The 53,151-nt window shown below is 34.9% G+C and overlaps 3 protein-coding genes across 5 annotated transcripts; 2 read left to right on the top strand and 1 right to left on the bottom strand.

Moving 5' to 3' along the window:
- The first annotated feature begins 11,726 nt into the window (after positions 1 to 11,726).
- Positions 11,727 to 17,041, top strand: LOC142626366 (uncharacterized). Its single transcript, XM_075800188.1, has 5 exons — positions 11,727 to 12,973; positions 13,149 to 13,226; positions 13,667 to 13,881; positions 15,780 to 16,003; positions 16,139 to 17,041. The coding sequence occupies exons 1-5, from the start codon at positions 11,866 to 11,868 to the stop codon at positions 16,782 to 16,784; spliced, it is 2,271 nt and encodes a 756-aa protein (XP_075656303.1). The 5' UTR covers positions 11,727 to 11,865; the 3' UTR covers positions 16,785 to 17,041.
- Positions 17,042 to 17,866: 825 nt separating this feature from the next.
- Positions 17,867 to 23,119, bottom strand: LOC142625643 (acyl-coenzyme A oxidase 2, peroxisomal). Its single transcript, XM_075799310.1, has 7 exons — positions 22,557 to 23,119; positions 21,487 to 21,602; positions 20,037 to 20,917; positions 19,028 to 19,207; positions 18,766 to 18,932; positions 18,559 to 18,682; positions 17,867 to 18,361 (listed from the first exon to the last, which is right to left on the bottom strand). The coding sequence occupies exons 1-7, from the start codon at positions 23,036 to 23,038 to the stop codon at positions 18,206 to 18,208; spliced, it is 2,106 nt and encodes a 701-aa protein (XP_075655425.1). The 5' UTR covers positions 23,039 to 23,119; the 3' UTR covers positions 17,867 to 18,205.
- An 11,544-nt stretch (positions 23,120 to 34,663) lies between these two features.
- Positions 34,664 to 37,072, top strand: LOC142624054 (uncharacterized). Of its 3 annotated transcripts, none has more exons than XM_075797556.1 (5): positions 34,664 to 34,845; positions 35,014 to 35,924; positions 36,055 to 36,108; positions 36,210 to 36,394; positions 36,746 to 37,072. In XM_075797556.1, exons 2-5 carry the CDS (start codon positions 35,153 to 35,155, stop codon positions 36,893 to 36,895), a joined length of 1,161 nt encoding a protein of 386 aa, XP_075653671.1. In that variant the 5' UTR covers positions 34,664 to 34,845; positions 35,014 to 35,152; the 3' UTR covers positions 36,896 to 37,072. The 3 variants fall into 3 exon arrangements, with proteins under 3 accessions (XP_075653671.1, XP_075653672.1, XP_075653673.1); XM_075797557.1 differs by having other exon boundaries at positions 36,738 to 37,072; XM_075797558.1 differs by having other exon boundaries at positions 36,721 to 36,901.
- The last annotated feature ends 16,079 nt before the right edge of the window (positions 37,073 to 53,151 follow it).

Raw genomic sequence — 53,151 nt, 5'->3', positions numbered from 1 at the left:
TTGCACTTGCATTATCACCTGCCTCACTAGATTTGGATTGCATGCATGACTTTTAAAAGCTCTATGATTCTGTTGGATCCAAAGGTTCCATAAACCAAAGAGGAAGAACTGTACCTAATCATAATCCTTGTCCACTGCACTGCAAGTGATCTTGGCATTTAAAAGAAGCTAACAATCCAGCTCTAGAGAAAAGGAGTCCCTAAGCTCAGGGGGGTAACCTGCCATTCTCCAAAAGTTTTGAGCTATGGGGCATTCCCTTAACACATGTAGGATGCTTTCTCTATCTTCAAGGCATGAGTCACATCCTCTTAGCTCAGTAATACCTCTGTCACTAAGGACATTCTTCACGGGGAGACTATGATGGAGGCACTTCCATAAAAACATTTGAACTTTGGGGAGGGTACGCAACTTCCATATCCACTTCCCCTTGAAGTTAGGGGAGCCCTCATCGCCTACAGCCAGCAGATAGGCATATTTTGGGTCAAAGTTACCAATGATATTGGATGTACAACTCCTCTGATCTTCTCTGTCCGAGAATCTACGAAGGGGCCTGGCTAGGATTGCATGCTTGATATCCCGAGGCAGATCAAAAGACAAGCACCTTAAATCCCAACTTCCATCCAAAACTAAATCTTTAACCAAAAGATTTTCCTCCCCTCTAGTAAGGGGGCCTTCTATCAAGGATCTCAAACAACCCGCATTGAGCCATTTATTTTGCCAAAAACTTAGCATGCTATTGCTTCCTAAAATTCATTTAGAACCCAGCTCACAGATAGCCTCTCCCTTCTTAATTGCAGTCCAAACCCGAGAGTGAGCCCCTTTCCTATGTGCTCTCAAAGTCTGATACTTTTTGCACAAGACTTCAGCCCAGCCAACATCTCTACAGTGATACATTCTCCAAGACAATTTAGCAGCAAGTGTCAAATTTCTTCCCTTGGCCTCCTGAAGACCCAAACCACCTTTAGCTTTAGGTTTTGTGACTTTCTTCCAATTAACCATATGCATTTTCTTGACCAACTCAGTAGTACCCCATAAGAAATTCCTATTGATTTTGTCCAAGCTATTTAAAACTTTGGGCGGCAGAATGCACCCTTGCATAACATAAGAGGGGAAAGTTGAGATGACTAATTGCGACAAAACAGCTCTGCCTGCCATGGACAACATGTTTGCTTTCCAACCCTGTAGCTTTGCTTGGACTCTCTCAATGACAAAATTATAGTCTTGAGAAAAAGCACCTTGATGCTTCAGGGGAAAGCCAAGGTACTTGCCAAGATTAGGGGAGGATTGTATACCAAACACTTCACACATCTCACTGCGAAGATCAAGACTAACATTCAAAGAGAAGTAAACTTTGGACATAGGGAGGCTAACCTTCTGCCCCAATAACTCACAGAAAGTATCCAAAGCGTCCCTAACACTACAGCAATTCTTCATGTCAACTTTAGCAAACAAAAGCAAGTTGTCGACAAAAAATAGATGGGAGAACTCTGGACCATTCCTCAAAGCTTTTAGAAGGTCCTAAAGCTTAGCACTACACTTCTCCAAAATAAGAAACCGAAGCAACTCCATGCACATAATAAACAGGTAGGGGGACAAAGGATCCCCTTGTCTAATTCCTCTAGAAGGCAGAAATGACTCTAGCTTCCCCCATTGAATAACATAGAGATGGAAGATGTTGAGACACAACTCATGATAAGCTTGATGAGATGAGGAGGAAGATTATATAGTTTTAACATATCACGAATAAAATGTCATTCCAACCTATCATAAGCTTTTTCCAGATCTACTTTGATTGCCATGAACCCTACCTAACATTTCTTTAAACTCATGGTGTGGATGAGTTCTTGAGCTATGATCATATTATCAACTCCCATTCTCCCCGGAACAAAAGCAGTTTGGAGAGGGGAAATGAGGTTAGGGAGATAAGGTCTCAACCTCATAACAATCATTTTTGTAATTACCTTATAAACTATGTTACACAAGCTGATGGGTCTGAATGAACCCAAATTATCAGCTCTGGGGCATTTCGGAATGAAGGTAATGAGTGTTTCATTCAAGTGCTCGGGCATACAAAAAACTTCCTTAACTTCTTCAAAGACAAAACTCCCCACAATATTCCAGTAACCTTGGAAAAATCTAGCATGCAGTCCGTCAGGACCTGGAGCCTTAAAAGGCTTTAAACTCCATAAACCATCCTTAACTTCTTGTATTGAGATTTCTCTTGACACCTAACCCTTTGCCTCTGGTGACAAACGGCTACTCCATGAAGGAATATCCCAGGTACACCTTGGAGCACTGACAGCACTGGATTTAAAAAGCTCTTGAAACCCAGTTCTGATAAGGGCTGCAACCTCGTCCTCATTGTGATACCAAACATCATGACTATCTTTTAAACTTGTAATTCTATTCCTTTTCCTCATGATCAGAGCCAAGGTGTGGAAGAAGTTTGTATTTCTATCCCCTTGTATAAGCCAGTTATACCTAGACTTGATGGACCATTCTTCCTCCTGCTGTAAAACATCAAAATACTCCCTTTCAGCTCGTTTTCAATCTCCAGGAGATGCTCACTAGGTCCATTCGCAATGCTGGTTTGAATGCCCCTCAACCTAGCTTCCACCCTAGACTTTCTGTGGAAAAGGTTGCCGAAGACATCCTTATTCCAGATTTTAACATCTTCTGTGAATTTCTCTATGTTATATGTTAGGAACCTATCATCTTCCCAAGCATCGCTAACTCCCTTAGGGAAAAGAGGGTGGGACATCCACATAGGTTGAAATCTGAAGGGCCTGGACAGTCTGATCATAGGGGAGTTATCACACTTTAACAAAATAGGGCAATGGTCCGAGTGGGTGCGAGTTAAGTGGTGAAAAGCTACCTCAAGGTACAGAACATTCCAAGTAGCGTTTGCAAAACCCCAATCTAATCTTTCTTGTATAAATTGCCCAATGTCATGCTTGTTTACCCAGGTATATTTAGGGCCATGAAATCCCAAATCAACCATATCACATGCATCCAGGCACTCTTTGAACAACTGGACTCGCCTCGGGTTAAGAGGATTTCCCCCAAATTTATCATAGTTGGATAAAAGTTCATTATAGTCCCCTAGCATGAGCCAAGGTAGATGATGGAGCGATGCCACATTAGCTAAATTTTCCCAAAGCAGCTTTCTTTCCTTAAACCTAGGGCTAGCATAAATTGAAGAAAGCAACCAAGAAAGGTTCGAGGCACATACCTTAACCACGACGTGGATTTCCTGTTCTATCTTTGCTAGTTGGGTGACCTCCACCGTATCAGAGTTCCATAAAAACTAGATACCTCCTAAGTACCTAACAATATTAGCATGGATTGCCCCATCGAATGGGAATCTATCCGTAATTTGCTTTGCCCTTTCTCCTCCAACTCGGGTCTCCGTGACAATCACCATAGCTGGGGAATGAGCATTAACCAAATCAGTAAGCATACGTTGAAAACGAGGGTTTAAAGCCCCTCGACAGTTCCACACAAGCACATTCATTGGATCGGATTACGTGAGGTGTAGGCTAGCCTCAATGGGACTTTGGACTCCCAACTTGCTCAATGCCTTCCACCCCATCCCCCTCAGGCTTTGTCTGGGAAAATCCTCCCCTTTCTTCTTCCATGAGGGCTAACCAAAGTTTTTCCCTCCCCACTTATTTTTGGCACAGTAGAGGCACTTGGTGATTTCTTGCCTTTAGATGAACTACTATCATAGCCCTAGATGCTAGCTACTTTAGGATGAGACCCAATCCCTGCGGAGAAGAAGAGAGAGTGATCCAAAGGCTGATACAAGGGTATGGCTCCAGGAGACCCAACTGCTTTAGGTGTCGTGTTCAGTGAGGAAAAACCACCCTTTTCGAACACAACATCAGAGGAGTCTTGTCTTCCCTTTTTTCTGTTAGCATCTGTGGGTCCGCGATGGGACTTGAAACCACTTCGAGAGGGTTGGTGATTGGCTCGAGGCATGTGGCCTTCCCTCCTTTCCATTGCATTAGAGTTAAACCCATAGGCTGACATGTTTGCAGGGAAAGGTGGCTTACCTACTTTGGGCTCAGCCTTTTATCTTTGGACCAGCATCCACGGCCCATATTCCTCACACACTTCCTCATTTGACTTTTCCTCAGTTCCGGATTCGGGCCCATTGGTCCCACTTCCTATTGCCAGTGTCTAGCACGGCCACATGAAAAACATAAAGTGCTAATACCTTTATATTGGATTTCTTGAACCGCCCCTTCCAATAGGATTCTTCTTATTAGAGGCTTGTTAAGGTCTACTTGGATGCAAATCCTAGCGTATCGACCTCTTGTCTCCGACGCCGTGTTGGCATCAATTCTTAGAACTGGTCCTATGGCCTTCCCAATCTCTTTAAGAACTGCAAGCTCATAATATTTAAAGTTTGGCTCCCACATTCTCACTGTGAGGTAATGGCCCCCTACAAACCATGCCCCCCCCCCCCCCCCCCCCTTAATGACCCTATCATAGTCCTCAATAAGGCCAAACCAGATCAGAAAGAAATCTTTCCCCAAGTCCACACAGTCTAACCTCCCCACTAGTTTCCACATGCTCATCACCCTGTTCTGCAAGAAATGGAAGCCCACTGTTCGCCCATAAACCTTGACTATAAGTGAGTGAGCCCATTTTACTCTAATGAGATTTCTAGTCTCCAGTTGGAGCTTTACAGCTATCAATCCCTTGTTCAGGTCGCCAATGTCCATCGTGGGCACATCATTCTCCTTATTAGTTGCTTCCAAGTTGAAAGCTTGCATAAAAGCTCCTGGGATTTCACCCAAGAGTTTATCTTTAAAGGAGATCGGAGCTGTAAAAGCAGTATAGCCTGCAGATTCCTTGACTTTCTTGGTACTCCGTTGGAGTTCAGCATCTTCCTCTCTAGACCTCTCATGCTCAGAGAACTCACACTCCATAAATTAGTGTAACTAGTTAGTGTAATTTCATGGCTTCTTCTTTCAAGAAAGTTCAGTTTTGTCATGTTCGTAATCGTAAATTATGTAATTTTGTAATTCACAGGCTTACTATACAAGCTAGATCTTCTAATCCTCTTTTTCGTTTAGATGAAATCTATTCTACCAATATTCATGATATATATATAATGTTGATTTGTTAAGCAAGGAATAAAAAGTTGCTTTCATTTGTTTCTTAAAAAAGGGGGGAAAAAAAGTTATTGTAACTAAAGTTTTCAAGTACAGTAATATTATTTAATATTTGCAGAAGATTTTAGGTTCATAACTTAAATCCCCTCTCTCTAGATTGGGGAAAAGTCAAAGGAAGGGTCCCTTAGATGGTCCTCCATAGCTTGCGGCTGCAAATGGTGTTTTATGGAGTATGTCCTAGGCCCTATAGTGGATTGGGCTATGGATGTCGAAGTTTCTAGGCCTATGGGTGCATGAACTTAGGCTTCAGGTTTGTAACATATGGGCTTCTGATGAAAAACTTTTTATTCAGATTCTTGGGCCCTTAAATTCTCTCACTTTCAGTGATTTTTTAGTTGAGATTTAGGGCGGGTTGGAATTCGTTTATTTTATTAAAATTGAAATTTTTTTTATTAAAAATACGGTAAATAAAGGTAAAAGTTAGTTAAAATAGTAAAGAGACTCATAAATAATAGCAAAAATAAGTTGAATAGTAAAATAAGTTGACAAAAAATAAGTTATCCAAACGCAACCTTATAGCTCAGACAAGCACCTTGGCAATGTATAGGTGTGGAAGTGGAAATCCAAATTATCCGGTATGATGACCTTTCTTTTTTAATGATTAAAAAAAAATCCTTCTATTCCATGTCATTATGTCATTGTGAGCATCACTCAATTTCTTAAGTGAGCACTAAGTTGTAATAATTTCTCTCTTATTCTCAATTATATCATTATTTATCTTATAATTAGCATGATTGTCACCCTTTAATTAGTTTTCCCATTATAAATTAAATCATCTAACTTTTTGAAGCTTTATAATATGAATACTATCATGATATCCATATTGTCTGTTTATTAAATCGTAGACCGAACATAGAACAAAAGCACAATATCATTTCAGTCTAAATCTATCAAAACATAAATGCCACATCCATTAAAGTATAAAGAAAAAAGCAAAAGAAAACTAGCACACGATGTCTTAAAAGCCAGATAAAATGGAGAGACGAGAGTAAAAGGATAGCAATGTAATGGACTTATCTTTATCAGTTTATTTAATATATCTTCTTTATTATAACAAATTATTTTTTTATTAGTATAAAATAAAACAAAAAGTACATTCTTTTTGAGGAATTAGGACTAAAGATGAAAATAAACTCAATCACTTCAAACAGATTGGCAGCCTAAAAAGAGAGGAGAAAGCCTACTTTGGCATCCTTATACCTTAGCATTTGAAGGATATGATTAAAGTTAAAAGTTAAAACAGGAAAATCCTGATTTTAGTGTGCTTTTTCTCTTTACCTTTGGGTAAAGACATAATATGACATTGACAAGCAAAAATGTTCGACGGAGCTCCTAGATGATCCACACGGAGCTGGAAAATGTGACAATTATGGGGCCAAGGTCAAATTAACGATCTAAAAGATGGACAAAGGAAATTTCAATAGCATCACCAAGTTTGTTTTTGGTATTATTATTTATTTAAATTCATAGAATCTATATATATATATATATATATATATATATAATTTGGGAAAATAAAAATCTTGTAGACATTTAATTTATTTATATACTATTAAAGTGGCACCAATCATTTTTTACTTTGATAAATTATCACAAGTGTAGGATGGAGGATTTGAATTCTAATTTTCTTCGTAAAAACACTAATTATATTTATATTCATGTTGTCATTTTATATTTTATATGTCTTTTTAAAAAATTTGTAGCAATTTCAACATTTTTTTTATTAACATAACTAGACTTTATTTTCTTAAAGTTTGTTTATTTTTATCTTCAAAACTCATCTATCAAGTTTTAGACCCTTTAAACACAAGATGTTTAACTTTAACCTAGTTATTTAGCCAAGTGATTACTTAGATAAATTATTCAGTTCTAAGTTAACTCATATAAATCATATCATGTAAATAATACGGAAATATAAAGAACACAATGATATGATAACTCAAGAAAATCTAACCAGTAAAAAACTTGAGGAGGATTTAATCTAATTATTATCAAGGTAAAAAACAGATTCACTAAGAAAGAATTGAAATTTGTACAATAAGACTTAGACCACTAACATCCTATTACTACCTCGTGTAGAAAACTTACTATCACGACCATGTGATAGCTTCGAGTCCACGGATTACTTTTTTCCTTGATTTGCTGCAACCACGGATTGTTACTTCGTGTAGAAAACTTACTACCACGACCACGTGATAGCTTCGAATCCACGGATTACTTTTTTCCTTGATTTGCTGCAACCACAAGTTCTCCTACTTGTGACTTTGAGACTTCACTCAAAGGTTTCAAATCTTCTTTAAGTTTCTTTAGCAGTAACTGAAGCGATCATCAAGCTCTTGATACGAATCTTGATCTTGATAATTCTAAGTATGTATATGAAGGTAATCACCTCTACATCTCACACAAAATTCACCACACACACTCAAAAAGTCTTTAAAACGCAGTTAGGGTTTTTTCTTTTATATGTGAAATAAAACACTTAACCTTACACGTCAAACAGGCTTGAGATGAATTGGAAATTCTGCAGAAAATTAAATTTACACGAGTTTCAATCGATTGAATCTAATTTTCGATCGATTGAGCCATGCAAATTTTGTTCAATAATTTCTGCAATCACTCGATTACAATTTTACAATTAAACATACTTTAAACAAGCCTAAACCTAGACTCTATATTTTGATCATGATTTACCAACACATTACATATTGAAATTTTAATACATTAGTCCATAAGGTCTTAGAACCTAACATCATCTTACTTTCATTGTCAGTGTACAATATGTAGACATTTTTAGAGTCCTATGTGTATATGTTGCTCTTCTGTAATTTGATACATAAACTAATCCAAAAACAAACTTGAAATATATTCTTCTGATATGTTTCGTATTCCTTCAAATGAAAAAGGAAAAAAAAAAAAATTGGTGTCAAAATTCTTTAAGTTTTTAACTAATTTGGAACACATTTAATGTAATGTCCCACACACTTGAAGAGCTATGGGGTATCATATAAAAATAGTTCTAGCCATGCACGTTAGAAAATTAACTCTCTACAATAGCTACAATAGAAAATTAACTCTATGTTTTAAAAAAAAAAAAAAGAAATTAACTCTATATGATACCCCATAGCTCTTCAAGTGTGTGGGACAAAACATTAAATGTGATCCAAATTAGTTAAAAATTTAAAGAATTTTGACTTTCGTTATTGACTCATTGTGCATAGGCATAACGTGGCTTGCTTGACCTCTTTTCTATCTTTGGGTCAACAAGCTGGGGATTTATTTTATTTCATTTTCATTCTAAGGAGAGTTTAAAAAAAAAATTCTAAGGAGAATATACCGTCTTACTATTTATTTATTTTAAAGTATAACTCTATTTTTGTCTAATTTATTTTTATTTTTTGATTAAATAAATCAATAAACATATATAAAATATTACCAAACCAAATTAGAAGGGCAGAAGAAAGAGGATAGTGCACTCATGGACAGAGGAACAAATTAGAAGGGCAGGTTTGGTACTCAAATGGATTCATAAATGAAATTACTATTTCTTTGTAACTTTGTTCAATTATTTTGTTACATATTCTTTACAAGTAACAGTTATTCTTTAAAACTTGAATGACTAAAAGGCTTGTAATAAATATTCCTTGCCTAATGTAATATCTTAATAATATTTTTTTTTGAATTTTGAATTTATATTTTAAAAAATCACAAACTTTTTTTTTTTTTATAAATCAAGTTTGTTTTATATATCATCATCTTATTCAAAGCATGTGACTTTGTCATTTATTAGAACTACACTCGTGATGTTTAAAATGATTAAAACACTCTAACAACCAATCCATTAAACCCATTAAAAGGCCACATTTAGTAATGTTTTTTTAAAAAAAATAATTACAACATGTTACTAACCTCGTAATTTGAACACTTTCCCTCCTAAACTCCAAACACTTGTGCATGGAGAGGTGCCACCAGTAATACTTAGTTTAGTTCAAGATGCTTCATTTGTGTTTAATTTTATACTAAAGTACACTTTTGGTCATTAAAACTTTGGATTGTTTTTACTTTGATTATTTCTATTTTAAAATTTTTATTTTGGTCATTCACATTTGATCTCATTTTCATATTGGCCCTATTATCCATTTAAGTTAGTAATATAATTAATAGTTCGCTTCATATTCAACTATTTTAAGAAATGTAGTGGGCTTATGTGACAATAATATTACTCAAATCACAGATTATTATCTTTAAAAAAATTATACACCTATCATTACTAATATAATTTCAACCAACCTTCTATTGATTTCTCCAATTCCTTCTTCTTCTTTTTTCACACAAACAACATGCATGCCATTTTGTAGAGAACATCACTCTATTCCTATGAAGCCATAAGCAAGGGAAAAATCTAGGGTTTGAGGGGCGCAATTGACCCCCTTGGCCAATATAGTTGTTTTAACAAAAGAAAGGCCTTTCCTTATTAGTTTTTTATTTTTTATTTTTTATTTTGGATTGCTTGTCCTCTGATTGGGCAGCATGGAGGCAACATTTCGGAACCATAAATGGCAGCACTGCCATTGCATTTTCTTTTGCCACTGTTTGGTTCTTGTAAGAATTAAAAATTGTAGCTTTCTGCCACAAGTTAAGAGGACTGAAAAGGTTCATAGTATAGTATTAATTATTACAATTTCAATATTTTATGAGATCATATTAATTAAAATATCATAAATTGACTTAAACTGTACTTAGTAGTTATCTAACTAGTAAAAATCAGTTCCATTTATAACTTAAATTTCCACTTTGAAAAAAAAAATTTGAAAGGAAATTATTTATGTGATTAATATCCTAAAAAATAAACACAATATAATCAATTGCTGCTGCTGCTTCTTCTTCTTCTTCTTCTTCTTTTCATTTTTTGTATGATAAAAACCTAAAAAGTATTCAGGATGTCCCTAATACAATATCCTTGTCAAGTGACTGCTTATCCTGTCCTCTGCCCAATAAAAATTCTCTAGCCACAAATACCCACCTTTTTCATTATTTTATTAGCTTCCCTCCCATTCTACATTAGATTAATATGCCTTTGTATATACTCAAATATTCAATCAGTGGCTCATCAAAAAAAAATTGAACATTAAGAAAAGAATATTCAATCAGTCAGTGGGGTTCATGAGTCTATCTTGTAATATCAGATTGTGGCCTCACTAGTGGTGGCATCCCACAGTCCCATTACTACTACAAATTGGTATATAGTATAAAAGCTGGCAAAAAGGTACAAATACAACCAATATTTTGCTTATAAACTCAGAAAAATTAAAGGCATATTTGATTAAGACTAATAATAATAATATTTTGCAGTTTTTTTTATTATCTTTTTTTGGGTGCAGAAAGAAAAAGTGAAACCCAATGCCCCCAAGAACCGGATTTTAAGGAGCCGTTAGAGTGTCCCTCGGGAAAACCTAAGGGCAATTCTGTCATCCAAACACACCTTTTCCAATAAAAACAGGTATTCTTTCTGACACTCAAAACACACTCTGTTTGCTCTGTATCAAGCAAAGGAAAAAAGTTTTTTTTCTCATTAGTTTTCATTTTCTTCTTCAATTCCCACTCTTTTCCCTCGAGTTTTCCCTCTAGTAAAGTAGTAATCTAATTCACCACCATGATCTCTATTTTACTTTCATAAAAAGAAAAGTTTTTTACTTTTTAGACGCAGAAAATAAAAATAAATGAGGTGTTTTTAGAGGAAAAAATAGTAAATTCCTCTGTTTTTCCTTTTTATATTGTCCAATATCATTAATTTCTGTCAAAATGCAATGAGTGAAAGAAAGCCCATATGTTTGACACACATCTCGAGGCTTTTGCTCTGTAGTATTAACAGTAGCTGTACCAGATTCCCCTCTTTCTCTCTCTGCTTTTTCACATTTTGCTTTTTCTTTATTAATACATATTTTTAATCAAGTTTACCCATCTCTGGAAAATCTTGGTCTCTATAGACCCACACCAAAAGGAGATTGAGATACTCTCAGCTGCTTAAATACTTTCTCCAATTCATTGCTTTCAGACTATTCAGGTTTTTCGTTAATGCCTTCGATTTAATGACCGTCTCTCCCAACTACTTCTCTCTGTTGAAAACAACTAGTCCTCTGTTTTTGGCTCTGAGCAGAGTGTGATAGAAAAAGTCCAACGATTTTTCCTCTTCATTGTCAATGACGCCATCTGGGTCTTGTCCCTTTCCTCTGAACCAACCTTTTTCTCCAGTGGCCAGAAGAACCCATCTGCTTTTTTTGGGGGGGCTTGGAAAAAAGGTTGCTCTGTTTTACTCTGTTTCAAGACCACAAGGTTAGGGTTTTTTGTGGAAAATAAGGGTTCTTTGCTTTTGCACATTTTGTTCTATTCCCTTTGTTTTCTTAGTTTTTAAGGTTTTGCTGAAGTGGGTCCTCAATGTTCTAGAGAAATTCACTTTAGAAGCTGAGAGAATGGGGTATGTTTCATGAAGTGAGTGGAAAGTTGGGTTTTTTTTTTAAGCCTCTTGGTGGTTCTATTGCAGTGAAATTTCGGATTTAATATATTCATTGTCCATATTTTTAGTTTCACTAGCTTTTGTTCAAGTGGGTTTTTAATTTTTTTTCTGAATGATTGATTGCACTGTGAAGGCTCTGACAATGGGGTTTGTTTCAAGGACTAGATTGCCATGGCTTTTGGTGGTCTTATTGATGTAGTGATTTTTGTTCAGTTGTGGGTGGGGGGTAGTGTTTGGATTTTTGAGAAAATGGGTTGTGCTAACTCTAAAACTGATAAAAATGAAGCTCTACGTCTCTGTAAAGAACGGAAGAGATTCATCAAGCAGGCCATTGATTCAAGGTATGCTTTAGCAGCTGCTCATGTCTCTTACACACAATCCCTTAGAAACATCGGCATTGCTCTTCGGCGGTATGCTGAAGCCGAGGTCTTGATAGAGTCATCTCTGTCGGATAAGACCCCATCACATTCATCATTCCCGTCACCGTCACCATCACATCTTGCTGATGTTTCGGACTCACCTTTGCGCAATGAGAGCCCCCTTTCCCCGCCTGTGGCGGCTATTAGCTATATGAGGTCTGGTGGTAGTGCTGCTGTTACTGTTATGGTCAATCCAACAAGTGGTGTTAATAGTTATGTGGATGAGGAATCAATGGCATTTCCAGTGCCACCACCACCTCCCCCTCATCTTGAGCCAGGTTCTTGGGATTTCTTTGATCCCATTGATGATAGTGAGAGCTTTAGGTTTGCGGGGCATAGTGGGTTGGATATGAATTTTGATGATATGAGTGGATGGAGACAGTTCAAGAGAGAGTTTGGTTTAGGTGGAACTAATGAATTTCATGAAGGTTGGTCGCAATCAGAGCAAAAGGCTGGTGACATCCCTGGTAATATAGTGACTCGAAATAATAGTAACAGCCGATCAAAAGAGCGTAATGTTCATTCAATTACCTCAAGAGGAGTTGAAGGTTCTCAACAAACGGTTGATGGTAAAGTTAGGCAGCTAGAGTTGGAAAATAATGGTAATGGATCAGCTGAGACCTCAACAGGTAAAGTTGCTCTTGAACAGTCCAGTTCAAAGAGGGAGAAAAGCATGGTGGAGAAAGATGTAAGTGCAGAAAGAGAGGATCCTTCAGAGTTCATTACCCACAGAGCTAAAGATTTTCTTTCGAGCATTAAGGATATAGAGCATCGTTTCTTCCGTGCTTCTGAATCTGGTAAGGAGGTCTCCAGGATGCTAGAGGCAAACAAAATCAGAGTTGGATATTCTGAGGCCAAAGGTAACTTCTTTTTTTTAATGGAAGAATTATTTATTACCACTCAAAAGTGCTGAATGGGTTCTAATTATTTACATATGCTGTAATGCAAATTCCTTTTATACTTTTGCTGGCTTAAATTTTTATATATACTGAATTTTCTTCTGCTGGATTTTAATAATAACTCAATTCTTAATAGGGAAGTCATCTGCCTTGGCTCTTTTGGTGGCTTTCCAGCTTGTTTGTTGCCATGGGAAGACTGCACTTGTTACTTGTGGTAAGTTCTAGCTTATTACCTGGCACCAAATTGGTTAACAATCAACAGTACTCTTGGGGTTTGGATTTTGAAATTTATATCCTTAACAGTTTCAGTCATAATCCTTAAAGAACCTAAGTAAGGTAAGATCCATTTATTTGGTAACCAACTTTTGGTCATCCTCAACAGTTTAAGGGAAATGGCAAGAAGTTGTATGTTAAAAATATTGTGAGATTGTTTAAGTTAATCATATATTTCAATAGATTGTTTTGATTTGGATTGGGATTAATTAATTTCAATTAATAAGATTACTATTTGCATAATGTACAGTCAATTGGGAGAAGGTCTGTTCCAAGTTTCAACCTTCAGGCCTAATGAAGTACAACTTTTGTCATGGGCTGATTTACTGCGACATTACTTGCCTTTGCTTTACTTAGTTTTGGGTTTCCATGTTTGTGTAGAACCTTCACATAATGTAACAAAGGTTATTACATGGAACCGGACAACATCTTCAAGGTCATCTTCATCTAGGAATCCTCTCACCGCAGCTTCAAAAGAATATAATGATGACAGCGGAAGTGATTTTGTCGAGGAGTTCGGCATGATTGCAGGAAGTCATTCCTCCACCCTGGACAGACTGTATGCATGGGAGAGAAAACTTTATGATGAAGTAAAGGTACTTCGTTGAAGCCATTTTATTCATATAAAATCCTCCTGATAATCTGGGATCTGGTGCTGCGTGCTCTGGGGCAGTCCTTTACAATAAACTTGTCATAGTTTCATGATTTGGGGCATAAGTATATTGTTGATATGAATCATGTTCAGGGCACTCTATCAATAATATTATCTTCCTAATCCCTCAATTGTTTATTATTTTGTGTTGATTTTGGATTTTGACTACAACGTAGTATCTAAATTTTGGAATATATCTCTTATATACTTTTGTGAAACATATCTGAATGATTCTAGCGGACTATTTTTTATTTACAATAGCTAAAAGAAATATTGTGTCGTAAATACTAGTGTGAAAATATGATAAATTTAAAAGTATACTGTTGATATGAATCATGATCAGGGTACTCTATCAATAATATTATCTTCCTAGCCCTCTCAAATGTTTCTGATTTTGTGTTGATTTGATTGACTATGCTTTGGACAGAATAGAATGATGAAAAAGAATACATGTGGCCAACCTTGTCCAATTTGTTAAAGACCCATAGATAACCCAAAAATTGGGACCAAGGTTTGGTTGTTGTTAGTTGGATTTTGACCACAATGTATTTCTAAATTTTGGATCACATATCTGTTATTTACTTTTGTGAAACAGAGTTTCTAGTGTAGTATCTCTTTTTTACAATAAATAAAATATTGTGTTGTAAATACATGTGAAAATATGTTAATTTTAAAAGATCCTTCATGGAATAGTTTTTCAATCAGATGATGTTCTTTCATGATTCAAAATGCTGCCTTTTTGTTTTGTTTTGTTTTGTTTTTTGTCTTTATTTATTATTTATTTTTTATAGAACAAAAGAGTTAAATTTACTTGTTCTTGAAGAAGATTTCACATGGCATAGAGGTCAGTGTGAATAAGATTTGAATATCATTTTTCATTATTTTGGAGCTTAACGCTTTAATGTATTTGTCCTATCCTTCAACAATCTATGGACAACTGAAGGGGTGTTGATAATTTATAAGATTACCTACATATACAGATCATAAGTGTGCTAGATTCTGTGTTTGTCCTTTTTTCCCCTGCTAGTATGTTAATCTTTTTTGGACACTTTTGAGGCTGGTGAAACCATTCACTAATGCTCCTTCCTGTTGATTGCTCGAAGGGGGGGGGGGCTGAAAATAGAATATCAGAACTTTTACCATCTTGGTTCAATTTTTTTTTTTTTGTATCTCAAATATCAACTTTCTGGTCTCAATTTGGGTAAAACACCTCAACACCCGTCAACTTTGGTGTAGTTGCACATACATCCCCTTGAACTTTTAGTTTAGCCAATTTAGTACGTATGCTTTGGTATTGTAACCAATAGACCCCCTAAATTTTTATGTTGTAGTAAATCCCTTCATTTTCTTTCTTTAAAAAAAATGATTTGGTGAAAGAGAGATTAAATTGGGGGCAAAAAAAATAAGGGGGCCTTACTGCTACAATATCAAAGTTTATGTACTAAATTAAAGTTAAGGGGGTCTCTTTGTTGCAGTGTTAAAGTTTATGTACTAAATTAGCCAAAATAAAATTTCAGGAGGTGTAAGTGCAACTACCCCAAAGTTTAAGGGGTGTCATGGCATTTTCCCCCCTCAAGTACTGCTAGATTTAAATTGACAAGGACTTACTTCCCCATTTGAGTATTTACAAATCTGGAAGAGTATCTATTCGCGGGAGACTCATAATCAGGATTTCTAGGATCTTAAAAAACATCTCTGTCTATCTCAGTAGCTAATATATCTATTTTGCTAATTGAATTCTTCTTTACTAGTATTGCAAATGCTTGTCTTCAAAGTTAGCCCATATAAAATGATGCAAGTCCTTGCTCCTCCTAACTTGTTCACTTTTTTTATTCTCGGTAGGCCAGCGAATCTGTCAGGAAGGAATATGATCGGAAGTGTGACCAGCTTAGGCACCAATTTGCAAAGGATTGTAGCAGTCAAGTGATTGACAAAACCCGGGCAGTTGTAAAGGATCTTCACTCACAAATAAGGGTGGCAATTCATTCTGTTGATTCAATATCTAAGCGGATTGAGAAAATTAGGGATGAAGAGTTGCAACCACAGCTTGTAGAATTAATCCAGGGGTAAGAACCTTTTTTGTTCATATTTTTCATTTATGTCCAAGACTTTGGATCTCATGCCCGCTTGGCATTTTTTATTTTTTGAACCCTTGAGATTTGAATCTGGATTAGTTATGCAATACCTTTGTGCCCATGCAGATTGACCAGGATGTGGAAAGCCATGCTTGAATGTCATCACGCACAGTACATCACCATCTCACTGGCATACCATTCAAAGAGTTTGTCAGGAACTCCCCAAGGAGATACCCGCAGGCAGATAACATCTCAACTCCAGCATGAAATTGAATGCTTTGGCTTAGGTTTTGCTAATTGGATCAATAGTCTCACATCATATGTGGAAGCTCTGAATGGTTGGCTGCAACACTGCATCGCACCACAAGAACGTTCCAGGGGTAGGAGGTCATTCTCCCCTCGTCGAGTAGTGGCACCTCCTGTATTTGTTTTGTGTCGTGATTGGTCAGCGGGACTTCAAGCTTTGCCATCTGATGAACTAAGTAATGCAATCAAAACATTTTTATTGGATGTTTGCCAGTTGATGGACCAACAAGCACTGTTGCAGAAGAAACAGAAATCTGCTGAGACAGAAAATGAAGAACCAGAGAGCAAAGATGCTGAAAAGGATGACGATAGTTCTTCAAATTTGTGCGGCAATCATACAAGTTTGACAAAGGTTCTTGAGCAACTGAACAAATTTTCTGAGGCTTCATTGAAAATGTACGAAGATATTAGACATAAAGGTGAAGCTGCCCGAATTGCATATTTGAATTGTAAGCCTAGAACATAGAGTTTTACGTCATCATCTAATATAAGCACTGGAGTTTGTGGTTGGGAATAGATATTTGTAAATTTCATAGTGTTGCAAAGAACTATTGAAAAGTACAATTATTTGGGAGGAGTGTGGGCATTGGCTTAATTTTAGAAAGCTCAAGGTGAAAATTCCAGATTTATGGAATTCATGTCTTCTTATACCTACCATTCTACTACCTTCTCTTATGAGCGAATTTGACAGATTCCTCTTCTTTATTTATTTATTTTTCCTCTCCTCCTTGTTGCTAATATATTACTTGATTTTTGCTTCATTACTTCCCATGTATTGAAATGCGATAGAATTCAGTTGCTAAAGATATGTTTGGTAACTGTTTTTTCTCTTTATTTTCTGTTTTCAAAAATAATTTTCTATTTTTTAGACTAAAAAACTTGTTGGATAACCTAGGCAGAAAACACAAATTGTTCTCAAAACTCAATTTGTAAAAGAAATTGAAAACATGTAAATAGTTGTTTTCAGTTTTTAATTTTCAAAACTTAATGAAAACACGCATTTAATTTAATAGATCGGTTTCATTTAATGAGTTAGCAATTAGAGTTCAAATCCTAGAAATAATATATTTCAGTATTTTTTTATTTTTTCTTCAAAAACAATTTTTTTTAAATTTTAACTAACCAAACATGTTTTTTATTTCAAAAATACAAGAAAATTATCTTTTCTTTATATTCCCAAAAACAAGTTTTTCAAAATAAAAAACAAAAACTATTACCAAATATAACCTAAAGTTTTCATGTTTTGAGTAAGTCTTATTGGTGCATTGAAAACCTTTAGAATCTTTATAACAATGAATGTTGGTGGTGTTTTCCTCCTGTCTGCGGATCTAAATCATGCCAGTAATTTTTTATCCCTTAGGAAGTGGGGAAAGAAGAGAAAATTTTTTATTTTTTGTGCCACCAATGTGAATTTTCTTTTCGTTCTTGAAAATTGCCAGGATCAGCCATTAGTGTGAATTTTTTTTCCCTTATTCAATTTTCTTGGATCGAATCACCCAAGGATATTAACATAATCACAAGTTAGAAAAGTAGATATGTAAGAAAATATGGACCAAGTAAAATTTGCATTTTGAATAATAATTGATGATTGATACAGTTTACAAGCAATCATATATAAAGTTTTGTTTCAACTTATACCACAGCTAATTATTCCTCCCAAACCCAGTGAAACACCAACCTCGGTTTGAAAGCCACCATCTCCCTCGACCTATTCATCTTGCTTTCTTATCAGGAAAGAAATAAAAGAAAATAAAAACACTAATGACATTTGGCCAACCAAAAAAAAAAATCCTGACAACCCACATACTGTGTGAGGCTTTTTCATATGTATCAGCATCAGAAATTCTTTTATATGTATCTTGTGAGGCTTTTTGCTCTATTTAGGTATTAGAATCCTGCAGACTGTATGTACTGTGAGTATGCTTCTGACTGCTTCGCAATAGGGGCCCGTGTAACATGATCCGGAAGATCAAATGCGTCAACAAGTTCCCCTGCAATATTCTTCACTTGAAAACTCAAGTAATCTGCAAGCTTGTGGATTGCCTGCAACAGGATATGCATAGGTCAGTTAATAAAACACTAACTATAAAACAGAACTTCACATTTATATCTGAGACAGATGTTCACAAATGCCCGTACTAAATTAAGAAAGCATGTCAAAATCTTCTCACACATGAATGGCATTTTATACGGTATATCTCAATAACTTCTTTAGTTGTCAGTCTTTTTATGTTTGATACCTTAGCTTTGTTGGGTGCAACATAGTCAACATTACGGTAGGTTCCTATGTCCTTCCAGATTCGTTCCAAGGCATAAAGATCACAGACAAGTTTCAGAGCTTCTTGAGTACTCGCATCCGGACAGCTACCAATCAAACCAAATCAAATACTCAAAAATCAAGAAGAGAAAAAATAAAAGAATATATGAGGCTCAGATTAAGAGGGTACCTCTTTACAGCTTCAATAAACTTTGCTAGGATGACAGATTCAATATGGGACTCAGCAAGTGTCAAAAGGTGATTCAAGCATCGATTCCAAGCACCAAAGCCTCCAAGAGTTTTAGAGTGCTTGTTTAGTCTCACAGCAACACTTTGAAGCAATCGAGATGTTCGGTACTGCAACAAGATCATTCACATAAACCATAAATATACAACTGTACTGTATGAAACAATTAAAATCTGTAAATAACCTTAACTAAGAAAAAACTCACTCTGAAGGCATCCAACTGGAACTTGGGATCTCGTAAATGATCAGCACTTTCCCACCTAGCAGTTACTGGATTTGGCTGAGACAGATAACTGTTCATTGATTCTCTTAAGTAGTTCCATGTAACTGCAAGTGTCCCACCTTGGAACTTCTCCTTGTATCGCTTCAAGAGATCACCTGCTACCTGGCATCACAATTGAAAGGTTCAAGAGTCTAGCTTCCATCCAAAAGAGTAATCAAGATTTATTAATAATGCAGACCATGTATATACAGCCCCATACAAATTATAATGTATGTTAGCAACCAGAGTAGTGATAACCCGAAATGACACTAGCAACCAAAATTTAATCTGAAGATGTGGGCATATTTGTTATCTAACAACTATCATTACCTTTCATTTTAACATTGGATGACCACCATATATCCATTTATCTCAAATTGCCCAAAACCCAAGTCCACGTAGGAAAGCTAGAATCCTCTATGGTAAGTTGGTAACCAAAGAGCAGAATTTCATCTTTTAAAAGCACAGAGACTCTACTGCCTAGGAAAGGCACAGGAGTGCAACTATCAGGCTATTCACCTGAATTGACCCTACAAGAACAATTTTGTTGAAAAAATAAACATGTTAACATTTTAACACTAGGTTTTCAAACCTAATTTAGGGTCAGGTAGCCTCAACTTTATTGTGAAAGATAAAACAATATAATCATTCTCTTCAGTAGCATAATAATGACTTCTTTTTCTTTTTTCTTTTTTTGTTGCATTTCTCTGTTAGTTCACAGCTAATCAGCTGACTACACTTTGAAGCGATGCAAATCAGGGTGGGTCTTTAGGGAGGAAGTTGCTATTCTAGTCGCAAACCCATCCTGTAGCAATTCCTATTTCCTACCTCTTCTCTACCTATCGAAAACAGCACCGTCAATTCAGATGCTCTTGTACTTTATTGATGAAACAAACTAGGATATATCAAATTTTTAAGCAAAGTGTGTAATAAAATTGGATTTGTTTGCAACCTGTTGTAGAAGCACTGTGTTGTCCCCTTCAAATGTCTGAAAGATGTCATGATCATTCCTCAAGCTGCCAAACCGGTTCACTGCAGCATACCCATGACCTCCACAGGCTTCCCTGCAGATGCTCAATGACTTTGCTGTATAAGATGTCACGTATGCCTTGAGACCTGCTGAAAGGGCATGGACATCTCCAACTAATTCTTCATCATGAGTCTTCTTCATCTCTGAATATATCTCCACCAAATGCTGAGTGGCAAAGTGGAATGCATAAGCTGAAGCCAGCATTGGCATGAGCTTGTGTTGTTGGGACTGGTAATCAAGAATACTGACTTCGGGTTGCTTGGGAGGCCCAAACTGCTGGCGCAGTAAAGAATATCGGGTGGCAATTGTAACAGCTACCTTGAGGACACTAACTGAAGAATATGCAAGGCCAACCCTCCCACCTACCAGTTCACCTAACATGGCAGCAAATCTTTTATTTATGGATGGGAGGCTGGTTGTATATTTCCCATCACGGGAGACATCTCCAAATCGATTAAGGAGATTATCTCGAGGAATTCTGACTGACTGGAATTTCAATGCTCCATTGTCCACTCCATTCAGGCCAATTTTGTGGCCACAATCATGTATTTCAACTCCTGGAAGTGGTTGGTGGGTGTTAAAATCCCTTATTGGAACGATGAAGGCATGGACTCCCATGTCAGAAAATCCTTTTGTATCATGAGTTGGCAACATCAGCTTAGCAAAGACAGTGGCAAACTTGCCGTGAACTGCAGCATTTCCAATCCACCATTTGATGGCCCCGTCATTGGGTGTGTCAATTACAAATTCATCTGTGAGTGGATCAAATTTCGCAACTGTTTGGAGGCCTTGAACATTTGAGCCTTTTAAAGCACCAAAAAATAAACCGTTCAGTTTAGATATGCATGCCAAGAAAAGTGGAAAATTATATATTTTCAGGACCGTAGCCTATATCTTTATACAAGTTATCAGGCTTTGTTTGGAAGACAAAATGCCCCTTGCTCATTGTAGAATACCTATTTAATAAGAGACCTAATTAGACAACATCCAATTTTGCATTAACATTTGGATTCACGACTTAAGATTCCGTGAAATTAGCAAAAATTGCCTTTTTTTGGGGGGGTGGGGGGGACTGGCAAGCATACAATGACAGCAGGAAGATGTTAGAGACACAACAGAGAGATTTTTCATTGTAGCAGCAGATAACACTCAAAAGCAAGGAACAAACAATGAAATTAACATTTGGATTCATGACTTAAGATTCCGTGAAATAAGAAAAAATTGCCTTTTTTGGGGTGGGGTAGGGGACTGGAAACATACAACGACAGCAGGAAGAGGTTAAGGACAGAACAGCAACAGATTTATCATTGTAGTAGCAGATAACACACAAAAGCAAGGAACAAACAAATAAAAGACGAGCAGTCTAGCTTACCATGATGCAGTTCAGTCATAGCAAAACAACCTGTATAGTCCATATTGTCAATACCATCATAGTACTTATCCTTGTGTTTCTTAGTTCCTAAATTGATCACAGAACCTCCCCAAAGACTGCAAGAGCAAAATAAAAAGTCAATGCAGGATATAATGTACAGATTATGAAGATAATGTGACTAAATATTAGAGAGAGATGGAATTAGTACAACAGCAATCTAAAAAATGATCAACCCCAAAGCAATCATAATCTAAAAGCGGAAAAAAAAATCCTAATAGATAGATAAACACAGTATTGTATTCAGCATCAACTCAGACAATAACACTCAAATCAAAACCTCTTAGCTCCACCTTTACTAGATATTGAAAGTCACTAGCACAATTACCAAACCTTAAAAATCAAACAAAACCAAACCCATATCCAAAACACATCCTATTTCCAACCCAAATAACAGGGGAAAAAAAAAACTGAAAATACCAAACAATTTAGACTACAGGGCACAATTTTTGCCAAGTAAGCAAGCAATGGTAGACTACAGGGCACAATTTTTTTTTTTTTTTTTTCAAATTCTTTTCACAACAGGTTGGTATTGTTAGTTGTTTTTACATGGACCCACAATAGTTTTATTCTCAGTGTGCATTTGGCTTCAGCTTAAAAAGCCAGCTTATTTTACTATTCAGCTAACTTTTAACTTTATCTACCATACTTTTAGCAAAAAAATTATAATTTTAGCAAAATAAACAGATTTTCAATCCTTCCCAATTTGTCGTATCAAACCGTTATGAAAGAATAAATTTATTATTTACAATTATTTTTAGTAATTTGGTACTTTACCTTTTTTTTTTTTAATAATATTATTTGATACGCAACATTTTTAATCACAGCTATAATTAGAGCAACGTCACTTTCCTCTGTACAAATCCCATGTTGAAACTCCTCAAAATTTGAGAGAATAAAATAGAATTAAACCAAATTTTAGCTCCAAATCCCAAAATAGAAAAACATAAAAAATAAAAAATCATTTGGATCAATAATTAAGATAAAGATCACCACCAACCAATATACCATACCTGTACTGCACACCCATCTTGATCCCAAGCGACATGTCGACACCTCCCACAGCTTCCAAAATGGCGAAGTACTTAGAGGGCTCTTCCACCACGTAGCTGAAGGGTCTGATATTGGCTTCTCTCACCAACCCAATCAGCTGCCTCATGCACAGCTCTCTGTGCTCGTCTCTCGAGATCTCCAACGGGGTCTCCAGCTCCGGCCTCGCGTTGAAGTACTCGAACACCTTCTCCTGAATATCTCTGTGCTTCCCTCTCATGCACTCCGACAACCTCGCCGTCTCCACTTCCAGCTTCTTCTTCTTCTTCTTCGATGCCCCGCACGTTACTGTCTGAAGCTGCTGATCGTGATCATCATGATCTGGGTGGTTGAGGAGGTGCAAGGAGAGCCGTCGGATTCGCCGAGTTGTGGGGTCGTCGGATTCGGTTTCGTCGGTGTGATTTGGGTTTGGGTTTGGGTTTGGATTTGGAAATTGGGTTTCCATTTTTGGAGAGAAGATTGGAGATTTTTGGCAGAGACAAAGAAGATAGTTATTATTATGGGTTGTTGTTTTTTTAAGGATGTTATTTGGGTTTCGTTATTTATACGGATGAGAGGGTGACGTGGCGTGTGTCAGAGATGGGACTTGGAGGAATGGCATTGGTGGATATGTTTTGGCGCGCCTTTCAACGCCCTGGGGCCGTCTGTTATACGAAAGCTTAGTTTTTTTTTTTTTTTTTTTAATGGATTAGGATGGATAAGAGTAATAGTTTAACAAGATTTGGCTTTCAAGTTGAGCAAAAATATTAAAAAATAAAATAAAAAGTTGAGCAAATATGGATATATTATTATTTTTGACCTTTTGATCACAAATGGCTGAGCCAACAGTCTTTGAATTTTTCTCTCTTATTATTATTTTTTTATAATATTATGGCTTGATTGAATAAAGGGAGGAGGGAAGGAGTAGCAGAGCCTAATTCATTGCCAAGTCATTAGTTTTGTTACTAAAATATTTTTCACAGTTTTTTGTTTATTTTTAGATATTTTTCACAATTTTTTAAGTTGTAATTTGTGTAGCAGCATTTTCTTACTAGCTTCTGTTAGAAAAATATTAACTATTAATGTGTCCACTTGAACATGTTATTTAAGTGGAGAAAAATCTAGAGTCTCACGTAAGAAAGAGAAGAAATAATATATGAGTTTATATGGTCCTAAGTTAAAGATTAGGTTGAGCTTAAGTGTGTGTGGGTTGTGCTTGTGCCTTCTTTTCCAAACAATAATATTTTATTATTTTAGCCGCATTTATTATGAACGTGGCTATAATGCAACTATAGCTGTGTATTTTGTATACGCAGTTGAAAAAAAAAAAGGCTATAACTAGTGTTTTTCTTTTGTAGTGTTAGTAAATCTATGCACAACAATTATCTTGAAAGAGTGTTTATACACTAATGTATGTATTTTTCATTGTCTCTCACTCGTGAAAACTACTTTTAGTGAGAAACTTTCCAAGAGAAAATATTTCTTTTGCATACATTTGCATAGAATTACATAGAGAGAAAGAGAGTTTAGTTTGTTGAGTACAGAGATTACAATGATTCTTCTTCGTGTTGTTAATCATGTTATCTTGGGAGGTAGAAGTCTTTGAGTCTTTAAGCACCATTGATTATGTGAGGGAGTGAAATATGCTATAAGGAAATTCTATCACACACAAGACTTGATTAGTTATGTATCATTCATTTTTCATGCGTTTGGTTTGTGAGTTATTTAATTATTATACACAATTATATATTCTTATATACTGTATTTTTTTTTTTGTTTATTATTTGTGTTTTATGATTTAATTTGTATGTTGCTCTTGCTTACTTAATCATAAATATAAATTTAAAAATTTTGAACATAAATAAATTAAAATTCATAACTAAATTAATAAATAAATTTAAAATTAGTATCTATTTTAGTATAAGATATAAATACCAAATACTAAATAAATATTTATTAATACATTTCAATTCAATCATGTATGATCTATCAAAATTAAACTCAACATTCCTTTAAAATTTGAAGGCATATACATCATGTATTAATTTCATAATAATTTCTATTTTAATATACATAATTAATGAGTCCATTCTAGGACAGAGCAGGGATTTTTTTTTTTTTTTTTTTCGGAAAGGGGGGGGGGGGGGGGGGGAGCCCCCTTGTATTGCCAATAAACAACTTAAACAATACAAACATGTTTGGTACAATGTATGGAGATTACGACAAGAATGGTAATTTTGATTTTTGGCTAAAAGATGTTTGTAATGTAATAACTATTAGTCTATTACCATTCATATATTTCGTTGTAAAAAATTAGAATAAAATTGATTGTTGTATGCATATGGAAAGAGATATTAATTTTTAAGATTGGTATGTGAATATCGGAAGTTTGTATTTTTAAAAATACATTAATTCTACAAGCTATTTACACATGCTAAGAAAATATTAAATTCAATAAGAATGTGGTATACAAGTTCATACTTACACAATTACACCCTCTGATTAGATGACAATTCCACATAACATTTTTTTTTTCAATTAAAAGTATAAGCCCTACCACTCACAATCCAAAATCTCATTAAAAACTATTCAAAGTTTTTTAGAAAACGTTCTCAAAAAAAAGTTTTTTAGAAAACTAAAAACAACCAAAACACTGGAACATAAACCAACGTAGCAGAAGAGGAGGAACCAAAATATAAACCCATACCACCATGGACGAATTTTTCTCTAATTTGCAGCAAAACTCTTTCTCACTAGTTTACCTTGAGCCATTTCTCTCCCAAGGTTACTGATATGGGGGCTTTAGGAGGCCAAAAGTCATTTGGCTACCATGCACATGGTCGATGACTCCAGCATTTCCTCTACTCTGAAAGCTTTTCTTCTCACTTCTCATGCTCCAGTGCCTTTTCTTTTCTTTCTTTTTTTGTTTATTTAAGCAATGTTACGATTAAACATTTTTCTGAACTTTGTTAAGCTGTGATTTGTGTAACAGCATTTTTTTTACGGGTTATTAGGGATGTTAAGTATTCTTTAAGTTGGCAAATCATGAATAAACTTAGTATCTTGTATTCAAGATTTGGTGATCAAGGTAAAGTTGTTGCAACCAAACACTGGCGGCGCCACGTACAAGTCAGGGTGTTCCCAGGAACACCCTGACTTGAAATTTTTTTTTTTTTATATGTAATAATTAAAATTTTTTATATATGAAGATATCAGGAACACCCTCAACAAAATTAGGAACACCCTCAAATTTTTTTAAAAAAATTTATTTGTTCTACTTTCAAGCACAAAAAAAAAAAAAAACCCAAAAAAAAATTTAAACTAAAATCTAAAAAAAAAAAAAAATTGTAACAGAGACAGAAGCAAGCCCACAGCAAGCCCATAACAGGCCCACGGCAAGCCCACAGATTCTCAAAAAACAAAAAAAAAACACACGGTCTCGCAGAGCAAACCAAAACCCCAATATAGACAAAACAGAGCAAACTCCAAACCCCAAACAGACCGAGCAAACCAAACCCCAAACCCCAATACAGAGCAAACCAAAGTACCAGCTCGTTCGTCGTCGCCGCAGCTCGCTCGTCGTCGCCGTAGCTCGCTCGTCGTCGCCGTAGCTCGCTCGTCTTCGTCGTCACTCATCGTGGATCACGCCTCATCGCAGATCGCGCGTTGCTCATCGCAGATCGCGCCTCCGCCGCCTCATCGCCTCATCAGAGATCGCGCCTCATCACTCATCGCAGATCGGGATCGCAAAGCTGCTCCGGTCTCGGTGCTCGGTGCTCGGAGCTCGGTGCTCGGTGATCGGGATCTCAAGGTATTTCTCTCTCTTTTTCTCTCTCACTCTCTCGCAGTCTGTCACTCTCTCTCTCTCTCTCTCTCTATCTGAAATGAAATCTATGAAATGAATTAATGAAATAAAATTAATGAATGATCTTTTTATTCTAACTCTGTCTCTTTTGAGCTGTAGGTTATTGATTGGTAGATTTATTAATATTTTGTTTTTTACTTCTTTTTTTTTTCTATTTACTTTTTAAATTTGACTTTATCTTATATTTATCCGTTTAGTGATGGTCAATTAAATTTGTGTTGGCTTTAGTGAGATATGTGTAATGTGTATTGTAATTTGTGATTGTGAAATTTTTTGATTGGCAGATGGTTATTATAATTGGGGCATCAGGCATGAGGCTTATAACAATGTGCTTGTCTCTTGAGTGGGGTAGGGGTAGATGGGCACATGGAGTCGAGTTATACTGCTTTAATTATTGTGTTGCACATAAGATGTGTAACGACTGACTCTTTTAGTGTAATATGTATATGAGGCTAAACAATATAATAAATTAAAGTAGTATAATTAATGACAAATAAATTAAATCAATATAGTTTATTGTTACGCTAAACAACAATAATTAAAGCAATATAATTAACCAATACATTGTAAAAGACAAACAAATTAAATTATGTTAGACTAAACAACAATTAATAATTTTATAATTAATGAAACAACAATATAACAAATTATAATTTATAAAAAACAAACAAATTAATGAAACAAATAAACAACAATAATTAATAATTTTATTAATATTTCAAATAAACTTATAGTTTATTATTTATTCTTTTGCTAAAATTATGGACAAATATTTGATAAGAAAACCACGCACCCAAAAAAAAATTTCTGAGAAAATTTTTTAGGAACACCCTGAAAAAAATTCCTGGAGCCGCCACTGCAACCAAAACATAGTCAAAGCTTTTGTATAGAATATTCAAGACGGTTTTTGAAGTTGCGAGTAGAGTTTTCATGTAGAACAAAGTCCATGGTAGAGGAGTTCATAAAATAACAAAAAAATGCCCATGGTAGAAGATTGCATGGTCTTGAAGTTGCGTGCATGTACTTATGTCAGTAAGTACTACATGAGGTAAGAGTAGACTTAAGTTTAAGTCTACTGTAAATGCTTCAGTTTTATGTAGTGAATCTATTTCCTCGCTCAAAAGTTAATGGTAAATCTCCTAAAGAGTTTTTCTTGTTTAGGGTTTTCTTTCATAACCATATCGCTTGTATTATTTCATATACAACTTTGTTTTTTATTTGCGATATGGATGTGTGAATGGTTAGCCATGAATTGAATTTTTAAGCATATTTGGTTAATTAATCAAACTCAGTATAATTTAATTTATTGGTAACAACTTGTATCTAAATTTTCCAACAAGAGATATCACTTTTATTGAGTATCCTACTATATATTACAAATTTACAATAAAAAAAGAAAGTTCGAAAGGGATTGAGAGTCTCTATATATTATAATAGAAAAAGAGAAAGATGGAGAGGAACGGAGAGGATGGAGAGTCTCAAGGTGCAGTTACCTCTATACTAATTAACATGAAACACGTTTAAAAGTTAAAACTATAAAACATTGTAAGAGCATTCACACTGGGCATGCTAAATGGCATATGTAGGAAAATTTTATCATTTTCACACAAAAATCAAGCTTCATCCGGACTTCTAAAATACAACTATTGCAAATAAAAAATGATAGGTGACAAAAGTTTTTCGTCACCTAATATATTCGTCACTAAACCTTATTTCCAGTGACGGAATATTTCGTCACCAAATGTTTTTTTTTTATTTTTAATTTCAATAGATCAGGTGACAAATTATTTCGTCACCAATTTCTGCTTATAGTCAAATATGGCGACGAAAATTATCGTCACCAATTTTATTTAATTTTTAATATTCTTTACATTTACTTGCAATTACATTAAACTGTTCATTTTTAACCAAATCTATATATAAAAAAAATACATTCATTTTTAACCAAATCCATAAAAAAAATAAAAAAATAAAAAAATCATTCATTTCTAACCAAATCCATAAATAAAATCCATACAATCTAAAAATGCAATAAAGATGTTCACAAAGTAATTACAACCATTTACATACAAATAATGTCTTAGCTTCCAAACTTTACAGAAAATTATTTGAGTTCAAGTAGTCTCACAAAAGCTATCTTGTTGCCACCAATCCCATATCTGCACAAATATAAAGGAAAATACATTAATAACAAACTAGACTGCAAACCTATCCCTAATAAGATGTACTACAACAACAACAAAAAAGATTATTATTAGAAGACAATGCAAAAAATGTCCACAGAATACCCAATAACAAACTAGACAAAATAATCATAATGCAACATCATATGAAGCCAAACTATCAAAGAAAAAAGACCCACAACATTCTCATCAAATAAAAACCAAACCTACATAACAAACTACGGAGAAATCATAAAGAATGCAGAATAATCCCAATTTAAAACAAAACAAATAAAGTGAAATCCAAAACAAAAACTTAGCCACCATCATAAACACAAACCCACCCACCACAACGAATAAAAAATCTAGCCAACACTATTTTAAAAAAAAAAAAAACTAGCCACCAGCATTAAATAAAAACCACAACCACCACCATAAACAAAAAACTCACCACCACCATTAAACAAAAAACACAGCCATTGCCATTAACACAAAAATTCAGCCACTACCATAAACAAAAAACTTAGCCATCACAATAAACAAAAACTCAACCACCACCACAAACAAAAAACTCACCACCACTATTAAGCAAAAAACATAGCCACCACCATTAACACAAAAACTCAGCTACCATAAACAAAAAACCTACCACCAGCATTAAATAAAAAGCACAGTCACCACCATTAACACAAAAACCCAGCCACTACCATAAACAAAAAAACCCACCCACTACCATAAACAAAAAAACCCACCACCATCATTAAACAAAAAACACAGCCACTACCATTAACACAAAAACTCAGCTACAACTATAAACAAAAAACAAAAAACTCATCACCAACATTAAACAAAAAACTCATTTACCACCATAAACAAAAAACCCACCACCACCATTAAACAAAAAACACAGTCACCACCATTAACACAAAATCATAGTTACTACCATTAAAAAAAAAAAAAAAAAAAAAAAACCCAACCATCACAATAAACAAATAACCTAACACCAACATTAAACAAAAAACCCAACCACCACCATAAACACAAAAACCCAACCACACAATAAACAAAAAATTCAGCAACCATTATTAACACAACCCACCACCACCATTAAACAAAAAAATCAAGCTACCACCACAAACAAGTATTACCCGATCTCTCAGTTGTGAAAATGTTTACAATTGAGAGACCGTGTAATATTTGTTTTTGTGTTTTTATGCTAAAATATAGCAACATGTACCATATACAAGCCCCAATACTAATGCTCTTAGGAAGGAAAATAAAACACTAACCAAGATGTGTTCTAGTTAGTAGATGAGCTCCTCCCACTGCTACATATGTCACTGTCACCCTTACTCCTCAAATATTGTATGATGCAATCCATCTTCTCCTCCAACCTGAAGTTTGCATCCTGGAGTTCTTCTACTTGACCCTCCAACATGTAGTTTGCATCTTGGAGGTCTTGTACTCGACCCTCGAGTTGTCGAGTTGTTGAGTAAATGCACTTTTAATTCCTACATTTTGACTTTTTTTCATTTTAGTTCCTAAATCAATTAACGTGTATTATTTTCGTCATTTCTATCAATCAACCGACGGGAATAGCTAAGGTGGCAGCTGAAGACATTAAAATGTTATTAAAAATGTCACGATAGCATCTATTTTTTTTGTTTATAATAATTTGTCAATTTTAACCAAAAAAAAAACAAAATTAAAAATAATAAAATCAAATGCCTATGAACACAAGAACACAAACCTAGAAAATCAAACCAAGAACACGAATCAAATGCCAAGGAAATTAAAAGACTTTCAAAGTTCAAAACACAAAGAACACAAACCCAAACCCAACCCTCAATCTCTAGCAAACTCAGAACACCATATGAAAAATCAAACCCAGAAACAGACCCAGAAACCATCACAGTCGCCACAACCTACCATCCCAACCGCCACAACCAAACCCAACTCGGTCTCAACCCCAGCCACCCTGATCTCTACCCACCCCAACCCAACCTTAACCCCAACCACCCCGACTCCAGCCACCCCAGCCGGTCTCAACCGACCCACCCCAGCCTGACCTAAACCCAAGCTGACCTCTACCCACCCCAACCGACTCACAACCCACCCACCTCAACCCACCTCAAACCCAACCACCTCGAGTTCAACCCCAGCCACCCCAGTCGGTCTCAACCCACCCACCCCAGACCAACCTCAACCTCTTTAATTTTTGCACGTAATAATTCACTTGATACACAATATTTTGAAAATCCAACTGTTGGATTGCATGTTCTATATGTTCTTAACCTGCATGCCAATTTTCATAGCAATCAGATGTAATTTACTATTTGATCTATAACTCATCTTTTATGCATCATTTTAAATTATAGAAACTTGAATTTAGACAATTAATTGATGATATGCCTATTAATCTTTGATCATTTTGAAATTTTGTAATCATGAAAAATATATGAAGATAATGTAATCTAAGGGTAGATTTGTCAAAATTCACATTGAATGAAGAAATATAGGATTGGGTTCAGGTTACACCCGATATAACTCAAAAAAATGTTACACCACCCAATAACTTATTATTGATTGCATATTTTGAAAATCCAACCGTTGGATTACATGTTCTATATGGTCTTAACATGCATGCCAATTTTCATCTGAATCGGATGTAATTTACCATTTGATCTTTAAACTCATCTTTTATGCATTATTTTAAACTACAAAAACTTGAATTTAGACCATTAATTGATGACATGCCTATTAATCTTTGATCACCTTGAAATTTTGTAAGCATGAAAAATATATGAAAATAATGTAATCTAACGATAGATTTGTCAAAATTCACATTGAATTAAGAAATATAGAGTTGAGTTCAAGTTACACCTGATGTAACTCAAAAAAATGTTACACCACCTAATAACTTATTATTAATTGCATATTTTGAAAATCCAACCGTTGGATTACATGTTTTATATGGTCTTAACATGCATGCCAATTTTCATCCGAATCGGATGTAATTTACCATTTGATCTTTAAACTCATCCTTTATGGGTTATTTTAAACTAAAAAAACTTAAATTTAGACAATTAATTGATGACATGACTATTAATCTTTGATCACCTTGAAATTTTGTAAGTATGAAAAATATATGAACATAATGTAATCTAACGGTAGATTTGTCAAAATTCATATCGAATTAAAGAAATATAAGGTTGGGTTCAAGTTATACCTGATGTAACTCTAAAAAATGTTATATCACCTAATAACTTATAGTTGAATGCATATTTTGAAAATCCAACCGTTGGATTAAATTTTCTATATTTTCTTAATATGCATACCAATTTTCATGTCAATAGGATGTAGTTTACCATTTGATCTTTAAACTCATCCTTTATGGGTTATTTTAAACTAAAAAAACTTGAATTTAGACAATTGATTGATGACATGATTATTAATCTTTGATCACCTTGAAATTTTGTAAGCATGAAAAATATATGAATATAATGTAATCTAACGGTAGATTTGTCAAAATTCACATCGAATTAAAGAAATATAGGATTAGGTTCAAGTTATACCTGATGTAACTCTAAAAAATATTATACCACCCTAAACCTAAAAAATGATAGATAACCGAAAATACTCTCGAAGCCTTAAAAAATGACCAAAATGCCCCTAAAACTTATATAAAAACCAAAAACACCCTCTAAACCTAAAAAATGACCAAAATAGCCAGAAATTATAAAAATGAGTATTTTGGTCATTTAGGGGCATTTTGGTCATTTTTAAGTTTGAGGGTATTTTAATCATCTTTTAGGTTTAGGGTGTATTTTTATCATCATATAGTTTTTCGGGCCATTTTTGTCATTTTATAGGTTTCAGGGGTATTTTATTCATTTTTAAGGTTTTGGGGGTATTTTGGTCATTTTTTAGGATTAGGGGTATTTTGGTAATTTTCAAGCATCAAGGCTAGTTCAGTCAGTTTTTAGATTTCAAAGGTATTTCGGTTATTTTTTAGGTTTAGGGGTTATTTTGGTAATTTTTGTTTTGGGGGGTATTTTCGCTAAATTTTAGGTTTCGAGTGTATTTTGGTCATTTTTAGATTTCATGTGTACTTTGGTCATTTATTAGGATTTGGGGGTTTCGGTCATTTATTAGGTTTAGGGGATATTTTGGTAACTTTTAGTGGGTTTTTAGCATATTTGGTGATTTTAGAGGTATTTTGGTCATTTTAGTGGGTTTTTAGCATAATTAGTGATTTTAGAGATTGTAGGAGTATTTTGGTCATTTTAAAGGTTTCATGGGTATTTTGCTTATTTTAGAGATTTTGAGGATATATTGGTCATTTTAATGGGTTTTTGAGCATATTTGGTGATTCTATAAAAATCGGATTTGGGTAGGGTATGGATTTTTATGGATAAACAGACTGGGTAACAATTGGGTATGGATACTTATTGGGTAAGGTAATCGGATATTCATGGATAAATTAATTGGGTCGGGTATATATATGGGTATACCCTACCCATGGCCATCCTTAATTATTTGTAAACAATAGGTGACACACACTTATTTCGTCACCAAAACACCTCCATCTTAATATTGGATGATGAATTTGAAATTTCTTCACCTTCGGTTAGTCTTTGGTTAAACAATAGGTGACGAAAATTAATTTCGTCACCAAAAACACCTACATCATAATATTGGGTGACGAATTTAGAATTTCGTCACCTCTGGTAAGTCTTTGGTGACGCGAATATTTCATCACCCTAGGTTTGCCTTTCTTTCATGACCTATAGTGATGAAATAAATATTTCGTCACCAATTTGTATGTCTTTGGTGACGAAATATTGATTTCGTCACCAATTTGTACATCTTTGTTGACGAAATATTGATTTCGTCACCAATTTTAAAATTTTTATAATATTTGGTGACGAATTCTTCTTTTCCTCACTAAATATTACCATTTGGTGACGATATTGTTTATCCTCACTAGATTTTGTCACCATAGCCCACTTTTGTTGTAGTGTCCCTGTTTCTCTCGATGTGCAGTGGTGGCCTGTCTATGGTGGATCTCGGCATGGCAAGGTCACGGTGGTGGTGTTCTTTTCTGCAAAGTCCCTCTTTCTCTCAGTCCTCATTCTTTCTCTCATCTCACATCTCTCTTTCTCGTTCAAGGCTTGCACTGGAGCTGGGTTGGGTTCGTGGTTTGATCTGGGCATGGTGGTGGGCTGGGATCGGTTGATGGTGGGTTTGGATCGGCAAGCTGGGTTTGTTGGTGATGGCTCTGATGATTTGGATCGACGTGGATCGGTGATTTTTTTTTAATGGGTTTGCTGGTGATGGCTCCGATGAGCTTGACAAAGGTTTAAATCGAAGCTCTGATGGCTCTGATAGTGATTTTTTGAATGGGTTGCTGTGTGTGTGTGTGTTTTTTTTTTTTGGTGTTGACGATAGATTATGGATTGCTAGTGGTGGCGGCAGTGTCAGGCGTGTGTAGTGCAGCGGTGGTGGTGATTGTGGTTCTTGAATAGAAAGAAAGAGAGAGAAATGATAAATAATGTGTTGTGTGTTAAATGATGATGATTGTGAGATGTATTATTTTACTGTGTAGAAATATTATTTTAATGAGGATAATAGGAAAATAAAAATTGTGATGCTGAGAGTATTGTAAAATTGTATTGTATAATGGATAAAGTGACTTTTTGAGATGATAAAATAGGATGTAATAGAATTCCCGAACGTGAATGCTCCACGAATCATAATATCCACTTAACAAATTTAAACAACAATAAATATGCCAGATCCATTACATTTATTAAAAAGAAAAATTAGACTCCTCATTTCTGTAACTTTTGATAAATATTAAATATTTTAGTAAAATTTAAAAAAATTAAAATGATACATAAAACAAAATTAGATCCTAATTAAAATACAATTTAGTATTTAATTGGATTTAATTTAGTATTTTCAATATATATATATATATATATATATATATATTTTTTTTTTTATAAAAGGAATGAAATTTACAAATCCCCGCTCTCCCTCCCAAAAACGACATTCACGAAGTTCAAAGTTCAAACTTAGGAACGCGGAAGTGAGGACCATAGTACCCAAAGTGGTTCCCCGCCTCAACCAAATTTTAGTACATACAATTTCTTTATTGACTCAAAACGAACACACGCTCTGATTTCATTTCCCCTCCAACATCTCATACATCTCCAGATCTCCTTCCAAGTTCAACTCAAGGTCAGTAAGCACTCTCTCTCTCACACCCATTATTTACTTTTTCATGTTGTGCTATTCAATATCTCTATGCGCGTGTATGTGTGTGTGAAGTTTAATATCATTGCTAGAGTTAGATATATGAAATTGAACCATGACGCTGTGTTTCTGTGCCTGCTTTTGTTTGTGTAGTAAATCGAGGATTCTTGAATTTCTGTCCAAAGGGTTTTGGGATTCGTTGATTTTTTGGCAATTGGGGAGGTGGGTTGTTTTTATCTTGTTGAATTTTTGATGTATAGAGCTTAAGGTCTGTAACCGGAAAGTGAATTTAATGATGAGTGGAGATAATTTTACAGATGGGTTTGGCAAAACCCGTCCGGCTTTAGCCGATGTGACCAATCGGAAAAGGTCGTTTCCGTCGGCTTCAGGTGATATAGGGCTTGATTATGGAGGTGGGTATGGTAAAAAAGTGGGTGGTGAAGATGAAGATTCAAAGTTTGCAGAGCAAGGGTGTTTAGGAGTAGAGAATTTAGTCCAAGAGGAATGTGTGGCCAAGTTTGGGGTAGATGGTAGTGAAAAGGAAAAGGATTTGTCCCCCACTTGTAGTGAGGTTGGTACTTCACTAGAGAATATTGCATCTACTGTTGAGAACTTACTGGATAAGAGTAAGGAGACATTGGATTTCTTTCAAGGCGACAGGATACGACATAGTGTTGCTGTGGAGGTTGGTGATGTATCGAGAGATAGTTGTGTGTCTAGTATTTCGGCGCCTGCTTGCTCTGGACTGTCCAAGAAAAATTGTTGCGGGGTCGGAGGGAACTGTCAAGATGAGGAAGTGAGACTCAGTTCCAGTGTTACTGAAAGTAATGCAGTGTGTGAAGGATTGGTCACACATGTTTGCAAGGATAATGAGAAGGATCAACATGGTGGTAGATTGGCCTCAAGCAATTATGGGTCTGTTGAGTGGTCAAGATTGCCCAAGTCACATGGTTCTAAGTTCAATGAATTGGAAAGATGCACAAGCGCTAAGGGAGATGGTTGTGCTAATCTAAATGCTGGTACCGATGTTCTCAAAGGTTGCTCTTGCTCATTTTGCTTGAAAGGTAATCATAAGATTCATAATGCATAAGTATGTTTTGTCATGTGCTTGATTGCAAGTGATTATGGAATTTAACATTGTATGCTACATATTGTTCTAACACGGGAATGTTTGTTTTACAATTTGGTAATCAGCTGCTCATATGTGGTCAGACCTCCATTACCAGGACATCAAGGGTCGAATAGCTGGTAAGTTTGTGGATGGTATCTGATAGTTTACTGGTCTGGAATTTTCTTTCTCATTGTGATGTTGTTTTCCTTCATTGGTATTGCTTCATTTTTTAATTTAGTATTGAAGAAGAGTCAGAAAGAAGCAAGCATTTTGGTTCAAAATAGTTGCAGGGGAAAGGAGGTTGACATTCATGGCCAAGGGAACTGCAACAAAGTAACAAAATTAGATCCTGACCTCACGGGTCAGTGGAAATCACTCTTTCTTCACATGGAGAATATCTTTGTCAATGAAAGCAACCAGCTTGTGAGTGCAACTTTTGTTTCCTATGACTTAGCCACTGTGTTTTGTGTTAAGTGGGAGTCATATTTTTCAAAACCCACTTGCCATTTTGGATAAGATCTAGAGAATTCAGGTTGTCTTAAGAAGTCCTGAATCAACTTGCTGGCCATAAGGCATTGGTGATAGCCACCTATCATCTGACTGCACTTTGTGGTTAACTATTCTAATCAATGCTTCATTGCTAGCATCAATGGCTCCTTATGATCAGGCTAATTCTCAAGATCACCCTTTATCCATGTCATGAAATTTAATTTAATTTTTTTTCCCTAATCTCAATTGTGTTAAATTAGCCTGTTTTTCTGGGCAGCAATCCAGTTATGTTACACTAAAAGATTTGAGAGAGAACTGCAAGATGGATCTGGAGATGATCAATGGAATGGCTTCAGACAAACATTAGTGTCCTTGGTGATTGTAAGAATGTTTCATTACACTTATTTGATAGTTGTGCTTGTGGCTTGCATGTAGCTGCATTTGCCCATGTGTGTTCCTAGTTTGTTTTTCAGAGAACTACTTGAACTTGTTACCATAGTCTTATTGTATTGAGAACATATCCATTTAACACATATAATAGTGTTTCCTTTAATACCTATCATGAATATATCCTCTGTGAGAGAATGAAAGTTTTCTTTTCATTTGCCTCAATTCATGTTCCTTAGTAATTCATTTGTTTGAGCTATCGCAGGTTTGGATTGATTTTTTCACCAAACCTGCCATAACTGTTCCAATGGCTAATAACTCGTTTAGAACTTTTTGTTTTGTTTTGTTTTTGATAAGAACTCGTTTAGTACTTGGTAATTCATGTTCCTTTCGTATATTTTTTTCCGGTAGGTCCTTGTGCTAATAAATGAGTGGTTCCAATGGCATGTACTGTTAAGGGCTGTGCATTAATAGCACTAAAACCTATGCTTGAAGAACCAAAACAGTAATTCATTTTAGTTAGATTCTGCTTTTGAATGTACTACGTTGGATAGGGGTGCTTACTGGTCGATTGGGTTCAAGGTAGAAGTCAAATAGCCACTCACCTGAATCTTTCAGATGGGGAAATTTCTTACCTGCTGCTGATTGACAGATCAGATGAAACTGTTTGCACCCCATTATTGGGTTAGTTGTGGCCTCGGGCGGATCATCAAGTATGAAATTTTAATATCAAATAAAAATAACCAAAATTTTAGATGAAACTTCATTTGGTTGTTGATTTAGAAATTGTTGTGCAATTAAGAAGTAAATATACTTTCTGTACTGGAATTGTTAAAATGTGTCACCTCTCCCTGATGATGATCAGGTGACTTGTTGGTGTGTGACATAACATTTTCATGTGGGGTAGGAAATCAATGATCTTTGGGTTTGAAAGAACCATAACAGGCACTGATTCAATTGAACTAAGCCAATGAGCTCTAGCTCAATTGGCACCTCCTCCCCTTATAAGTACTATTAGGTGGAGGGTGAAGTTGTGGGTTCAAGACCCATTAGGTGCATGTGTAACTCACTAACTCACCCAAAAAAAAAAGATCCATTTTAACTAAATTTGATCAGTTAGGTAAGGTTTGCTTAGTTCTTTCAGCAACCTAAAATTTGATCAGTTAGGTAAATTTGATCAGGTTTACTTAGATTGCCTTCTTCTCAGTAGGGAAAGTTAAATTAATGTCCACACTTAGCATCTTCTATCAGATGGATCCAGGCCCCAGTGTAAAATTTAGCCTCTTTTACAATTTAAAATGAAATTTCCACCAATAATTCTAGATCATTTTCCCCCATTTCCACCCAAGCTCTTTCTTATGGTAGATTTTATGGAGCTCTGTAAATCAGAATCAGGACTTCTCTTTTTTTTCAACAGGTCAACATGTTTTTAGTTTTGACTTTTCTCTAATATCTCATGGATGAATTTAGACAATGGGTTTAATATATTTTATATTATAATCAGATTCATGCTTCTAAAACTTCTTGTGTGCATATGATCTTACTTTTAAAAATAAAAATAAAACCTTATTGTGAAAATGAGGTTTCACCGTTATTTTTTTATTTTTTAAAATATTCCTAAAAAAATAATAATGACATTTATAAGGGAGAGAGATATTGTAGTACTTCAGGGATTTGTTTCAACAGTTTGGATGCCAAATGTTACATTATTTATACCATGCACTTTCTCTGTCAATAAGTTGTCAGTCTGAAACAGTTAGATGTGCAATGATAGGCTTGTGGTTATTCAGCCTACACACACATATATAATTTTTTAATCCACGACCTTAACCTTCACCCCTTTATTACAACTTTTTTTGTGATATCTCTTTACATAAAATGATTAAATGCAAGAACAGGCAAGATTATCAATATATGATTAAAATTACTAGTGTTATGTTGCAACTGTTATTTTAGAACCTTCAATGGGCTTGTCCCCTGCAGGTCTAGGGCCTTATAATTGTCTCAGGATGGGAGAACTTGGCTGTATTCTTGGATTAGGGGAAAATGTTAAGAGAGAGTTTAATCTTAGGGGGGGGGGGGGGGGGGGGAATCTGCTCAGAAGTTTGTACAGTGTAAGAGTTAATTTCTTAAGTAAATGTTAAGAGAGAGTTTAATCTTAGGGGGTGGGGGGGAATCTGCTCAGAAGTTTGTACAGTGTAAGAGTTATTTTCTTAAGTTCTCTTGATAGATTTGATTCAATCTAGGGAAGCTATATCGTCCATTCAAAGCCAATATATGAACTTTTTGTCTATAAATTTTTAGGCACCTTTTGCATATTTAAGCATTTTAGTAGTGTCGTCAAAATATTTTGTCATATGAAAATTGTGAAATTCATAAAATTATGTTGATAAATTATTATTTTTTCTAAAAAATATATTATAGAACTAAAATTTAATATAGAAAACTATTGAGAAAGTTGAAGTGGTTCTTTTTCAACCCATTTGGTTTCAAAATATTGAATAAATAGACTATAGATTAAATTTATACATTTTATCATATGGTCTAATTTACATATTAATAAAAATCTTGCATATTTCCCTGGAGTCAAGCACATAACATAAATGTTAAAAAAAAGTAGTATAAGAGCAATCGCATCAGCCCATGGATAATCTTGCAAAATACAAAAAACAATTCTTTTTACACAATTTGACCAAAAAAATACCAACATCAGTGGGCGTAAAATTGTGCATAAATATACAAGAACTACAGTAATCGTGCATATATACACAGTTACTGTAGCTCTTCTATACATTATTTTAATAATTTCTAATTTCACTTTTTTTTTTCCTCTCTTCTCCATCTACAAAACTAACGCCCTCATCATCTGCTTCTTCCTCTGATACACACACTCTCACAAAAAAAAAAAAAAAAAAAAACCACAAAATCAACCACAAACACCACAAAACCAAACACACCCACACACGAACACACCAACGGAGACAGAGAGAGTGGATCGGCGCTTGTGGCGGATCAGCGTGCTTAGGTCAGAGTTTCAGATCGGTGCCATGCTTGGATCAGAGTTTCAGATGGAAATTTCAAATCGGCGTTTAGATGGAAATTTCAGATCGGCGTTTGAATTTTAGATGGAAATTTCAGCTTGGATCGGAGTTTCAGATTGACGCTGTGCTCCCTGCTTGGATTGAAATTTCAGAGAGGAGTTTGGAATAGAGAGGAGTTTTAGAGAAGACTCTAGAATAGAGTCTCGTGTGTGGAGAGACAAGGTTTGAGATAAAATAATAATAAAAAAAGTGAGAAAATGATTATTTAAATGAAACAGATGATAGAATAGATAAACTGATGTGAGTGTTTTGTAAAAATGAATGTCTAAAATAGAAAAAGTAGGTTTTTAGTATAAAATAGAATGAAAATTTACACTAACTGATGTGGTTGCTCTAAGTAAAAAAAATGCAACAAAATTCAAACCACTTGGTAATACTTTTTATATTTCTTAGGAAATATATATAAAAAAGATACTTTAAAGTGTCTAAAGATTAATATTTATAAATTAAAAAAACCAATCTTATTTAGTCCACTTCGTTCTTTTTGGTCCACTTTGGTTCTATTCGGTCCATTTTGTCCAAGTTGGTCCTAATCGATCCACATTAGTCTTATTTTGTTCACATTGGTCCTACTCGGTCCATGTTTATTCTTATTAGTGTGTAGCCTTGTGCATATGCACGAGTACAATTAAAAATAATCACAATTATACATTTTTTATAGAAAAGATTCAAATTATACTTAGTAATATCTCACTTTTTTTAAACCATACATTTTGTAAAATATGTAATGATTTCTCATTATATATATATATATATATATATATATATATATATATATATTGTAAGGACACGATTCGCTCCACAGCCTAAGTGGTTTGGACAATGGCCCCAAAGAGCCCAAAACAATAAATTTATTAGAGAGTGGGCTGGATAATGAACATTCAATGAGGTAAGTGGATAAGGACCACAGTAGGTCAATTATGTTGATCACAATAGGCTAGTCTATATAAAAATGGACAAGACAAATAGTTTTGAACAAGAAAAGTTCTCTTCGGTCAAGTCTGAGGAAGGCCTGTTCTTATATATTTCTCCTAGACTTATACAAAAATTATAATTCTTGAGTATACAATGATTTTCTTTGGATTTTTTGATGATCCACCCTGTAAGGGAGTTCATCCCTCATATACTTCTTCTCTTTCTTTCATCTCAGCCTTCCATGTGTAAGTCAGATTGCTAGTCTCTTTGATGCTTGTCCCATTAGCACATTCTTGAAGTCTTTGGAGGGTAGTTGTAAGGCTGAAAGTTACTGTTTCCATATCACTTTTACATTAATTCGGCTAGGGGGTTAGATGCAGAGCATTCAATGCGGTGGTAGCAGTTTTCTTCTCAGATATTTTTCAATTCTCTTTTGCCTCATTCCTTTCTGGTGCTTATCCTTTCAAATATGGTTGTCCCCTATCTAGTGTTTGATGAGTGTCCGAACTTGAGGCCTTTGCTTTGCTTGGCTGAGGAAGTAATGCTCCTCGGACAACGTCACCTGCTCATTTTGACCAGACCTCTTCCCCGGTCCAGTATTCTACCTGCTTGTCCTACTACGCACTTGCCCTCGGGTCTTATGACGTCCTCAGGTGAGGCGAGGTCCACAGCCTAGTACCCTTATTTAGGCCTTTTATCCCCCCCCCCCCCCCACACACACACACATATATATATATGATTTAGAATTTAATTTGATTTAAACTCTTCTGTTTTTTACCCAATAATTCACTTGCCACAAAAATTAAAAAAATAAATGAACATGTGGCAGAAAATTAAACTCTAATTGAAATCCAATTTAGAATTTAATTAGATTTGGACTTTTCGATTTTTATACTCAATAATTCACTTGGCACAAAATTAAAAATCAAATGGGACACGTGGCACAAAATTGAGAATCCAATTAAAATCTAATTGAATTTTCTCTAAGTTTTGGCTATGATACCAAAAGGGGATGAAAGCAACTAGTAACAGGCTATTGAGACTCTAAAACTAGAAGGCTAAGTTACAATGAAAGGGAAAGGCCGACTAGGGCTATATAGTTACAGAGATAAAGGCTGATTGAGGCCATCTGGTTACAAATGTAAAAACTGACCGGGATAATACAAGTGTAAACTAAGGTTGCCATTTGATTACAAGACTATGGGTTGTAATGAGAAGGGAAGGTGTTTTGCTATCTTAGCTAAAACATTGCTTGCTTCAGAATGGAACTTGAGCTGCCTTTTATAGACTCGAGGGAGCCTTGGATTCCTCTGAAGAATGCTGAAAATCCAGAAGGTAAAATGCTTTTACTGAAGGTGAAAACATTTTCCACCGAAAGCAAATAGTACTTCTGGAACTTAGTGCGATTACTACTCATGAATAGTGACTGGTACTGTTCATGAATAGTTTCTTGTCTTTTGTCCTTATCCTGCTGGAACTGTTCATCAACAGTGACTGGTGTTGTAGATGAATAGTATCCTGTCTGAAACTGTTTTGAATAGTGGCTGGTGCTATCCAGAAGATTTTAATCGCTATCCAAATTGTAACCATCATATGGATCCTAAGAATCTTGGAGGGGATCAATTGGATTGCGGTTGACTGAAGCTTCTGAAGAGGTAGGAGAAACCTTTTCTTATGACTCTAGTTGTTCTGATCAGAGAAGCAATTGCTGGGCAAGATCTTTTAATTTCTTGCTAGATTTTCCAGTGACCTGGACAGATTCTAGGCTAGACTGAGACCTTGATTTCTAAGCAATGGCTTTCTGAAGTGGAGGAGACTGATGACCTAATCAATCTTAAGGCTATCTCTCCTCATGACTGGATATTTTATTCAGTATCATAAGCATCAAATGGATACCCATCATAGGGATTGTCACGACCCAAACCCGATACCCGGATTTGTGACCATAACCGGCATGCTAATATAAAGCTTAAGCCTGATATTGACAAGAACCAACTTAACTTTTAACAAAAGCTTTTACAAAAGCTTCCCTCTTTCTTTTCATTCATGTTTCTTTACTTAAATGATATAACTTTTCACTTGACATTCAGAGCATCTACACTGTACTCAAAGAATAACACAATCCACCAGTTACTCAAATTCTAAATTTCACATAATACATCTCTTAAAACTTTAAGGTACACAACTTTCATTAGATCCTAAAATACACCATACTACAAAGCTAAACATCAAATTTCTAATTTGGGATCTATGCTTTTAAAACTAAAACCAACTCCTTCCAAAACTTGACTAAGGCTTCCTCTGCTCCAAACTAAAACCTATTGACTGAAAGAGTGGAAGGGGTGAGCTACACAGCTCAATAAAGGTAAGATACATAAGAATTTAATAAGAATGCATGTAAATCAAATCATTTCATTTTATAAATGTTCACATAGGAGAACATCTTTTCATGCATAATATTTTATACTATTTATAATAATAACTTATACGCTCTTCGTAGGAAAATAATTGTTCTCCATTTTCTTATCAGAATAATATTAACAAAATCTTCCGGATTGAATTTTTTTCATTTCTTACAAAGTCACCAAAATAATATTGATTGTTTAGAATCATATACATACATACATACGTACGTGCATACATACGTACATACATACATACATACATACATACATATATATATTCTCATTACAAAATGATCATTTTAACTTAAATCAGATAATTGGTAACTTTGTCTTAAACTAGAAACATCTTAACAAATAAGAAAACTTTTTTTTATAAACTTCTCATAAAATATTACAACTTTCATAGTCATAAAACTTAACGTTTCTTAAAGAACAGATTTCTGATGACTATTTAACATAAAATTATACCTTTATCAGAAGCTTTATCTTTAAAGCATAACAAAACTTCAAAAACCTTTATCTTTAAAGAACAACTTTCCTTTTCATCGGAAACTTCTTTTCATGAGAGCTTTTAGCTTTTCATAATGCATTTAAACAAAATCATTCTCTCATGATCATTAAAATAATGTAGTTGTTCATAACATATTGGTTAGTCCATATATGATAAATCTGTACTTATTTGGGAGGCTTCTAGCACCACTGTGCTAGGCATCCAGCATTCTCCACAATGCCAGGTATTCCCGGGATCACATCATAATACATATCTTCAACTATGGGGGTAGGTTGACATCCTCCACAAGTTGGCCATAACCAACAAGGGCGGGTACAGCAGAGCCAGTCCCACTTTAATGGCTATTCAGATAACATTTTCTATGGAAAGCCAGTAATTTAACTCCTACTGGCCGAGTTTAGATAACTAGAGGACATAACCCGAAAACATTTCATACTTATACATTATATTGAATTTCATAGTTTGCATAACATTTCATAGTAAAAGCATTTCCATTATTTTCTTTAAACATCATGTTCGTGGAATTAATAATAGCATCAATGCGCTTAAATCATATACATAAGGTTTCGAAAACTTACGAACATATCTTTGTCTGAAACATGATTATATGTCATATCTCTAATCAAAAGCCTTTTACTGCATAATATACTTTAAAATAACCTCATGACTTACCAAATGCTTATATAATTTATCCCTTACTTGAAAGCAGAGGAACCGAGAGCCTACAGTCGAAGGAGATTAGACTTGGGTACTGGTAACACCTAAACCAAATATCAAAGCTTATTACTATCAATTACTCCTTATCATAAACTTACGCATTCATCTCAAAACCTATATCTTAAAATCAAGGAAATCCTAATCTCACCTCAACGAGGTTCCCACAAACACAAAATACATTCATCAAACAACATGATGTACCAAATCATAGAGAAACCAATATTCTCGCATTAATATCATATCTCTATAAGAGCCAACTTCATTTCAAAATGTGCTTTGAGATTAGGGAAATAATGCATGCATAAACATAAACTCTTTTAAGTATGGTCATATAACCATATACACTCATATGGCAACATGAAAAAAAATGATAGAATGGTTTAGAACCCCTCCTTTGAGTACTAAACCTTGAACCAAGGTATACAAAATTTAGCTATGATCCCGACATACCAAATGATGAGCATAATAAATTATAACTCAAATAATTCACCCTAACTTTAAAATTAAATCCTCAAAGTTAGGCATGTCCCTTACTGTTCACTGTTTTATTCCAGTAGCATATACTTCAGTTATAAAATACAAATGGGCTATCAATTCACATCCAATATTCATGAAATTTTAGTCCTTACATTTTGACCCGATTTCAATTTTGGTTCTTACATTTTATTTTTACCACTTTTAGTCCCTAAACCAATTAACGCGTGACATTTAAGTCCTTACTGTCACCTAACTAATAGAAAATGCTGACATGGCTGATGGCACAGTAAAATAATAATTAAAAAATCTATTTTGGCATTAAAAAATTGCCACGTCAGCGATTAAATTAATTTTAATTAAATAAAAAAATTAAAAACAAAAAATTGAACATGAACATCAATAACAACAACAAACCCAGAATCAAGAACATAAACATCAAACCCAGAATCAAGAACATGAACATCAAACCCAGAATCAAGAACATGAACATCAACAACAATAAAATAGATCAGGCCGAACCACACCCAAACCAACAAACCCAGAATCAAGAACATGAACATCAACAACAACAAAATAGATCAAACTGAACCACACCCAAACCAACAACAACAAACCCACACCGATCAGACCAACAACAACAACAAACCCTGCAATCCCAACCAACGAACCCAGTCAAACCCAACACTCACCAACAAGCTCCCTTCCACCGAGACGGAACCGGACCCTAACTTCATGCTCGCCGGAGCTTTCTTCTTTGCTGCTGGAGTTGAACCCAGATCGCAGGAACACAAGAAGATGAACCCAGATCTTGAATTTCTCGAAAATCCCACTTCAAATCTCGTACAGATCGCTCACGAAACGAGAATAACTAGGAAAATATCTCACCGAAAGAACAAAAAAACCACAACAACAACAAAGAAAAAGAAAGCAAATGTTAACTAAGATTACCACAACGATCACCTTTCTCAAGACGTTTCAGACGATGAGAAGATGAACCACCATGAAAGCAAGTTAAAGAAGGAACCAAAGGAAGAATAAATAGTTCAACAAGAACCGAAGGCATTTTCACAATGCTCTTCAAAACCCAGTTAATAAAAATCCCGAAATTCATCTAATAAGCCACAATTGCAGGAATTTTTTTGATCAGCGAAAGCAGATTTTTGGAGTTGAATAAGAGGTAAAACAAATTGTGGGATGTGGGTCTGAGAAATCAGTGAGTTTGGAGGCAAAGCATGAAATGGGTCGGAGGGAGAGAGAAAGACATTTGTGTGATCGGAGAAGAAGATAAGAAAGATCGGAGAAGGAGGCAGATATTGGGTATGGAAATGAGGAAGAGCAGGTGGGTTCGTGTTCTTGTGATCTGGGTTCATCTTCTTGTGTTCCTGTGATGTTTCATCTTCTTGTTTATTTTTATTCAATGGTTCAAAATAAAAGAAATTGTTCTTGTTCTTAAATTTGAATTTGTGTTCCTATTATTCTTGTTCAAGGCACTTTTAGATCTCAATTAAGGTGATTTTTTGTTTTTAATTTTTTTATTTAGTTAAAATTAATAAATTAATTTTTTTTTAATTTAATAGCTGACGTGACAATTTTTTAATGCCAAAATATATTTTTTAATTATTATTTTACAGTGCCGTCAGCCACATCAGCATTTTCTGTTAGTTGGGTGATGGTAAGGACTTAAATGTCACGCGTTAATTGGTTTAGGAACTAAAAGTGGTAAAAATAAAATGTAAGGACCAAAATAGGAATCAGGTCAAAATGTAAGGACTAAAAGTGCATTTACACCTAACTTTAAAATTAAACCCTCAAAGTTAGGCATGTCCCTTACTGTTCACTGTTTTATTCTAGCAGCATATACTTCAGTTATAAAATACAAATAGGTTATCAATTCACATCCAATATTCATGAAATTTTACAGAGAAACTCCTCTGGATGTCTAGTAAATACCATATAAATTTCTAAGACAAAACATAAAAACATAATTTACTAAAAATCATACAAGAGGACATGCTCAAATCTATCCTGGCAGAATTTCATGCAACTTAGAAATTAAACCATTATTTTTATATTGATCCAAATTCTATGAGATCACGTCCATTACAACCATATGTGTCTTATAATTCATAAGAAATATCCCTAGCATCCAAATTCACTGTATACAATTTAATACATAATTTACCATGTGTAAACGCAAAATCTGTCACATTGACAGCTTTGCAACATTTTCTTGTAAATTCACAAACAATTATCAAACGATGGTATTTTCATATAAAATTTAGTACACACATACTAGACATATTATATAATAATCTCCAATAAACCTTTTACCCATAACTGTCCTAGAAAAAATACAGGATTTATAATAACCAAGCAGGTTAACCAGTGAGTGCAATTCTTAACAAGTTTATGAACTAACTCTCAACCAGCTTCAATTACTAAATCAACTATACATTCAGCACCTCAAATAGCAATTCCATAAAGTTTATCTAAATATTTTACTGATTTTAACACTTATCCATAGCAGATTTTATATTAGTCTATCATCTAGGAGCACATGCAAGCATAACAATGATTCAATTCATATTCATGAAATCAACAATCTCTAAAATCTAACACACCCCTATACAAAATCATATAACCATCACTTAAGTTTGAAATGGACAATAGACTAAAAGAATTTGATTTTCCCCTTAGCCAAAGCATGGTTCTTAGAGTGATACAGCTAGAATCACTCTAGCTTTACATTGAGAACAAAAACTTGAGAAAAATTGAAAGGAACCTTTTTCCTTGCTGCTGGACCCGTAAGTGTGAAAGGGAGAGGAGAGTTGAGAGTTTTTTTTCTTTCTTTTGGTGTTGGACCCGTGGGTATGAGAGGGAGAGTGTTCTTGAGTCTACTAGTTGCTTGAGAAAGTCAAAGAATGGATGAGGTGTGAACAAGGGAAGTAGAAAGAGATAAGAACAAAGAAAAAGGAGTAGGGAAAGAAGTACAAGGGCTGAACCTTCTGGTGCAACCAAGAAAAAGATAAGGGAGAGTTTTGGGTGGGTGTATGCTTAAAGGAAAAAGGGCTAATGACTCATCTTACCACTTTTCAAAATTTACTTTCCACCCCTCCATAACCTTATATTCTATAAAGGCCCAAAGTATAAAATAATTTTGCATGTAAACCCTTACCTTTATACTTAATTAAACACAAATACCTATATATCTAATAAGTTAACCACTCAACATAGTTTTGTACATACTTATACTTAGTATATATTTATAATACAAATAGCCATTTCAATTTTTTATAATCTTTACAATTTTTATTCAATGGCATTATAAATAATATGTTTATTAAATATTCTTATATTAATTTTAGAAAGTAAGTGACTCAAATAATAAATAACAACTTGAACACATAGGTTAATTATAAAGTTGGGTCGGGGTGTTATAGGGATCCTATGGTGGATCATAATTACAATCATGCTCATGATGGATGGCGTATTGGCTGCAAAATCCGCAGTATATCAGTGGTTCATATTCTGGTTCTTGTGTAATGAATTGACTGTGATTGTAACCAATTCTGTGGAGATCTGGGATAGAAGTGGAGTAAGGCTTGGTAGTGAATACAAAAATTCTTCCTGTGTTTCCTACGAAATGATGATTTTTCCATAAGTCTTGGACTGTGTCAAGTATTTCATTGTTGAAGTAATTCTTCCAACAATCTGCTAGAGCATATGGATCACTGTAGGATAAGTAGGAGTCTCCTTCATACTAGGGGCCTTGGTGAGTGTACCCATTAATGAGTACTAAATGTGAAGGGGGCTGAACAGTCATCCAATTGTTTCTTTCCCATTGTGGGACTGTGCTCCAGCACCTAATAGAAACAAAAGGACTTTTGATCTGCGTCACAACCTGTTGGATGATCTGTGGAAACTGGTTGATTTGGTTATGGCTTGTTAACTTAATCATCCTTATGAAGCCATATTTAAACATTTTTTATAGCCAGCTAGGATCCCTTTCCGTGTCATCTGATCCATCTTCATAATTAATGAGAAGACCTGGAAATGGATGCCTTTGTTCATATACTCTAAGACTGCTCCCAAAGTATTGTTCCCATCTAGCCTGTACAAAGATGTCGTTTGTATCATCTGAATTGGCTGGATCAGGGACAGTGGTGGTGACCAATATTTTAAAATGTTTAAACCATTGGTTAAATGATTTAAACATTGCCTTGGATCTTAAAATATTGGTTTTATTTCAGGAGGCAAATTGGCAATAGCACTTCTTAGCCTAGCTTGAGTCTGAAGACTTAGCTTGGCATAATCAGTACTCATAATAGTCTTTTTATCCATTGAATGGGTATCCTCTCTGCCAAAGAGTTAACTTATGAGAGCTTTATTTCTTGTTTCAAGGTTAACAAGGTGAAGTTCTAATGCTTTGAGGGTTTTTTGGAAGAGGACATGGTGTTTGATGGTATAGGCTGCTTGGAGATTATCAAGGATGAACTTAATGGGGTTTGGTAGGTTTTTATATGCTCCATCCTTAAACTGTAATTTCTTGGATAAAACTTCCTGCAAAACAGCAACCATGTCACCACTGGAATATGTCACCTCTGCCGGGACATAATCCTGAAGGGATCGTGATCCTTTTGGTTTTACCCTAGAGGATGCACATTCATGCATTACAAAAGACTATCCTGCTGGAGGCCTTTTGTCTTGAGGATAGCCTTGTGCAGGTGCTTTCCCCTTATTCTTCTTCTTTGCTGAAGAAGTCATTGTCCACTGACTAGTGGTAGTATCCCTATATATTTGTTCTTTGACATGCCAAAAATAGGTGGTTAATGCAGGGTAATCTTGGTATGAACAAATATGTTTATAATGGATGCATGAAATGGGGATGTATCTTTTTCTAGGAAGATTTTCTTTAACGGCATATGGGAGAGCTACCTCGTGTCTCTTTCTATGCCAAAAAGTCGTGGATAGATCAGAGCAGACTTCCTGCTTAAGTTTTTCCTTAAACTTTCTGATCTCTGTCTGAATGTTTTTACAAGCTATTTGTTCCTTAACTCTCTTGTATCTCACATCATCCTGCAGGTACTTAAGATGTTGGGTCTTGGCACTAATCAGGTTTAGAGTCTTGGAGACAAAAACTTCCTGGAGGGTGCTAATTTCTCTAGGTTTTGGGCACTTAAGTAACTTAAACTTGACTGGTTGGCCAAAGGGATGGGTAGTGATTCCTTCACTATCCGTGATGAAAGGGTATAATAAACACATGAATGGGTTTCCTAAGATGACCTTATCTGTCATATTCTTGACAAGGACAAATGTGGTTTTGAAACATGTGTTGTCCTGACACACATGAGCTTTTGGTATTTTGAATTCAATATGCATTTTCCTACCACTTGCGGATATCAAGCTCTCCTTAGTCTTTTTGTAATACTTGGAGGGAATGATTCCTTCTTGAAAGCAGTTGAGATCAGCACCTGGATCTATTAAGGCTATGACCTCAAATTCAAAATCTTTGCTGATGACAATCTTGACCTTGGAATGCCATTTCTGGAAGTTAATCCTACTGATGGTATCTAAGAACTTCTCACTGGATTGCTCTTGGACCATATCAACTGTAGGGTTAACTGTTTCATCTACTTCTTCATTAGAATGGTTCTGAAATGAGGGACCTTCCTCATTGCCTTGATGAGAAGTGTTTTCCAAATGTTTCACTCTTTGATCAAGGAAATTGTGATAAACCCTAAGAATGGTTAGTTCTTGCTTAAGGGTTCTAACCTCTGACTTTGTTTCCTTGATTTCCTTTTGAAGGTCTTTGACTGTAACTTCCTTCTTGGATTTGGTGAACCTATTGTAGATGTTTTCTAGGTCTACTTTGGGTTCCTGGATCCTTAGTTTAGGTTTATTGGTTTCCCGTACTAAGGTTTCATGGAATTTGCTAAGCTTCTGAGCTTTGATGATTGGGTCTTCTATCGCTTCTATGAGGTCTAGAAGAAGCTCTTCTTGCTTACTGAGAACACTGATAGTTTTGTTCCTACAACAACTATCTTTGCATGGTATGGATGCATCCGGGCCACTAGAGGTGCTAGAGGAGGCTCTAGAGGGTTCGGAGGATGACTGGTATAACTGGTGGATCTCTTGGTCACTAGAACTACTGGGAGACTCACTTTACGAGTGGTCAAGTTCTAATAGCTTAAAGATCCCATCCTTACTAGTTTGGTCACTGACAAGGGTGTTGATAAGGGATTTGGCCTTTGATCTACACTCTTTCCTGAAATGACCTATTTTTCCACAATTGAAGCATTTTCCTGATGCTTTGTGTCACGACCTAAACCCGATACCCGGATTTGTGACCATGACCAGCATGCTAATACCAAGTTTCAACCTGATATTAACAAGAACCAACTTAACTTTTACAAAAAAGCTTCCCTCTTTCTTTTCATTCTTGTTTCTTTACTTAAGTGATATAACTTTTCACTTGACATTCAGAGCATCTACACTGTACTCAACCGATAACACAATTCACCAGTTATTCAAATTCTAAATTTCACATAATACATCTCTTAATACTTTAAGGTACACAACTTTCATTAGATCCTAAAATACACAATACTACAAAACTAAACATCAAATTAGTAGTTTGGGATCTATAATTTTAAAACTAAAACCAGCTCCTTCCGAAACTTGACTAAAGCTCCCTCTGCTCGAAAATAAAACCTGTTGACTGAAAGAGTGGAAGGGGTGAGCTACACAGCTCAGTAAGGGTAAGATACATAAGAATTTAATAAGAATGCATGTAAATCAAATCATTCCATTTTATAAATGTTCAGATAGGAGAACATCTTTTCATGCATAGTATTTTATACTATTTATAATAATAACTTATACGCTCTTCGTAGGAAAATAATTGTTCTCCATTTTCTTATTTGAATAATATTACGAAAACCTTTCGGATTGAATTTCTTTCATTTCTTACAAAGTCACCAAATATAATATTGATTATTTAAAATCATATACATACATACATACATACATACATACATACATATATATATATATATATATATATATATATATATATATATATTATCGTTACAAAATAATCATTTTAACTTAAATCAGATAATTGGTAACTTTGTCTCACACTAGAAACATCTTGACGAATAAGAAGACTTTTCTTTATAAACTTCTTCTCGTAAAATATTATAACTTTCATAGTTATAAAACTTAACGTTTCATAAAAAAAAGATTTCTGATGACTTTTTAACATAAACTTATACCATTATCAGAATCTTTATCTTTAAAGAACACTAAAACCTTTTCATCAGATTCGTTATCTTCAAAACACAACAAAATTTCAGAAACTTTTATCTTTAAAGAACAGCTTTCCTTTTCATCAGAAACTTCTTTTCATGAGAGCTTTTAACTTTTCATAATGCATTTAAACAATTCATTCTCTCATGATCAATAAAATAATATAGCTGTTTATAATATATTGGTTAGTCCACATCTGATAAGTCTGTACTTATTTGGGAGGTTTCTAGCACCACTGTGCTAGGCATTCAACATTCCCCACAATGCTAGGTATTCCCGGGATCACATCATAATACATATCTTCAACCATGATGGTAGGTTGACATCCTCCACAAGTTGGCCGTAACTAACAAAGACGAGTACAGCAGAGCCAGTTCCACTTTTAATGGCCAATCAGATAACATTTTTCATGGAAAACCAGTAATTAAACCCCTACTGGTAGAGTTCAGATCATCGAAGGAGATAACCCGGAAACATTTCATAATAATAGCATTTTCATTCTTTTCTTTAAACATCATGTTTGTGGAATTAGTAATAGCATCAATATGCTTAAATCATATACATAAGGTTTCGAAGGCTCTCGAACATATCTTTATTTGAAACATGATTATATGTCATACCTCTAATCAAAAACCTTTTAATGCATAATACACTTTAAAATAACATCATGACTTACCAAATGCTCATATAACTTATCCCTTACCTGAAAGCGGAGGAACTGAGAGCCTACAGTCGAAGGAGCTTAGACTTGGGTACTGGTAACACCTAAACCAAATATTAAAACTTATTACTATTAATTACTCCTTATTATAAACTTACGCATTCATCTCAAAACTTATATCTTGAAATCAAAGAAATCCTAATCACACA

This window comes from Castanea sativa, chromosome 2 (genome assembly GCF_040712315.1).
Source record: "Castanea sativa cultivar Marrone di Chiusa Pesio chromosome 2, ASM4071231v1".
NCBI classification, from domain to species: domain Eukaryota; kingdom Viridiplantae; phylum Streptophyta; class Magnoliopsida; order Fagales; family Fagaceae; genus Castanea; species Castanea sativa.
The sequence above is the reverse complement of the archived record's forward strand: the minus strand, read 5'-3'. Positions and strand labels throughout refer to the sequence as shown.

Coding starts and splice junctions, on each gene's coding strand:
- LOC142626366 (XM_075800188.1), top strand. CDS start 11,866: ATGGCTTTTGGTGGTCTTATTGATGTAGTGATTTTTGTTCAGTTGTGG. Junction 13,227..13,666: donor GACTGCACTTGTTACTTGTG/GTAAGTTCTAGC, acceptor ATGTTTGTGTAG/AACCTTCACATAATGTAACA. Junction 13,882..15,779: donor AACTTTATGATGAAGTAAAG/GTACTTCGTTGA, acceptor TATTCTCGGTAG/GCCAGCGAATCTGTCAGGAA.
- LOC142625643 (XM_075799310.1), bottom strand. CDS start 23,038: ATGGAAACCCAATTTCCAAATCCAAACCCAAACCCAAACCCAAATCAC. Junction 19,208..20,036: donor ACACAGTGCTTCTACAACAG/GTTGCAAACAAA, acceptor TTGTGATGCCAG/GTAGCAGGTGATCTCTTGAA. Junction 18,362..18,558: donor TTGCACCCAACAAAGCTAAG/GTATCAAACATA, acceptor ATCCTGTTGCAG/GCAATCCACAAGCTTGCAGA.
- LOC142624054 (XM_075797556.1), top strand. CDS start 35,153: ATGATGAGTGGAGATAATTTTACAGATGGGTTTGGCAAAACCCGTCCG. Junction 35,925..36,054: donor TTGCTCATTTTGCTTGAAAG/GTAATCATAAGA, acceptor TTTGGTAATCAG/CTGCTCATATGTGGTCAGAC. Junction 36,109..36,209: donor CATCAAGGGTCGAATAGCTG/GTAAGTTTGTGG, acceptor TTTTTAATTTAG/TATTGAAGAAGAGTCAGAAA.